Here is a 72,089-nt window from a genome sequence, read left to right as displayed (position 1 = left end):
GGGGTGAGGATCCCGCAAGCCTTATATGTATATTCCCATCTCTACCTAGCACGAGGCCTTTTGGGAGCTCACTGGCTTCGAATTTTGTAGGAACTCCGAAGTTAAGCAAGTTGCGCGCGAGAGCAATCTCATGATGGGTGACCCACTAGGAAGTTCTCGTGTGAGTTCCCAGAAACAAAATCATGAGGGCGTGGTCGGGACCCAAAACAAACAATATCATGTTGCGGTGAAGTCGAGCCCGGGATGTGGTGGGGGCTCAGGCCGGGATATGACAATTTGGTATCAAAGCCAATCCCTGGTCGGATGTGTGCTGACGAGGACGTCGGGCCCCTAAAAGGGGTGGATTGTAAGATTCCACATCGTCTAGAGATGAGGATCCTGCAAGCCTTATATGTATATTCTCATCTCTACCTAGCACGAGGCCTTTTGGGAGCTCACTGGCTTCGGGTTCTGTAGGAACTCCGAAGTTAAGCAAGTTGCGCACAAGAGCAATTCCATGATAGGTGACCCACTAGGAAGTTCTCATGTGAGTTCCCAGAAATAAAACTGTGAGGGCATGGTCGGGGCCCAAGGCGGACAATATCGTGCTACGGTGAAGTCAAGCCCGAGATGTGGTGGGGGCCCGGGCCGGGATGTGACATCCTGATTACTCCCGAGACTTGAAATTCTTGGTCCAGTATACTAGTTTGGATGAGCTAAATAGAATTGAAATAAGATCACCATCGATGAATTTTTCATTTATGTGGTAACTACTGATATAAATGAAAAAGAGATGATATTGAACCGTGTTCCGTTGATTAAATGACAATGTAGAACCCCCGAAACTAGAATCCAGGTCAAATTCATTACCAAAGTGGGTTTTGGATCGGTCGTTCCTACACTGCCCAAGGTAACCCTGTTGTGTTACAAGTGGGAAAAGAAGCGTTATAAGATGAATGAAATAGTGTGATATGATGCATGCCTTACGGCGCAAGGTTTCTCTCAAACATCATTATGAAATGTGGTTAGTGTTTTCTCCATGGGGATATAGATACGGAGATTTACATGTAAGTTCCCAAAGAATTACATAGACTGGTTCAAATAGATCCAAACCACGAAACACCTCTTAACTTGTTTGAGGCGTTCATTTACAATCCGACGGAGGTGGTACACTGGTCTAAGTGATTATTTGATCAGTTAGGATGAATTATGCCCTTGCATGTTAAACTATGAAGTCTTATTCCGAATTGCTAGAGTTACGGTTTATGTCGTTGACATGAATCTCACTAAGACTCTAGAAGAGCTTGAGAAAACTGCCTCACACTTGAAGATGGAATTTGAGATGAAGGATCTTGGGAAAATTCATTTAGACCTTGACTTGAAGTTGAACCGTTGTTTTGACGGTACCTTGGTCTACCAATCGAACTACACCATGGATGTGTTACCTTTGAGTATACATATGATCGTCCATACATTATATGCAAATGAGGCCATTTACTTGAGTATTTACACACTCAAGGGGGAGTGTTGTAGTCCTATTAGATTAGGAATGTGATTGTGTAAATCCTAGTATATCTAGGAATATCTCTTATATTTCTATTAGAAGTTGATTACCTATTAAGAGTTGTAATCCTAAAAGGTAAAGGTATTACCTATCCTACTACTATAAATAAAAGCACAATGGGGTGGAATAGAACACACTTCACAAATACACATCTCTCTCTTCTCTCTCTATGCCGCACCTCCTCTCTAGCCTCCATACTTGTTCTGTAAATTATGCCTACAACATAGATAACAATTGAAAAACAAAGAAAGAAAGTGAAAAGAGAGGAAGGAGGCAGCAATGGGATAATTTAAAAAAATTAGTGATTGATTGACTTCTGAACTTTTAATTAATGAAATACTAACATTTATAATTTATTTAATTTATGTGATTATCCACATCAATTGTCACAAAGATTATTTTTAAGTCACATAACCATCAGCGTCATATGTTTTACTATGCCCCTTGGGCTCATCATTTGTGTCTCACTTAATCAATTTTGTCAAATAGGTTGAAGGGGCTGGAAGTTTCGCTAATTGAAGGGGTTCTTTGATTTTACACCCTTGCTTTCACATCTACAACATTCAAAACCACAAAAATCACATTGGGATGAAAATTAAAATACCAAAACACCCCTAAAAAAAATACCCCCAAATTCTTTGGAAAACCCTAAATGATTTAACTTTCTAGTTATCTTGTTATTAATCCAAACCGTCTATATTGTAAATCGCGATTCCTAGATTATTCTTACGAAAATTCAATTCAATCCAAAGTTATTTGCCCATTCAATTGTTATGATGAAATTTCAATGTTTATTAGACCATTGTGTTTGTCAATTTCTTTGAACTCAATTAGATATCTCAAATATTTTCGATTTGGCTAATATTTTGCAAGAATGATATATGAAGTGCAACTTGAAAAATATACAGTTCAGATCATTGAAGTTCGATACCATTTGTGCCCTACAATTAATACGCATTTAAAAAAAAATATTGGAAACCCCTTCTTTTAAAAGGCTGGATGATATTGGTAAGGCCACGACGAAGCATTGACTTAACTAGTTTCAGAGCTTCGGATAGAGAATTGTTATAAGCACTCTAAAAATCTCATTTTGCACTCTTAATTTTCTATAATTAGAAAAAAATTACATTTGTGAGGAGTGTATAATGGAATTTAGAGAGTGCTAATAACAATTCCCTTTGGATAACACAAAGACTATAGGCAATCAAATGCAAGTTGATGAAGAGGAGAGAGTGAGATCCAATTATGAATTATGCCAGGTGGGTAATTAGAATAATATAAAATTTTCAAATTCATAGTATATGGCATGTTTACTTACTTCGATTGTGTTACCTGTAATTTTATCAATACTTGATTTTTTTTTTTTTTTCTTTTCAAATGGTAGATTTTATTAAATTCTAATTGAAAGGTTATATCTTCTACGAGAACACTGGAAATAAATTTGGGACCAATACTTTCTCATTCGAAAAAGCCTCATTCTTTTAAAACATACGCCGCAACAAGATGTGCCACCCGGTTTCTTTCTCTTGGTGTATACACAAACTCTACTGTTGGAACTAAATTCGTACACATTTGCGGATGGAGGTGAAATCCAATCGGACTAACCCATGGTCTCTGTTGAGGGGAAAATGGGGTTGATTGGGGATATGGTTGAATCTAAAAAGGACTGCCTACGTATCTCTGAGAAGGAGAATCAAACCATGGGTGTAGTTCTAAGAAAGAATGGAGTAAACCATCCTTGACGAATAGCCTATGACCAGGCGTTGGGAAATGAGTTCTCCATGGACGTGTCTACACGTAGATGGCGGCAGATGTCTATATTTCTGAGAGAGATAAAAAGATAGATAGATCGTCCCCTGATAAATACCCAGGCTAATGTATTTATAAGGATCTTAAGAGTTCTTGTAGGAAAAGTAATATTCATCAAATCAGGAGACTACCTAGGAGGAAATCTAGGATAAGATACCCAATCTTCCTAGAATTATGATTATGTTGGCTAATCCCTAAGATATCCTAATTTGACTTTAGTTAGGTTTTCCTTATTTTGGAGACAAGTAATACTTTTAATAGGCTTAAACCTATCCTACCAGACTACGCTTCATTGGCTTCGGGCATGCTGATCATTCTTTCCACGTGTCATGGTTCTGGAAAATCATTGTCCCATAATTGCCCCTAACTATGGGTTTAAGAATGTGCTTCTCTTCAAAAATGGATAGTTACCAACAGACCATGAATGAATCATCTAAAAATAATTTCTTCGGAATGACCCTTGAATTGCTTACATGATTCAGAGCTAACCAAGTCGGACCAATCCTAACTTCTTGTCTCTTCAAGGTTTGATCTTCCGAAGTTTCGAACCATATTGTAAACACCTAGTCGAATTTTTGAATGCATAGTTAAAAAGCTAGATGCAAGACAGAGTATGCCTATATATTCCTGGAAGGACTTAGATGCCTTAGGAATATTCTTCTAAGTCTGTTTAAGTATAATGCTTGGTATTTTTCATCCCTTGCTTCCTAATCATGGAATATAGTGGAATCCATCAATCTTTTTGAAGTAAAGAGTACTGAGGCAAAACACGAGTAAGCTTGTAGGCACGAAATAGAGTTCATAAAAAACCCCCTGGTGACATTGATAAAAAAAATGTCAACTTTCAAACTTAGTGTTTATAAAGAGTCCCATCGTAATAATCGGAGTACCACCTTACTTCGGTAGCATGTATTAAAAACCCATGGAAAACCTTTTGCCCCAAACTTGTGATAATGCTTTGATCGAATTAAGGATGAGAAAGTGTCGGATCATACCCATAATGGCCTCCAGATTTTAATGTCAGTCTAACATATTTGAGTTATCTTGTTTGTTGATTCCATTTGGTCTTTGACCTGCCCTCATTCTAGGTCTGAGGATTTTAATAGTGCAATGTGTAACTAAGAAAGGATTTCCTTCTCAGTGCAAATTGTTGATTCATCCCTAATGCGTCAGACCTGATCATTTCTAATCAGACTACATTTAGCTAGTTTGGCTAAGGCATTTCCACGTATTGGAGATCCCGTGAATAAAATTCCTTTTAAGGATTTCTTAATCTAGATACCTCATTCAGACCTGTTTAACACATGGTGTTACGGAACGTACTTGGCTTAGTACACTAGCCCAGAATAGAAGTAGTCATACTTAGGGTCGGTGTTCAGAGCCACCCTCGAATGACTTTCAGAATGCCTTTTGGACTATTCCCTCAATTGGCATAGAGCCCAGGTTTGAATGCTACAACTCACAACCTTTCTAGTTGTATAATATTTTCAGAAGCCGGATGGTGCATTAAACTTCCAGGTTAGGGTGCTATGTGCTCATGTCGGTAGACCGGCAATCGTAACCAGCCTTATTACGGCTCGAGCCTCTCAAGCTAGTAACGTACAATACGAGATGAGCTTAACAGATACTCCTCTAACTACTTTGAATTTTTAGACTTGTAGTCATGAGAAGTTTCAAAGTTTTTCATATTTCTGAAATTTAGGGTATTCCACGTACCGCGATGAATGGTGTAAGAAAGAACAAATGATGGCGAGGATCTGAAAATATCATTTCCCACTTTTGGTATTTTGTCCTCAGCATGCATTTAATCGAGTCTATAATCAAAAGATTAAAAGTACTTGTCCCTTGGATTGATATATACCATGGTTTGGACCAGGTTGTTCACCTGTCAGATGGGTTTTCAGGTTGTTTTCCCCATTTGTCTTTAATAATGCCTTTGAGAATTCCAGAGGATATCTAAAGATACATATTAGATCATCTTAGAAGTGTGATTACTTGCAACGTATGCCAATTCCTAGATTATAGGAACTCCAAGACTTAAAGGATCTGATTGTGTCTATATATCTGGATCAAATAGCGTGTCTTGCAGAACAAGCATGGTCATCGACTCCTCTTGCTCTGGAATAGGGTGATGGTGGCACCATTGCTCCGTCTAATAGAGTTCACCCATAACTGGTGAGTCTATAACCAAACTACGAAAGTTCTTCTTACTTCGATCTGCCTTACTTCGATTGGTTTCAAATTGTGGTAAGTAATTCGCCGTTCGGACGTCTACAAGTGTAGGAATCTGACTTCATAACTGCCATGTGGTGTAGGAGTTGTTCGTATTCATGAAACTTTTCTTCTTACTCAATACAATATACTTGTCATTTTCCATTACAAGCTAGCAGTATAGGAAAACAAAAGTGAAGTTGTCTTTGCGAGTGTCTTTAGTTTTTAGCTCGTCGGGGCGGGCTTGAATTAGTTGGAACCCTTATGTTAACTGTTAACTTGATCATGACTGTGTGTATCCTGAACTCGAGATTTTCACAATGTAAGTTCGGAGGAAAAACTTGAGGGATTCCATGGAGAAATCAGTCTGTGTTATGAGTGGTTAAACGACAATAACGTCTTCTGCAGGTGACTCAGAGTTGAGTTCTGCAAAATTTTGTAGAAAGATTACTTCCATAGCTTCGTAAAAATATATGGCTCCAAATCCAGTTTGCTCTGAGCAGGTATAATTTAATCTAGAAAGGCAATAGTGTTGTTGTGATGTGCTGCCTGAGTTGGCTTATTATTCAGCTGCTTTGTCTGCCATTTTTTAGACATTCCTTTCCTTTGGAAAATTCTGAAAAAAAAATAAGAATATTGTAGCTTGACTTCTACCTTTCCAAGCATATATGGCATGTCATGGGGGAAATTCAGGAAAGCCTTGAAAACTTTGTTTTCCCATAGTTACATGGTTATGACGAAAACGCAGCTTCGATTATCTTTGTACATAAAACTGGAAATTATCTTTCTTGAAAATTTTGAAACTTTGATACAACAATCCTCAAGTCTTAACTTCCATTTCCAACTGGCACTGTGTCGAAATTCATTAGGGAAGTCAGTTTTTCGTTGAAAATCATTCAAGTACGCAGAATGGTTTTAGGCTTGATTACATTGCTCCTAGAGCTTTTGTGAGAGCACATGCCCCAATTAGAGTGTTGATGGACTCAAATTGAATTGCGTGTAGATTTGTGGTGAGGTGTTAGTCCGCATGAAGCCAAACCTGTTTTCGATTCCTTGGCTTGGTAGCTCTTGTCAACTAAGCTCAACCCGGGCAAATTTACTTAGATACGATTTTCCCTGAGTCTTAGGCTCTCCATTTTGTTCCTTTTTTTTATTCTTCGTGTTGTGGCATAATCATTTTCTTCTCTGCCTTTCTTCTTTTTTTGGTTAAATGCTAGAACTTTTCCCACTTCTCAGACTTGTAGAAAAGCCTTACGTATTGATCTTGCATATTCATGAAAATAGAGTTGCCCATTTTGTAAGCGGGGTGTTCTATTTACCAGAATATCATTGGTTTTGCTGAACATCTGAACTATTAGACGATTTCATAGTGGTTTTGATTGTGCAATGCTTAGTGTCTTCGTGGTCCCACCATGAATAGGAGTCCATGTTCTTTTAGAGTTCGTCCAAACTAATTGGATTCAAGACACAATGGAGCAATGGTTGCTCGTGCTATCTTTAGACTATAGAGATGCTGCGAATTGAATTAGTGTTGCATGGCTAGATGTGTGGATCGTATAGTTGATTCAATGATAGATGTATAAGTCCAAAATCATTTAATCAATGCAGGTCAAATCGCAGATGGATATCATGGGTCCGGAAATCGTTTTTGCAGGTTGCATTGCAATTAGACATATCAATAAGCTATTGCAATTGGGCTCACATTCTGATTGTCAATGGTTCATTCCATTTGTAGCCTTATTAGGAGCAGAAATTGCAAGATGAGGACACAGTTTTTGTTTCTTGAACGGGGGAAGGTCCATCACCCTACATATGTGAGACCTAGTAATTCTATTAGAAGGTCATGGTCGCGGTTGATAGGAGCAAATTTATGTGACTTAGTTAGCTTGTTTTCTTGCATTTACATAGCTAATTTCTACTTGTTAGAGTGTTTTAAGCTATTTTCATGTGTTTTCAGGTTCAATTGACAAAGTTGGCAAGAAAGTGCAATTTGGAGCATTTTAGAGCAGTTTTGGGCTTGGAATGGATTGCACATGCATGGAGTAAGGTGGATGGACGAATTTGAAGATCAAGAGAGGCTAAGAATGCGATTAACATTTGGAAGAATTAAATTGAAGACTTGGAAGATAAGGAATCAGCTACAAAGAAGGAATATTATCCAAATTTCCTTATCTTATCTGCCACAAGGACCATTCCTTGTCCTCCTTGGAATCTGATTGAAAGTGTCCTTGTTCTTTGGTGATTTGGAGTCCTAATTCCTCTCCTTTTCAGCCCAAATTTGTGCCTTCCCTTCACCCTATAAATACATGATGCCGCAACACTCATAAACCACCACCCTCTACCCCAAATTCACACCACACCTCAAGAGCCTAAATTCACACAAATCCCCATTGTGGGCAGCAAGGAAGGAAGAATGAGCCACCTGGACTGTTTCTAGGTGTATTCTATCTTTGTTTTTAATGTTTAAGTTTAATTATCTTTGTTTTGCGAACATGAGGAACTAAATTCGTTTTAGTTAGAGGTGAATTCAAAGCCATGAACATGTATGTGATATGAATTGATTTCATCTAATTATTGTTTCATAAATCATGAATGTGATTTACTTATCTGTTTGATTGATAACTTATTTTTATATGTTGATTAAGGAGGCCTACTTAGTTTGCATGCATAAATTTGATGCTAGAATATAAGGGAGTTTCACGTAATAGTTATTCACTTATATTCACAAGTAGTGGAAGTCACTAGTCATGGTTGTGTTAAGTGAATCCCTGGCAGGAGTCTCATGCATTTTATAGTGATGAATGCATTGTCGATGCTTATGATTTTCATAGAATTTAATGACTTTTGATATGTATCTCTATCATGCGTTTCATATAGGAAACTTGAGAAAGATAATTTGGTTGTAATGCGTATTCATTCAATTCAATGAAATAAGGAAAATCTGATGGTTGGTTGTGCAATGCAATTAACTTGGGGCATTGTCATTCATGGTTTAAAGGAATAATAACTGGAAATCGATTTGTATGCATATGTGTCATGTGTGGATAAGGACCCTCTAGCTAGCTTATCACCCATAGTTTTCCCTAATTTCGTCCAAGTTGTTTAGAGTCTTTACAATCTGTTTGTTTTTACCTTAATTTCGTCCAAAATCCAATCCCCCTTTGTTGTGTCAAATTAGTTAGAATCTGTCCAAATTGTGTTTTTAAGTGTTTTGAGTCAAGTTAAAAGTAATTTTCGTGCAAATCACCTTTAGAGTCTAGTTTGAGTCTTTTTTATTGTTTTGTGTTGTTTCGAGTTTTTTTAGCTTGTTTTGAGTCTTATAAGTCTAGTTAAGTGTTTTTAAGTGTAGTTTTGTGTTTTTAAGTCAGTTTAAAGTAGATTAGCATCCCTTCTAATCCCCGGCCTAAAACGATCCCTACTTTCATATACTACAATCATAGGGTTTTAATTTGAGTGTTAGAATATTTCACATTAGCGGTGAACAGATTACAGAACTGGAACCCTGCTTCCAATATTTTTCTCATCGATCTGGGAATATTTCCCTTATTTGACACTGTCTTTGCTGATTGTCATGATTTTGGCAACTTTTGAGAATTTGGGAAACGTTGATTCTTGAACTTTTCGTCTCTCTAATGGCATTGTCATGGCTACTCGATCAAAGGTTTGGGAAGAGTTGATTCTTGAACTTTTAATCTACATATCTCTGGACTGATAAATGCCCCTTCTAGTTTTCATTTGGCCCAATTCTGCTGTTCCATATTGGATTCCTGGTCATGAAATCTTCTCTCGTGTTTAATTTAGTGCCTCATGCCATCAAGTTGTTTGAGTTGTCAAGGACGGTAGCCTCAAATATATTCATGTCATTGTTCTAAATATATGGTTCCTACATACAAGGATACCTGGTGATGCAGCAATTACTTTAATTGAATAATTAACCAAGGTTAAATAATTCTTAGGCTGCAAAGAACTAGGTGCATGGCACACGCTGATAGGAGCATATTCATGCGACTTAAATGGCTTGTTCTCGTACATTTACGTTATGTTTCTTTAGTTATTTTAGTCTTTTATGCTTCTTTTGTGTGTTTTCAGGATCATAAGACGTGTTTGAGGAAAGGATGCATTATGGAGTGTTTTGGGGCCTTTTGGAGCACTATTGGGCTAAGGATGGATAGCTTATGCTTGGAGCCCAAGTGTTGGATGAAATTGAAGGCCTTGTATGCACTTGAGGACACAAAACAATGGCCCTAACCCAATTACATTCACCTTGCCATGGGCTTAACACAAACACCATTCCTTGCCATGCAAGGGGGAGCAAATTGGGTCCATTTCATGCACTTAAACCCTAGCCCAATTACACAACATTGCAGCCACATGCACCAAAAACTACTCAATGCCGTGGCTACCCATCCCATTTCCAACATTCCACATGTATTCACAACCCAATTCACATGCTCATTCATCCACCTTTCTCCCAAAAACCGTGCATGCATTCATTATTCATTCACTTTGCATTCCCTTTGCATTTCAACCCACATGCAGCCACATATTCATTCACTTAATCATTAAGCCACACATTCACACACATGCAACCAAAACAATTCCATGCCGTGCATCCCTTTGTTCCAGCCATTTCCAACACACATGCACCCAAACAAAGCCAACCTAGCTAACCCTATATGCATTTCTTTATTCACTCTTCATCATTGCATTTTCACCACCATTTACACACACATGCATCCTGAAATCCTTACCGTGCCTTCCCCTTAGATTTTCAGCAACTTCTCTTCATCATTACACCACAAATCCTTCTTTGCCGTGCACATGGTCTTCCCTTTTTCAATTCCAGCTTACACATGCACAACAACCTGCCATCATTCACAAAACACATTCTCCTTTCTCTTTGCCGTGGGTTTCCCTTGCCTTTCCAGCGTCCCCTTTTGCATTTCTAGCTGCCACTCACATGCATTCACATGCATTTCCAGCACCAAAACAGCATTCACATGCATTTGCAGCATCATTAACACCCTTGCCGTGGCCTTCAAACACCATTCCAGCACATACACATGCACACACATGCAATTCCAGCTTTCACATGCTTTCCTAGCTGTTTTTCCACCACATTCCAGCCACAAATGCTTAAACAAACAGCCATATACACCTCCATTCTTCCTATAAATACCCTTGCATTCCCATTACCTAAACATCTCATTTTTCATACACAAGATACCACAAACACATCCAATCTTCCCTCATTGCCGTGAGCTCCCATTCCCTTATATTTCCATTCACCACAGAAATTCCATTCACAACACAACACACAACACAAACACTTCCCTTTTGCCGCAAATCCCCTTCCATTTCTACACAATCTCTTCTCGGCTTCATTCCATTCCATACACTCTCCCATTCGCAAAAACATTCCATACACTCTCCCATTCGCAGAAACCATTCAACCTTAGCCGCTCCACCTTCATTTACAACACACTTGGAGCACCAACACCGAAGGCAACTCTTAAGGGATTTCGACATCAGTTTTGCTTCAAGGGTTCTTTCTCCTTAATTCTATGTTCATTCATGTTGTATATTTTTATATCAAACATTCTGTAAACATGAAGTGTAACTAATTTCTTTCTAGGGATTCGATGTAGCCTTGCAAGATTGCCATGTAGTTATTTCAGAATGCTCAGTTGATCCATCTATTTCTTGTTTCATTCTCTGATTTAATTGTGACTTTGTGTGTTGATTTTAATGTTTGATCACCATTTGATTTAACCACAGGTTGTTTAGCCAAGAGTAAAGCACACATCATGCATATTCTTGGTGGATATGTGAATGAATGAAGGGAATGCTTTGCAAACAACCTGCCGAGTGTTTCCTTTGGTTTTATGAAAGTTTCTTGTGCGTGTCATGTTCTTGATTAGGGACCAAAGTTGCACATCACACTTAGGTTCATGATTAGGAACATTTGATCAAGTCCACACATCATATGGTTGATCATATCTAAGTGAAACAAACCCAAGAAATAGGTAGATGGATGAGTATAATCTGATTCAACAAGCATGGACTTGGCTTAGCAATGGTGAAACCGAATCCCTAGCTTCATCTCCATTTGTGCTATCTCATTTTATTAGTTGTTGATTCATTTATTTGTGTCTACTTCATTTTCTTGTGCTTTCAAGTTACAACAACAAATCTGCCTAAGTTGATTAGTTTTATTTCTCTTATAGAGTTCTTGCAAAACAAGTAGTTGTAAAGGTCCAATTAGTCCCTGTGGATTCGACACCCTTACTTGTGCCATTATACTAAACATATTCTAGCACGAAGAAGGAAAACCACCAATCACACGCTACAAGTAGAATAACATAAAAACAATTTATTCATAATATAAGACAAGAATTGAACATTTACCGCTAGTTGTTGTTAGAGTGATTTGGTCGAGAGGAATATGGATTCACTCTCAATGAAAGTACTGATTGTTGGAACCAAATTCGAGCACATCCCGGACGAAAGCGCAATCTAGTCGGACAAATCTATGATCTCCGATGAGGGGAAAATAAGGTTGATTGGGGCATGGTTGGATCCGAAAAGGAATGCTTACATATATCCTGGAAGGAGAATTAAACCACGGGTGTAGTTCTAAGAAAGAATGGAGTAAACCATCCTTGATGAATAGCCAATGGCAGAGCCTTGGGAGATCAGTTCTCCATGGACGTGTCTACACTCATCTCCCAGGACATGTTTACGTGTAGACGGCGTCGTAAAGGCCTCTGTTAGGCATAAAGAGAATATGTCTGCAGTACAAGACCAAGAGAGAGAAGCCGAAGAGAGAGATGTGATGTTTATAAGCACAACAGAGAAAGATAGAAAGACAGATAGATCAGCCCCTGATAAATACCCAGCTAATGTATTTATGAGGATCTTGAGAGTTATTGTAGGAAAAGTAAATTTCATCAAATTTGGAGACTATCTAGGATGAAATATAGGATAAAATACCCAATCTTTCTAAACTTATGATTATGTTGCCTAATCACTGAGATATCCTAATTTGACATTAATTAATAATTAGGGGTCTTTATTTGAGAGACAAGAAATACTTTAATATGGCCTAAACCTATCCTACCAAACTACGCTACATGGGTTTCAAGCATTCCGATCATTCTCTCCACGTGTCATGGGCCCAGAAAATCATGGTCCCACATCTACCGTCGTGAAGCCACGCGCCACAGACCAAATAGCATATAGAATACAATCCCAAGAAATGTCAGACCCACACCTCTTGTTAACCATCATAATCACCTCTTTAGAATTAGATTCAATGACCACTTTTTTTAACCCTTTGCTGCTACATACCCACTAAGTTCCCGAATGGCTGCTGTTTCTGCCATTGTTGCATTTGAGTACTATAAGTTGTCCGTTCCTCCTACAAATGTAAGTAACCTAGCAAAATCCTTAATGATCCATCTAGCCACTCCTTTCATCTTCTTTTTGCTCCATACTGCATCACAATTAACTTTCAATGTCCCAAAACTCAGTTTAGTGCATGCTTTGATTCATGTCTACTTGTTCTTTACCTTTAGTCTAGGCTTCTCACCCCTTACCTTTGAGAACAACGCATCTCTATTTCTCTAATATGCCCACCCCATATTTTAATCGTAATCATAGGGTGAACCATCACTCCACTAAATACTACTTCGTTCCTGCACTTCCAAATCCTCTATAGCCTAACCACGATTTCTTGCAAGATTTTATCCTTTCCTTCACTTCTTGAAACTTTATACACAAATTCTTTATCTTTCAATGAAATCTTACCCCACTATACTATTGGAATTTAGTTGTACAGGTAAATTGTACCTAAAAATCTTACAACATTCACATTTAAAGAAGAGATGGTTCTCTGTTTCAATTGCCTTTGCACATAATTTGCACCTTGTCTCTACCCTCATATTGTGCCGCTTTAGATTACTCCTCACCGCAAGTGCATTGCTATAGCAACTCCACAGGAACACCATAGTTTATTTGGAATCCTCAAATGCCAAATATTTTTCCAACCTTGTTGTTGTAATTTATTCGAATTAGATGGGCCCGTTGCCTTCCTCCCTAAGTCTCCGGATTTCAACAAACCCATAGCCACCATATAACCTGATTTCACCAAGTAATCACCAATTTTTATGTAGTGCCAAATTCTTCGATCTTTTCATCCCAATCTACTAAAAGGCATCCTCAAAATTAGAGCGGCATCATCACCATCAAACACTTGCCGGACCATTTCCACATTCCATGATCTCCTATCTTCATTGATTAGCTTATTAACCACAGAGAACCGTCTATTGTTTATAAGTCTTGTTTTGAATGTTGAAGGTTTAGGAAGCCATGGGTCCTCCTATATATGTACACTTGCTCCGTCCCTTACTTTCATCATAGACCCTTCTCCAATATCTTCCTGGACTTGCGTATCCATTTCCACCCCCAATATGATTTCTTCCCAATATCGTAGACCATTATCCAGGAATTACTTTTCAGAAATACTTCTCCTGTAGCACCATGGGCAATAATGAATTTGGTTGTGAAGTATTCTCCATTCTATCTTCGCAATCATTACTAAATTGAAGCACTGTAGATCTTTGAAACCTAAACCCCTTTGTTGTTTATGCTTCTTCATTCTCACCCACGAAACCCAATGCATTCCATGTTTTCTAGACTTTTTCCCACTCCACCAATACTGCACTATTGCCCCTTTCAACTGGAAGTTTGAAACATGCCATCGCATGATTTGGCATTGCCATTGTCACTAATTTTATTAACAATTTTTTCCCCGCTTGCTACAAGAATTGCTACGCCCACGCACTCATCTGAGCTTCAATATTCTGTTGGACCCCTTGAAACATTACCTTCTTAGAGTGACCAAAATCAGCTTGCACTCCCAAATATTTCCCAAATCCATCTTGAATCTCTAATGTTCATGAGTTTTGAGATTTTTTTTGTCTCTTCTTGGGGCACTTGAACCAAAAAACAATGAACTTTTCTCTTTATTAATTACTTGACCCGAGACTTATGCGTTGCTATCAAGAGCATTAACTATTCCTTTCGCTTCATCCTCATTTGCACTGCAAAACACCACCAAATCGTTAACAAAAAGAAGGTGTGATAAAGAGGTCCCAACTGAAGATGCTCTAAAGCCATGAAGCATATCGAACTCCTGCATCCTCCTTAATAATGCTAAGAACCCTTTGGCACAGAACAAGAAAATGAATGGAAAAAGAAGGTCCCCTTGTCTCAGCCCTCTCTGTGGCTGAATATATCATTTAGGGATGCCATTTAATAAGATGCAAAACAAAGTGGAAGAAATGGATCCTTTATCCAATTACAAAACTTGTTCGCAAAACCTAATTTCTTCATGACTAGCACAAATACTCTCATTCCACCCGATCATATGCCTTTGCCATATCTAATTTAAATCACCATGCGAAGAATTTAATTCTTGCCTTGAACCTTAAGGGAATGGAGGATTTCATGGACTACAAGAATATTATCCTCAATTCGCCTTCCGGAAACAAAGGTCAATTGGTTTCCATTAATCACGATTGGCATCACTTTCTTCAACCTATTAGTAAGGACCTTCGTGATTATTTTCTAACTCACATTGCATAAAGAAATTGATCTAAATTGCTCCATTCTCCTTGGGCACGCCACCTTTGGTATCAGGACAATGCGAGTTTTGTTTAACTTCTTTAATAATTTCCTGGAATGCCAAAACACATGAAAAAAATTAATTACATCCTTGTCAATCACCTCCAAACGTTCATGATAGAATCCCTAGAAAATCCATCAGGTCCCAGATGATTTCAAAGCCGAAACTTGAAACACCATCATTTTGATCTCATCTTCCGTAAAAGGTTTAATTAACCACTTTTTGTCATCCTCCGTTAACTTTGATTCCACGCATTCAATGATTTCTTGGACCCTCGACGGCTAATCAATTAAAGTTTCAAAATAATTCACTGCTAGATAGCTTACACTATCTTCATACCTATGTAAATTCCCATCTCATCCTCGAACCCTATAATCTGATTCGTTCGGTGTCGCTTTACTGTTTGAGCATGAAAAAACTCTGCAATTTTGTCTCCTTCATTTAGTCACTAACTCTCGATTTAACCCTCTAATATGTTTCCTCTTCCTTAATAGCCGCCCTTAGTTCTTTTTCTTTCCCCCTAAATTCTTGTACCACAAACCTACCCATTTTATATCCTTGCCATAACTCCTGCTTCTATTTATCAATAATTTTCCTTAAGTTTCTTCCATTCACTCTTTGCCACTTCTTCGTACCTTCACGTGCTAGTTTCAATTTTTCATAGAACTGGAAGGCATGTGACCGAATCCATCCACGTCGCCAACTATCCTTCACAATTCCTTTCCATTCATTGGTCTTTCCCCATCGTTGATAATAGATATATGATAAAATTTTTTTTCTTCTTCATCCTCCATGAAAAGTGAAAGCATTGCATGGTCTGACCCCTCCAAAACCATATGCAAATTTTTTGTCTCCGGATATAACTCAGCCTATCCTGCGGTGACAATCCTCGTTCCAATTATTATTGGATTGTCCCTTCTTCTCTATTATTCCTCTATGTGAATGAGTACCCCATAAAACCTAAATCTTGAAGTTCGTCCTTACCACAAATTCTTGAAAATCCTTCATACTTGCCATAGTACGAAATTAAAATATCCCATCAATAAGCATCAATCTCTATCCCCAGCAATACGTTGGCTTAACATACCCCACAGCTCCTTCATTTTCATATCACCCGTACTAGCATAAATTACAAATAATCTCCATGAAAAATTATTTTGGTTGTTTTGTATGCGAATCTCAATCACAAAGTCTGCATACTTAACTAGCATCACATGACTTGCGTCCTTCCAGAACATACATAACCAATCCCCTTGGGCTCAACTGCATGCATAAATTCCATTCCTAACTTTTGTTTCAAATAAGCATAGTGATGCCTACGATTTTAGTCTTAAGTAGCATCATTATGTCGAGCTTCATGGCGAGCTTGAAGGCCCCTTCAAGCTGGTCTCTTCCGCCTCACTAAAAAATAAAGAGCTAATCAACTTAGCACTTTTATCCCCAAGCCATCTTCCTCATAGCCGTCTTCCTGACTCACAGCCTGTAATTCCTGCAATGTTTTCTTACGTGCTCGTCTTTCTCGCGTGATTGCTTCTATAATAGATCCAAGATTAAAGGGGTCTGAATCTTGTGTAGCCACCAAATTTATCTCTTCATTCCCACCTTTCCTAGCTTCCTTCACTTCTTCATTATACCCATCTGCATTGGCGTTGTCCATAGCTACATTTAAATCAATCTCAGCGCCATGTTCCTCAAATTTTTTTACTTCTTTCATTTCCCTATATTCCTTGTTTAACCAATTGACATGGACATGCACCAACACCCCCCAAGGCCCAATCAATTCAGCATTAAACGCATGCTCCCTTATCTCCCTTTCGATCTCCTCTTGCTCTCCTCCTTCGTATTGTTTCCACCAGATTCTTATGCTCGCCATGCCTAGTTAATTATGATTTTCTTTGTTTTCATAGGTGAAGCAGTAGTATCCTTTAATTCTCCCTCTTCGCCTATTGTCCCATCCTCAGAAAACGCCGCCCTCTTCGTTTATGGTCTCATCCTCATAAACAGTGCTCCTTACCTACCCCTCCTATTGAATGAATTCCTTGATAACCTCCCACCTTCACTACCATCCACAGTATCACTCCACACTTTGTCTTCTTGCCCTTTCCACCCATCATTTCCACCCACAGAACCACTCTTTCCATTAAGGGAAACAAGTGAATTCTATTTCAAATCGGTCTCGACCTCTAGATTTTTAAACGCAAAAATTTCACCCTTTTTAGCCGTATAATTCTCCATCGACGTGCTCTCTGCTAGATTATCTCTGCATATCCTAGTAGGATGCCCCATTAATCCACAAATCAAGCAGTAGTTGGGTAGGCACTCATATTTGAAATCTATCCGTACTTTTCCTTCATCTGGAAAATCAACCTAAGTTTCACACGTCAAGGGTTAACGCACATTGAACCTGGCCTTTACTCTCAAGAATCCTCATATGCAATTCTTACTCACCGATCTATCCACTTTTAGCTTCGTCCCCATCAGTCCTCCTACCAATTATGCTACCGACATCGTCATGCTCAATGGTGGAACCTTATGGATTTGCACCCAAAAAGTACCCAATGAAAGAGTTTCCCATCGATAATTTCCTTTCTCTGTCCTATCAGCCACCATCACCCGTTCATCCTAAAAAATCCAGGGTTGATCAGCGTTCAACACTCCAAGCATGTCACATTGCCCCACAAATCTTGCTAGGAATCTCCTATTCCCCAGATCGCGAATAAAAGCCCATTTTTTTTCCCTGCCACAACGTTCTAAACCTGCCTATGAAGGCATCCCTATTTACTTCCTTTATCGTCAATAGCTATGCAAGTACGCTATAGTGGAACCCTACCCAAGCCTCTTCCGCTTCATTCTTGTCTAAAAGTTTGTGTTTGGCACCAAACCTTCACCCTAGTTCCTCTAACTCAAAACCCTCCTTCATGTTTCCCATCCTCCTCTTTCCCCGCTTGTTTCGTTGCCACCGACGATACTACCATGTTCACAAGCACCAACAAACCCTCATAATTTTACTAGAAACCCTAGGGTGCAATATCATAAAAAGCCCTAATACTAGTTGTTTTGTCGCCGTCAAAGAGAAACCATAAGCCTTCTTTCGATGACTAACCCTACCCCAATACCTTATTTTTCTTATGTTTACGAACATATCGATATTAAAATAATTTTGATTCATGGCTGATCTTGCATTTACTAATTCCCATGGAATAAAACTTAATGTTTTTCAATATGCATTATGATCGCAGGGCGCAAGGGCAAACTCAATGGCATCTAATTGGCAAGCTCTTACGTTTATCAAATAGGATGCACTCAACCCTAGCTTCATATTCTATTTAACCTTTAGCATAAATATGAGGTTCACCGAGTCGAATTCGACTATCACACGCTATGCCCACCCTCCATGCAAGCGCAAAGAGCAGCACGAACTACCTCCGCCTTCATTACAATGTTTGACACAACCAACAAACCCCAGCATCATCCTCTTATCAAAAACCACTGAACGTTGTTTCTTAGTACCTACCGCATGCCTCTTGTTAATGTCTCAGCATGCTAGGCTCCATTGTAATTAAGTCTTGCCCATCCCATTTCTAATTTCCTCCAAGAACATACCTTATTTTTCCTTCTGGATTTCTTGTCCGTGTGCTGTTGTTCCTTATCCCCTTCTTGTTCGTTTTCTGGCTCTCGGTGGTTGTTTCCTTCCACTCAATCCATTGCATCATGAAACTCTTGATAGCTTCTATGGGATTACAAACCTCGCTTTGAAATGTTGCGGAGTTTCTACACTTCCAAATACGCCAACAACCGAATACAAAGCCTTGCAGCAACCTCTCTTCCTTTTTCATTTTCGAATACCACAACACCAATTTTTCCCCAGACCTCTATAAAAGTCCATTCCTTTCATCTTGCTGCTATCTAGCTGCAAATAACAACCATAATAGAATGCTCGCGCATACGCAGTAGCAGAATAAATATAGTCTGATTAAAAGGATTTTGTAGATACAGCTTAAAAAAATAAAATAAAAGTTTCCTTCACATAGGTGAAGTATGCGAGTGAATGTATGTGCAAGTTGCATCGTTGTCTAATTTGATCATACGGTTAAACATACATTTTCATCTGTCACCTGCTAAACCACACCCGATGATGGATTTTTTTTTTTTTTTTTTTTTTTATAACAAACGATATTATCTACATTAAGGGGGTAGGGGTGAGCTTAGCCTCACAATAGGCTAGCAATAATATGAGTCAACCTCGCCTTTGGCGAAAATCGAATCTAAGACCTCTCACTTACCAGTGAAGATGAATACCACTAAACCATAGTACTAAGTATCAATCGATGAAATTTTGTTAATTACCCCTTTTCTTGTTTTTTTCTTTTATCTTGCCACTTTTTGTCGAATAAAAAAGTATATTCATCAAACAAACTCAAAAACTGCGCAGAACTGTGTTGAACTAGACTACTTTAAGTACTGTTTTGGCTTGGTTAGGCTTGACATAAACAAAATATATAAGTCTGGCCGCGGGTTAGTGTATTCTCTAATCTTGTGACCCTTGTTCTTTGCTTAAATTTAACCTTTAACACTGTTACTTATCATAAAATTTAATTAAAAATTTAAAAAAAAAAATGCAGGCCATTGTATAAACCTTGTGGAAATTCATCATCCTCAATCTCCTTCTAATCCTTCCCCCAATCTCCTGCAATCCTTCAAAAGAAGCCCTTAAACCCTGTGCAAACTCATCATCCTTATCGTCCTTATCAACCCCATTAATCCAATCATAGTCCTCGATCTCCTAACCCGTAGAAGAACCCATAAATCCAATACGTTCCCCCAAATCGTCCCTATCTCTGCTGCTAATTCAACCCAAACAAACCTAGAACTCCAATCGTCTCTACCACCAATCCAACACAAACAAACCCAGAACTAGTATGTGAAGGAAGATGAGGTTGACGACGAAGAAGACGATCCAGAACAGGTGGGCTGTGGAAGCCCAAAACTAGGTTTCTTTGTTTTGACCCAGAAGAAGAAGAAGATAACGATGATGGGTTGGTGAATAATGGCTGAAGCCCACGTATTTTGGTGATTGGGAGTGAAACGGTCGGCAATTGGGGCGAGGGGTGGCTATCGGAGTGATGTGGTCGGTGGGCAATGGGTGATTTGAGTTTTTGGGGATTTACTTGTATTTCTTAAAAAAATTATTTTTATTAATTATATTAAAAAAGTTAACACTGTTTTTCTAGAGTTCCCCGGTTCGAGAGAATAACTGTGTGCAGGGAGTTGAAATGATTTTATGAGTCTTTCTAGTTTCCGAAATAAATGAATAATCATGGCTGGTCACAAGTTATTAATTTTTTTTTTTAACAGTGTTTTTCTAGAGTTAAATTGAATGATACGTGTCAAAAAATTAAATAAAAAGACACAAAGTTGACCTTTTTTCGGCTACCATCTTATACAAGAAACTGTGTACAGTTCTTTCTCAAATTCGTCTGTTTGATCTTCAAACACTGTTTATATTCACACACCCCAAATGACTTCTTCCACACCTTTTTAATTTTTTAATATTTTTCTATCAAATGTTAGCAGTGTGTAGAAAATATTAAAAAATTAAAAGAGTGTGGGAGAAGTAATTTGGGGTGTGTGAATATAATCTCTCTAAAAATTACTAAGAGGAGAATATGGGTGTATTTAATATCAAAAGCAACTACAGGAAAGAAAGAACAGTTAGGGGCATAATTTTCAGTAATTAAAAAAATGAACAGAAATGATGCTTGAGTATACGACCATATTGCATCTTCTTCATTAACCAACTTTGACGAACAGCTTTCAGCTGCCATGTAGAAACTAGGAAAGGTAGAACATAGGATACCGTTGATGAACTTGTTCATCAGAATGCAACATATATTATCTCAATGACAATGTATGAACCTTTTAATTATCGTTTCATCATAACATGTTTCTTGAGGCCTGGAATGTGAGTTTTCATAAAGTAGTCTTCCCAATCAATGCACCTGGGATCAAAACCAAAACTTTCTGCTTCCACAAAACTCTCCCTTGCCATCATTCGCAACTTCTCAGTATTAATGTCATCAAAGCTACAAACAATTCAAGGATGTGAGTTCAACGCATGATTACGTATCATTACGTACGATGATAAAGTTACAAATACACATATGCTTAGATACAAAATAAAACATACGTACATGCCCTTGAACAGCATATAAGGCTCATATAGCTCCACCAAGCGCATCACCAATTTGAGTTTCTGATTGTAGTTAAGATACATATCTTGGAAATACTGGCCAAATACTTGATTCACAAACCTTAAACCCTTCAAAAAGGAAAAAAAAGGGTCGCATGAAGAAATATTTATAGATAAAATTGCATACCGTTATGCATATATAAATTATTACACATACCGATATACGTCGACACATATTATGTTCGTATTCACTATTTTATTTGTTCAAGTGTATATTACTAGCAACGAAAGAAATAACAAACCTCCAAAGGTAGCATGAAACGAAATTGCATATACATGTGAAAAGTTGCCATATTCTTGAATACTGTACCCTTGCCAACCTTGACAGGCATTCCATCCTTGTTAATCCATGGATCTTTGGTGAAGTATCGGAAGATAAAATTGTGAATACGAGAGAAAATTATAGGATTCTTCGACGATGTTCCCACATGATAAATGATTGTAGAAGAACATTTTGCATTAGCCACCAAGGCTATAATTATTGAATTTACCACCATGTCAACTGGAATCTGCATGATTTAAAAGTAAATGTTTGTTCTTTAGTTCTACAAAAAGAAAAAGAAAATAATATTGCATAAGCAAATCTGAGTTAAAAAAAAAAAAAACTATTTAAATTAGAATATCCCTTGGAAAAAATTGTATGAAAACATAGAATATAGTAGCACGCGCTTGTGAGTCGATCAAATAAATATTGAGAAACAAAGAAAGTTTATTCGTCATGTTTAGGACCACTCTGTAATACATGTATGGCGTCATATGAATCACAGCACAATAAAAGACGATTTTATCATCTCAAATAAGTTCTGAAATAAATATGATAGTACTCAGATATGTAAGTGAATTTAATTTAAATTTTTCTTTTTTGGCACTAAAATATCTTCAAATGTCATGTGTTAGGGTAATGTGGCAACAACATAAGATAACTGTGTTTATGCATTGTAAAATTGCATCGCGCATGATATATAGAGAGTAATGTTTTCTTGTTATACTTTTGTTTCTTGACTATATAATTAAATAAAGCGATGATTAACTAGGTAATGGCAAGAAAATTACTATGTATATAACTTAATAAATTGTGTCTGTGCGCAATGGGAATTAATAGTTCACATATCATAGTAAAACTACACTAGGAAAGAAAATAAAAAAAAAAAGTTGTATTATTTTCATGATTAAAGAATTATTGTGGGTGTGTATGGTGGGGATATCATGAAGTTTAATTTCACTCACCATATCAAATACTGACGTTGGATCGAAAACTAGACATGTCAGTTTTCCTTTACAGTAACCAGCAATTACGCTATCAATGGTTCTGTAGCAAACGAAAATAACATATATTCAGGAGTTTAGAAATGTCCTAAATAAGGCCAACCAAATGAAATCATAATATTATTTGACAAAACTACACTACCTAGGAAGAAAAAAATACAATTAGTAAGCATTGCATATGAATTTTTCAAAGTGTCAACGATAATAGTAAAAAAAAACCCAAATAATTTATGAACTAATGGCTAGCAATTTATAAACTACTCCAAGGGACAATTATATTCCCCAAAGAAACACTTCAAAGTGCTAGCACGCTTCTTACCTGAAACCTTGAACCCATCCCGGAAATGGTTCCTTGTATGTGCTGGTAACTACCGTTGGGCGTAGGATGAGTACGGGTAGATTATCTTTTGACTGCTCTATAACTATTTCTCCCATTGCCTTTGTAAACACATAGGTGTTTGGCCATCCGTAAGATTTTGACCTAAGAGTTAGATAATTCTGTGAGAAAATAAACAAAAAGTTGCAAACAAAACCTAGGAACGTTTAAATTGAAAATTAGCAAAAAGTCGGGTTAATTTATTGATGAAAACCACTTGTTTAATGTTTTGTGAAAAAGAAGTCATCTTTTGTTTTCATGCAAAACTTTGGAGCAACCTTTCAATGCCAAAATCCTTCATTGTGGTTCTAATGACTTCTTCTGTCGCATTTTCTGCTTCTAGCTCCTTCAATTTCTCCTCTACCAGATTCTTCTCAAGCGCCTTGAAATCAAACTTAGCTGTCTCCTTTACCATCTCATCCATGCAAGATGAGTCCTCCAGTATCAGTCCTTCCTTTCTGCCGCACACATAGGCTGAGAAACTTTCACAATCAGTACTGTATAGCAAATCAAAAGACCATAATACGGTAAACAAATTCGAGATTCATTGCCGTGCAGCTTAGAGAAGGTAAATTAAGAGACTTGGCAAATGGTGTTTCTTGCTAAATACAAGGAGCCACGTAGGATAAACTAGCTCCAATAGACTCGTCAACACAAGTCTTCATAGTGGGAGAGATTTTTTAATATATTTGAAACACAAGGTTTAACACCCATGTACATGACACATTTCATAATATAAATGAAGGGACAATACAAAATTAGTTATTCCTTGAACACCCAAATTTCTTTGGACGCCCAAAATAATTTAATAAAGTTTCAAAAATACCTCTTTTGCTTTTTATGAATTTATTTTTTTTTCCATTTTTCATATTCCTTAGACACCTATTCTCCCTTTCACATCAGATCGTGGATACCTCGACTCAATAGCACAAGTTAGATCCACATCAGGGCCATGCTCTCTCCCATCCCCTTCTTGAAAAACTTAAAAGATTGAATGGGGTGTGGGTGTGGGTGTGGGTGGAGCTGGGCTGGGATTAGGGTAGGAGGTTGTGGGACGCAGAACTGATACTGTAGATAGTATCCTCCTCGTGGTGTATATATTGGGTTACCACGTTATTTCTTTAAGAAATCACTTAGCCTTATGTGATATTTATGGGTGCTTTAGATTTAGTCCATTACAACCGTTAATCTCTAAACATAAGCCCTTGTATATTAAAATATCAAAATAAGACCTAAAATTTTAAATTTGATGCCATGTAATATAAGGATGTACATACGTTTTAATTTATATACAAAACCATGCCATCATTGCCCTGTACGGCTATAAGTTTTTTTTGTGGACATTTAATTTCGTTTGACTGATTCGTAAACCTTCCCCCGCTTCCTCTGTCCTCGACGGTGGGAAACCGCGATTATCTTTAGTCAAAGAGGCCTTCTCGTAGATTTCGGCTTTTTTGAGGGCTGTCTCGTGCCTCTCAATTCCCAGTTCAAGGTTGGGAACTGGGAAATGCCTTGCTTTAATCTTAATTAGTTCGAATATACATTCTAAATATGTATACTAATACGATAAATAAAAAGTAGATACATTAACTTGGTAAAAATTAAACAATAGGCACATTATTTTTTATAAAAAAAATTAAATAACAGGTACTTAATTTTTGTAAAAATAAACTAGAAGATACATTGTTTCTTGTAAAAATTAAACAACAGTTACATTTATTTTCATAAAAATTAAACAATATGTAAATTATTTGTTCATAAAATTAAATAATAGGTACATTATTTTGTAAAAAATTAGGTACATTATTTTGTAAAAAAATAAGTAATATGTACTTTGTTTCTTGTAAAAATTAAGCTACAACAACATAAAATTAAGGCTTATTAGTCGAAATGTCTCCTGAAACTGCCATTGAGTCTCAGTTTATCCCTTGAAACTGGTTTTGTCTCACTTTGCCCCTTGAAATTGACATTTTCAACTCTTTTGTCTCACTTTGCCCACTTCCATTAATGGACTGTTAAATCCAAGGGTATTTTGGATATTTTATTTTTTATACATTTATTTACTTCTAGCCTACACTAAACAAGTCTTAATTTTATTTTTGAAACTCAAATTCAAACCCATAAATTTTGGGCATTTTATAAAATAAATTATTCAATCAATATAAAAATTCCAAGCAACAAAATCATTGTATCAACCAAAATAAGAGTTACATTTTGTTCGTAGTGTCCTTTCACTTATAAGACATTCATGTATTGGCTCGAAACTTTGCAATTGAAAAATATTCATTACAACAAAATCATTATACCATTAAGCTATCATATCCAAAATACTTCCCAAACCAAAAAAATCATTTAAAACAAATGTGCACAGTTTGAAACAAAAAATTTCACATGGATGAATTTATGGGTTTGAATTAGAATTTCAAACAGTTGAATTTATGGGTTTGAATTAGAGTTTCAAAAATAAAATTGAGACTTGATTAGTGTGTGGGCTAGAAGTAAATAAATGTATAAAAATAAAATGTCTAAAATACCCTTAAATTTAATAGTCCATTAATAGAAGTGTGTAAAGTGAGACAAAATAATTGAAAATGTCAATTTCAAGAGGCAAAGTGAGACAAAACTAGTTTCAGGAGGTAAACTGAGACTCAATGACAGTTTCAAAGGGCATTTCGACTCATAAGCCTAAAATTAAACAATGAGTAAATTATTTTCATCAAATTAAATAATAGGTACATTATTTTCGCAAAAATTTAAATTTTTTTATTAATAATGCATTGAAACTATAGCATTAATGCTCTTATTTTTTTGGGAGTTTTAACGAAAAGCCTGCGGTACTGTTCATTTTAACAAAAAACCACATTTTTACACTAAAAAGTTAATCCTGGTACTATTCACTTCACCTTTTATTTTGTTCTTATCATTAAAACTTAAAGTTTTCAAATCATTTTTATTAGTTTTTTTTTTTTTTTTACCGCACAGTATATATCATAACATCAATTCAATTTGTCATTAATACGCATTGAATTTTATAACATTAATTGTTTGTTATTAATGTGCGCTGAATTTTACAACATCAATTGTCATATATATCATGTACTTAGGGGTATTTTAGGCATTGTACAAAAAACGTATGAAGTCATACTTAATTAATGATTCTGCATATGTCGAGTGTAGTCGGTAGGTTTAATTAAAAAAAGAAAAACTGTGGGGTTTTAAGTAAAGAAAATTCATTATTAGATGGTAAATTCAAAATTTTCAGTTAAGTTTAATTGGGTGTAAGAGCCTTTTTATTTTAAATAAAATTAATAGGTGAGACATGAAACTTCAGCGTATGAAAATCCACTCATGAAAAATATACTCTAAAGTGAGACATATTAATCATGTCATCCACTTATACAAATAAAAAATTCTCTCATATTGGAACAATGATACCACATATTTGTATACTTTCTATAACAGAGATAGAACCACATGTATTGGTGTGTCGTACCTCTATTAAAGAGAAGATACAAATGATGGTACAAATATGTGTTAAGTGTAGCATTTTATGAAAAGTAAATAAAAAACTATTCATATTGGAACCAAAATGAGAAAAATGAACACTAACCAGTTGACACGTGGAGCAGGATCTCTAGTTTTAGACATTTCTTTGCCATGCTCAACACATGCTGAACTCCAAATGTATTGACGCTCAGTGCAATATCATATCTATAGAACAAATAGTAAAGACATAAATTTACATGTTTATTTTAGTATTTTATAGAGAGACGATATTTTACAATGTCTTATGTAATGGTGTTTTCAGTGTTCCATATGTAGTAACTACCTTTCATCAAAGTTGGTGGTTCCTGCAGAGTTTAATATGATTTCAATTTCACTACACATTTCTTCCCTCAACTTCAATTCTTTCACTCCCAAATCTTCAGAAACTACGTCTCCCGGGATAGCCACAACTTTGTTTGCAATGAAGGAATCAAACTCTGTGCCCCATTCCTCCTTCAGAACACTGAACAACTCCTTCTCTATGATCTGAGATTATATAATTTAAGTTAATATTTAATAAAATGTACGTGATTAACTACAAGATAATTAAACAAAACTATTGCAGTTGCGAATACGTATTTACAGATAAACCTCTTTATGCATGCGATCTGTGGCTGCCTTGGTATCTGTAGCTCTTATAAGAAGATAAATCTTTTTCACATCTGGTTGAACTCTTAGTATTTTCTCCACAAACACTGCATGTATTTGCAGAAAGGGTAAAAATTAGAATTAAAAAACAAAAAAACAAAAAAAATCTAATGCTAGAAATGTATTATATTGAATTAAGGTACCTACATATTTGTATCAATGGATATACCAAAATATATCAAATGAATTAATGTACCTACATGAAGATTATACAAATTGTATATTCCTATATTATATAAAAAAAATTAGTTTACCTAAATGTATATTATGATGAATGAAATGAAAATGAAATTTAAATGTAGGGTTTAGTCTTACACAAAGTTAACAAATGAGAGAGAGAGAGAGAGAGAGAGAGAGAGAGAGAGAGAGAGAGAGAGAGAGAGAGAGAAATAGTACGTACCCATTCCAAGGAAGCCAGTGGCTCCAGTTACTAAGATGGTCTTGTTCCGAACATATCCTAAAATGCTCTTCAACTCCATTACTGTGGATACTGGATGGATAGAGAAAAGTTTCTAGGTTTTTTTTTCCTCTTATTTTGCTATGGAGAGAATATGTATATATCTTGTTTGAGTATATAGCTGATAACTTGGATTCAGGGTACTGATTGAAGCCAGTCTTGGCTACTTATATAGTATGAAAAAGAGGAAATAACACCGACGATCCCCTTAGCCAGAAGTGTAAGTTTTAGTTTTCGTTTCCTTTTTTCATTCTTAAGCCCGGGACCATGTCGTGCACTTCTTGTTGCCGCTCACCGACCATCATTCATTTTCTCAACCAATTTAGGCCCACTATTTCGATCAGAATTATATATTGTCGATCGTTGAAACAAATTGACTTCCTCGTAATGCTCGGGAAAGTTGTGTTGCTCATTGTGATTGCTAAACTAATATCATGGACTACCAGCAGTTTTTTTGTTCTTATAAACAATGGCATCTTTGCTTCAATCTTTTATTTTTTTTATTTTTTATTAATATATAGATTCATGCAGGTGAGCTAATGAAGATATGTAAGATAAACAAGTGGGGACGTGTGCATTCCTTCATAACTCACATTTCTGTAAAACTCATAAATACGTAAAAGTGGGTGGATAGTGGATAGAGCAGTCATTTGTCGACAAACAGTGTATCTTAACATGGATGGATGGGCCTGCTATAACTACATGAGTAAACTGTCAAATAACTCCCGCACCATCCGCCAATTACACTTTGAACTATTTTTCTTGCGGATTTACCCCCTTCACTAGTACGAGACTATCAATTACCTTATTGTCGTTAGATTTGAGAACTTCATCCAAAATTATGTTAAGTGGTGAAGTGTGTGAGGCGTGTGACGATTTCAAGGACTAACATGGAATTCGACTCAAGAAAACAACAAGATTCGAGAGGATTTTATTGTCCAAATAGTTCGGGGAGAGGGGATAATTGACATCCATGTGATGGTTCAACACTCTAAAATATGTCACATGCCTCTGACATTAATTAGCAGCCTTGTATTAGCTTAAGGAGGTAATTGGCAACATTGCGATAGTTCGAAGAATATTTGGCAGTTTACCCTAACTACAAAGAAGCCTTTGTCTTCCTCCGCAAAGAAGAAGGAAAATAATACTGTTCTACAAAGAAATACTAAAGTTAATCCAATGTTCTACAATGAAACATACATTTTGACACACGTTTTTGTGGCTCTTATTGTACAACTTTTTTCAATGATCCAAACCGTCTATATTTCAATTCATCATTCAAAATACTATTCCATAAAGAAACACTAAAGTTAATCCAATAGTTATATGGTTTCGTATTTGAATACTTTTTGGTAGATATGATATTTGAGAGAAGATATAAAAGATGGATCGCTAGAATACATTACGAAGTGAACCACACAAAAACGTGTGTCAAAATGTGTGTAAAAAATTGGGAGTTTTAACGAAAAACCCACGGTATTGTTCACTTTAACGAAAAACCACATTTTTATACTAAAAAGTCAATCATGGTATTATTCACTTTACCTTTTATTTTATCTTTGTCATTAAAACTCAAACTTTTTAAACTTTTTTTATTAGTTTTTCTTAAAAAATTTCTCCAAATCCTAACGGTATATATATTCGCATTTGATGATAAGAGTAAAAACATGTGGGCGAGGGCGTGTATCAATCCTAACTGTATATATTCGCATTTGATGATAAGAGTAAAACCATGTGGGCGAGGGTGTGTATCAATCCTAACTGTATATATATTTGCATTTGATGATGATAAGAGTAAAAACATGTGGGCGAGGGTGTGTATCAATCATAATTGTATGTATATTCGAATTTGATGATAAGAGTAAAAACATGAAAACATGTGGGCGAGGGTGTGTATCAATCATAATTGTATGTATATTCGAATTTGATGATTGTATGTATATTAGAATTTGATGATAAGAGTAAAAATATGAAAACATGTGGACGAAGGTGTGTATCAATCATAATTGTATGTATATTCGAATTTGATGATAAGAGTAAAAACATGTGGGCGAGGGTGTGTAAAAACATGTGGGCAAGGATGTGTATCAATCCTAACTGTATGTATATTCGCATTTGATGCTAAGAGTAAAAACATGTGGACGATGATGTGTATCTGTATTTGGCTAAGAGGAGAGAGTGCACCATCAACAATAAACCTTAACATGAGTGGTCAAAATCACAACGAGCCAAACAATAATGTCGACGCTTTTTGTTTGAATAGTCGGTTAACTTCCCAACAACCAAAATAATAAATGCAGGCTGCCAACACATGTTAATTACTTCACTTTGGTCTTAAGTAGGTGGGAGAACGGCACTGTGCAATTTTGCGGACAAGATTGGCTGTCCTCTTACTTCAGGGATCTTTTCGTGTTTTTCTGTTTATATGGTAACGGTTAAATCACATCAACATCTTATATTATTATTTATTTTTATCTTATTATTTTTATAAAAAATAATATAAAACATTAACGTGACTTAACTATGACGACACAAAAGCACGCGAAAACATCGGAAGTGGGAGGGCAGACAATCCAGTCCCCATTTTGCCTCAATTTCACTTTATTTACGAGTTTGCCAGCGGGCTGATTGGGTCAGAATTTCGCTTTATTTACAAAATTGCCACCACCTCTTCATTGCTCGTTCGGTGATGGGAGACCATGCCGCTCTGGGATCGAGATGGACAGACAGTGGGAGAGGGAGGAGTGGGGATTTGAGGGGTAGGCTGATGTCCATTGACGCATCCATTGTCATTCCGATTTGGGAGAGGGTGGTTGCTGTCGGTGAGATTGAGGGATGGGTGTGGGATTCGGTGAGGGTAAAGGTGACAGGGAGAAAGAGAGACAGGCAGAGAAAGAGGGAGGAGTGGGGGTGAATAGGTCCGATCCCAGACTCAGCGGGTCAAACTCAGTCCTTGTCACCCTTGCAAATCTAGCTTCAAGCTGTACATCTTTCTCTCTGCATCTGCACAACCTTGTCCTGCCACTGTTTAGTGAATTTTTCATGATTTTGTAAAAAAATTCGTTTAAATTTCTGAGCTTTGGAGGGTTCTTCATTTAGCCTATGGGGTTTTTTTATTTTTTTATTTTTTGACTTTTTTATCTGAGATTTAGTATTTATTTTCTAGAGTTTTTAGAATACTTCGATTAAATTTGTGAGTTTGGTAGTGGTATTTTTTCTGTGCATTTTTGGTGAACTTGGTTGTGGGTTTTGATGTTTGTCTGAAGCAGGGAAAGGGAAGAAAATCGCGAACCAAGTGCTATTTCAGCACCTGTTAGGAGCTGAAAGAAGCAAGATGGTATAGTTTTCTGTAATTATTACTATTGCTGTATGTAAATGACCAAATCGAAATGTCTTTGAGCTCCTTACAAATTCAGTTTCCTGACTTATGTTCCGTTTCTCAATTTGAATGCAACTCTGTCCAATCATATTTTCTTATATGGTTAGCTTCAGAAACCACTACTCCACAATTCTAGAAAGTTAAATAAAATAGATCAACCCTCCTTCAGTTTTTCCTCTATGTTATGAACAAGTGTATTGCCATCGGCATCGAATATGTGTAATTTAGTTGTGATGTGGAATCTTGAGAGGTCCTCTGGAAATGCAGCACTATCTAATTTGGTTGATTTAATCAAAGCATAAAAGCAAACAACTCACATACAGAAATTATATCAAGCAACTGGCTATTCGATCAAAAGTTAACACAGCAAAATGTTGACCTAAAACTTATACGGCTACATTGATGTCAACAACCTTTTAGTTTGTTAGTCTGCACAGGTTCGGTGGCATCTTTGTAATGATCTTCCTTATGAACCCGGTCTTCTCTCCATAGGGTCTGCTCGGTTGACTGGTAGCTGCGTCGATGTTCACTTGGTGCACATATTTTACACACAAAGCACTTTTGAAAGTTTACTGTTATCAGTGTGAGTTAGTTTATTCTTTTTTACTATTAAACTAATTTGTGGACCCTAATTTCTACGAGAGCATCTCATTATCATGGAAAAAAATAACATAATAAATCATAAAATTAAAGAGGGGGGCTTGGTCATAACTATATTTGATAATTAATTCATAACTCTTTAATTTACATGAACAGCCTTTACGTTTCTGCTAAATATTAATCGGTGTTGGACCTCTTATTACACGTAACATGTGATATTCTTTTTGTTTGCTAAAAAGAAAGTGATTCATTATATATGCATGTTGTGTGTGAGTTAGCACAGAGCTAATTGGTGAATCTACAAAGAAGAGCATTTATATACCTGCTGCTTGATGTGGAATTTTGCTTTTGTTTTTAGGAATAACATGTACAATCTTGGATTCTATTGCAACGAAAGCAGATCAAGTTTCAGAGTGAAATTTATAATTGTAGTTTTATTGGTGTGAATTATCCTGCACACACACCATGATATCTTTGCTCATGAGTAATCTGCAGGGTCCTTTGGTCCAAAAGAGTTTCAGCAGCTAGGCAGTGCAACAGTCGTTGAGTACTTCCATGTGCCTCCTTATGCTGGGATTTTGTTAGACCGGTATCCCAGGTGTGTATTTTGTCTTCATATAGTTCATAGTTTTATTTAGTTTTGTTATATAATCAACTAGAAACACATTCAGTTGGGCAAATTCTGCGTTGTGACATACATGACATTGGAGTTATGCTCTGTTTTTTATTAAGGATGGTTGTTATGTTTTCTTATATTTACGTTAATACTGTGAAATGTTGAGTAAAAATCAATTTAGGGGAACTATTTACTGGTAGAGATGTGCATATTAATCCTGCCTAAAAAATTTAGTTTATTGGAATTTGCTCTGTGGTTTTGCTTTAAGCAAATTAAGTACAATTAAGTGCAATTGTGGCTTCTTCTTGCTCTGTGTTTGTCAAAGATTCGCTATAGCTGATAGCTCTAGATGTGTAATTACATAATAATTAGCTCTGCTCGTTAATCCAATTAGTTGAGGTAAGGAATATATTTTGACTGATACAACTGCATACTCTCATGGATTTCTCCAAAGATTGAATTTTCAGTTTTTGGGAATGTTAAAAATTTAGTTTTTTTATCTTTTCTTGAAAGGATATGAAATTGGAAATCGAAAATATCAATTTTTTGTTGAAATTATTTGACTTTTGGTTCAAAAATTTGAATGCAAGAGGTCCTGTTGGTTCATTTTTGACCTTATTTTTTTAAATGTTTTTATTATATTTTGTTTTTAGCAATGAATTTAGGAGACCATCTGAGGCCGCTTGAATTTTTTTGCGCAGGATTTTAATAGAGCTTTAAGCTCTTCTTATTCCGTTTCAATTGTTAGCTTCTGTTTAGTGTGCTGTTAGTTTTGTTGTTAGGTTGCTGGCATTGTCTGTTAATTATTATTAACAAGTTTTTGTTGTGTGATTTGAATTTGAACGAAATTAGTAAACACAACATAGTGAAGTTTAGCGCAAAGTGTTGTCCTGTGTTTTCAGCCATTTATCTATATGTATGGGGTTGATATATATATATATATATATATATAGTTTTTATTTTTTATTTTTTTTGTTTTCCAATAATAGGACAGTTAGAGTCTACAGTTTTGTAGATTCTTTGAGATTTTGTTTCTTGAATTTCAGTTTCTACATGACTGACAATTTGAGGTTCAGTTATACTTACAAATGTAATCGACCTTACAAGAATGCTTATCAAAGACTATGTATGTTACAAAATAAAAATAATCACAGAAATTTTGCTCCCCTAATTGGTCATTAGGTAGTTATTTTTCTTTAACATCTGAAGAACATTATATCAAGGACATCTAAAGAAACTTTTAAACGTGTTCTTCAGTACTGCACCTAGGAAGAAATCAATTGCAGGAAGAAGTTGTCAAGTTAAGTGAACAATTGAGTTATTTGAAAAGTTTGGTAAGTGTCTTATGCCCTGGTTTATGTTCAAGCCTGGGTTTCTTAGTTAGCCTACAGTCACTATATTTCTATTCATATATTTGGGTGTGGTGGTACTGTTGGCGCCATAGCTTTGAATCCCAAGATTTTTCAACTATGGCACTTAGATTTTGTCTGATGATCAATTATGACACTTAGGTTCAATTATGACAAAATGTACTCGTATTAACCAGTGGTTAATTTGAGTTCAGAAACTTTACTAAGTTACCACATTCAACGAGTGGCAGTCTCCATTTTCAGTTGGTCTTTAGGTAGTAGTGTCCAATCTTAATTTAGTGTTGAAAATTTTGAACATTTTTGTTTCCTTAATAGATGCCTTCCTGCATTCATGTCTGCTCTAGAGAGCATTCTGCCAACCAAAATGCCAGAAAACGGGATTATATGTGAGACCCCAAAAACATGAGACCAATTTGAGAGTTAATGGAAGCACATGCATGTTTCTACCTTTCCCATGTATCAGAAATGTCATTAGCAGATCTGCAGCTATTTCCTTCTTTAGCACCCCATTGAGCAGGGTGCATATCTTCCCTAAAAAACGAAATAAAATACAAAACTACAAATTAAGCCTCTTACTAAGGAAATAAAAAAATACATGGTTTTTCAGTTTAGGCAAACAGGACCGTTACCATTCACAAAGAGAAAAGAATATGGGATGACCTGCTTTCATCAGAGCTTGGGTCGTTACAGGGTACCTACAAGAAGAGTTGAAATGTTTATCAATATGTATATCATATGGAGACCTTATCCTGGGAGAATTAAGTGAAGGCAGGAAAGTTTGTGCTGTATCACCACAGAAATTCTAGTTATCATACTTCAAATAATCAATTCCCTGCAAAGAAAGTGCATGAGCATTTCAAGATTCTCTGACAACATATCATCATTGGAGATGTTGATTGAGTGAATTGATTACAACATATATATCATGCCCAAGCAGCAAATTATTGTAAATTTTTTGTGTCCCTCTTTGACTGCTCATCTTCTGATTGTAACTGGACAGGATCCTTTATTTTTTTATTTTTTTTATGGTTTATTCACTGTTCGGTTCTGGTTCAGTTGTCCACCTTTTGGTTGGAAGTACAAGAAATGTTGTTAGATTATGAAATTAGGAGAGCTAGGAGATATTTTTCCTGATTTCTATTTGTTAACTGACTTTTGTATTTTTGGTTGCTACCTTGCTCTTAATTTCTCTTTTTCTTCCTTCTTTGCTGCTCTTTGATTTTTACAGTCCCACTGCAAAATTGCACCATACGTGTTTTGCCCATTTTTGTTCATGTTCCTATTGTTTGTTATTGTAGTGGTGATCTTGCATGTTTTTTTATCTGTGCTTATGTTTTGGAGGTTTTATTTGGGACAGTCCATTGTTTATTGCTTTTCATGGCTACTGGTTTGGTTAGATTGCTGCTTTTGATTTATTTAGGGCTGGTTTGGTTACGAATATATTTTTTTTTTTGGCCATTTTGTGATTGGGATGTGATTGTAGGCTTCTTCCATTTCTCTGATGCTTTTTTTTTTTTATTTTTTATTTTATCAAAAGAACCTAGGATTATTTTGATGAGTGTTAAACAATTTTGATTTAATAATTAGGGTTTAGGGTTCTGTTTTGGTAATGGGTTCAATCCTTTTCCTTCTCCAAACTGTTAGTTTAGGGATGGTTAGGGCAAGTGTAGGAAAGGAAATGAAAATTGACATTTTGAGGCTTACCTTTTGGTTGGTGGCTGAGAAAAATGGGGGAAAAGGAAAAGAAAATTGTAGTGTTGAGTGGCTCAGTGGCGGTGTTTATGCAGGCATTTTTTAAAAACTAAGTCCAAATGCATTTTTGTTTAAAACTCATTGAGGCTTATTACCTTTTTGTCAGTTGCTTTCTTTCTTTTTTGCGTTTTCAATTTTCCAAATTATTGTTCAAAGGTCGGTTGCTTTGGCTGGTTGTTGTTTTCTTTAGGTTTTTCTGGGAGTGGACTCTTTCATCCACCCCGAAGTGCTTTAATGAGTGCTGTTGGTAAGTACACTCTCTCAGCGATCCAGAAATATTTCAAGAAAAATCACAACGTACGTGTTTAGGAAAATGAGTAGCCTTTTAATAATAGATGAGCGCAGCTGATTGCGTTCGTGTGTTTTTGATGCTTAATCAGTTATCATGGGAGAATCTTTGTTTTCTGTTTAACTTTTCTGCATCTTTCAAGTTGTTTGTTATTGTGAGGGTAATCCTGCGTTTTTTCATGTGTGCTTATGTTTTAGACAATTTTTTTAGAGAATCTTTTTTTTGTTTTCCACTAATGGTTGCTGTTTTGGTTGAATCGTTGTGCTTTTCTGTGGCTTTATCGATTTTTTTGTTCAGTGATAATTGTGTTCATTTGTTTTTAGTTCTTCATGAGTTGTCTTGGCAGCATCTTTGTTCCCTCTTCAGCTTATTCGAGTATAAAATGATAAAGAGAATAGATTAAGTACAGGGTTCGATACCCTCAAATATAAGGAGTAAAATTTTTCTCAGTTGGCTTAATTATATTTAGGCTGATTCAATGAGAAAAAAAAATGTATGTGAGCGAATATACTGTGAGATGACTGATTTGAGAACTCATTTTAACGGCTTTATCCGGATGCTAATTGAGATCATTATCAATTATAAATGACTGGTCGTTAGCTACCGGTGGATCATCATAATTGGATAGATTTATTTAAAACCCCATTGCGGGTTAGAGCATTGCCAAGCACCGAGCAAAGATGTCTCAATATGACTCGGTAGTTAGTTTTTTTCATGACACAATTTCAATTTCTTTGCTTTGTTTGGGAATTTGTGCGTTTATCTTTGGTCAAATGTAGGGGATAAAGTGAAAAGTGATGTTCTGAGACTTAACACTTTGATTGGTGCACTGTCATAGATTGAGTCCATTGCACCGTCACAGTTTGAGTTACTGTTACTGTGTGTGTTTGTTTGGGCTTCAAATTCTTACTCTCAATCTCGCTAATTTTTTCCAATTTAGCTCGAGGTCTCATCACAACATCGTAATCTGCTCTTACTGCTGCCTTTCATCTAAGGGTTCTGAGGCATGATGTTTGAATCAAGGCTTTGGTATGTCCTGAACTTCGATGCGTTGTTTCCCCATGCTTTCCGTTTAAAACAGCACAGTTTTATCATTTTTCAATTGGTTGTTTGGTTTTTTCGGCCTATATCATTCCTTTGCTCTATGCTTTGTTTCTCATTCTTGGTTGTCTCTGTGACCTTTGATTGTCCAGAGGTCCAACAGTTTTATTTTTTATTTTTTATTTTTTACTTTTATTTTTTTTATTTTACTTTGCTTGTGCAATACTGTTATTGTTCAAAGATCTCTTGCCGTTTCTGTGATTCTGGTTTAACCCAGTGTTCTTGATTCTTTATCGACTGTTATTAAGCATTTTATATGTTTTTTTTTTGTTGCTTTCTTTCTTTGTTGTTTTCTTAATTTTCCAAATCGTTGTTCAGATTATTTGATCGGTACTTAGTTAAGTTTAATACTAGCAGTTTGGCTGTGGTTGAATTGATCCAGTCTCGAATAGTGTGGCATGTGAGATGATAATAGACTAACAGAGGAAAAGGAGTTGATGCATCTGTGTTAGATTTACAAATTTTGGCAAATCCTTGCCATTTTTTTGGTTTCCTGGTGATACATATCCATCTTCATAACCAAATAGCGATAACTTCGAGTTTCTAGAAGTTTTAATGTGTTTCGCATCCTGCATTTTTGTAACGTCCATACAAGTTGTCACTAAGATCTTTTGGTTTCTGGCTACTTTAGTCTTTCATCATTGAATTGTAGGATTAAAGTTTTTGATTGAGTTCTTATTTAATTTCAGATTCGAAATGGGAACAATCTGAGCACTCCTAAAACTGAAAAGTTCTTCAAAGATAGGGAGAATGGTTGTGTCAGATATGGTTTATCGTCCATGCAAGGATGGTGTACCACAATGGAGGATGCTGTGAGTGCATTAAACTTTTCTCCTCCCAGTTGATGATTTCAGAACATAAATTCTTTTATGTCCATTCTCAGAAGTTTCTACTGTTGTATCATTTTCTGTCTTTATTTACCATGCTATAGTTAGGATTCAACTGAATATGATTTTACTTGACATGTTCAAATCCTCTTAGTCATGTTCTTGAATTTTACCATATGTATCGTGTTCTTTGCATTTCATTATCTGAACTTTGTTATTTGAATTTGGTTACCTGAATCGCGCCTACTATTTGATGTGGCCGGTGGCTTTGAATGGCTAGCTGGTGTGATTTGGGAGTGTTTTTAGTCAAAGGGAGACAGAGGACAAAGGTGTGGGGCAGCGATGTCAAGTGGGATTTGGAATTTAGGATAGTAGAATTTTTGATAATTTATGGGATTAAAAGTCTTCCTTTCTTTTTGTCTTGGTGTGATCAATTGTAACAAAGAATTCTCATTAAATTGAGGCATTGAACCTAGGCCTAGCATTTTCAACCTGACCCGTTAATCCGACCCTTCTCGACCTATTAAAATTAGTATTCGGATGAGTGATGAACGGGTCGGTTGGTTAACAGGTCAATCCGTTAATCACCCGTTAAATAACGGGTCATTTTGGATGAACCCACGAAACTTGTTAACCCCCCCGTTATTGAGGACTTTTGTATAATTTCAATAGTCCTAAGAGCAATTCCACCTTTAAAAAAATACGCTAGCACCCAGCCTATTTAATCCACTTATTAAAAAAGGTAACAAATGCTGCTAAAATCCAATCACAAATGGACAAGTATCTAGTGGTGAAGCCAAAAACTTTTTCTAGGAGGGGCCTTTTTATTCCATATGATATAAATTAGATAAAATATGGCAAATATAATCAATTGGGGAAAAGCTAACGTTTTTTCTTTATTCTTGGCAATGAAAATTTTAATCAAATACGATGATACAACTTTAAAAAGTGTTTGAAAAAGTTAGTATTAAGATGATTATTTAATAAGAACATAACTTGTTTACGAGTTCAGCAGTGATAGATCCCAATGAGTACTAATAGGCCAAATGCATCTTCATCTCTAAAACTAAATAGCCTAGTCAATTTTATTAAAATTTTATTAATTTTTATTATAAAATAATAATTTGACTTTTATTTTCTAATTTTTTAATAAAATAAAATAATTATTATTAAAATATTTTAAATTTCTGCATCTCCACACCTCTTCCTTAGTTCCTCGTCGCCACCGCCATCCACCCCTGCACTTCCGTTCCAAACCCACCGCCGCCTCCAAACCTCCTATTCCCATCCTCCGACTCCGTTGCCCTCCTATTCTTCAAATCCCAAGCCAACCTCAACAAGAAGCTCCACACCTCATGTCCTTCAAATATTTTTAATTTCTGCATCTCCACACCTCTTCATCGTCTGCTTTGTCCTCCCATCCTTCTCCCTCTGTGGCTCCTTCCCTCTCGACACCCTTTCCTGCCTCGACCAGCTCCGCTCCTTAACCTCCACAACTCCCTCTTTGGCGCAAAAAAATAAATAAAAAAAGGGTGGTTGACGTCAGCCTGGCGTCATGTAGGCCGAGCCATGGCTCTGTCGATTCTGGGCTAGCCTGGAGACCAGCTTGGGCTGGGTGCCAACCTATCTGCTGGGCTAGAGTGGATTGGCTGGGTGCTGGGCCAATAATTTGTTTGGGTGCCGGCCTAAAGAGTTCCCGGTGGAACTGCTCTAATAAAAAACCCGTTTGCACTCGTGTTTGTGTACGTCCTTTCTCTCTCCTCACTGTCTCTCTCTCTCGAGAAGAACAAAGCTACCAGAACCAAGATCGAAGCCATATCGAAGTCGCTGGTGACCAATCCCTACCTATCGTCTTTCTGATACATAAAATCCCTTTTCGTATCTATTTTAATTATTTATTTATGGAACGATTATATGCAAATTCCACAGTTTAGTCGTTATAATTTAATTCAAAGTTTGTTCGGAATTTCAGTTCCGAATTTGCTTGAAATTTTGGATGGGATATGCGAGATGAAGTGTGATTTGAGATATAAACCCTAAACCAAAAGACTAAGAAACCGATCATCGTTTATTCTTATTGTGCACTTCACGTTGTGCAGCAGGGAAAGCCCCTTCGATTTTGAATCCTTGATCTGGTTATTTCCTCTCTATGTGGAATTCGAATTCTACTATATAAAACGGGGTTGTAATTGATTTGGATGAAATGTAAAAATAAAAAAAAATTGTTAACAGATGAAACGGGTGATCCGTTAGCTTCTTTTTCAACTGTAGTTTATCTACAGTCTTCTCCATTCTCTTGGACCAAGCATGAAATCCCAAGCACTATATCACCACAAAGCAAGCAAGCTGAAAAGCAATCCAACAAACCCTTTTTCCAGAAGCACTTAACAGAACCTTTCTATGGGTGAATTGTTGTTTCAATTATACCAAATTGAAAACGAGTATGGATCCATTGGTCAAGCATACGGGGCTGTTGCTTCTTTTTCCCAGGGAAATAAAGCATTTTTTGCAACCACATCTTTTGTAATTAGCTCGGTTGAATGTATATAAAAGCTAAGCTGCTTATCTTACCGACACCGTTCACTCATTTATCCCTTTTGTTCATTCATGATTATATTGAATTTTTTTCAGGTTAAATGTGTCTTATTCATGTAGTTAAGACTGATGTATTCAAGTCCCGCAGCAACGTGCGGCTATATAACTAGTGTTATCTAATGCGGAGACCTTTGTCTTTGCAATCTGTAGATCCACGGGCATTTGGGCAATGGTGGGTTTGCAGACCAGGTAAATGGAGAAAACATGCTGAGTTCGAACATCTAACTACCACCTAACTAATAAAATGACATCTAACTACCCCCATTTAATTATACGTGCCTTGCCTACCCATATTAATGGGAGAAATTTGAAAAAATAACCAGAATTTTTACCTCATATATAACTATAGCCAACATTTTAAGTTTGTGATAATTATAATCAAAATTTAATGTAAAAGTACTAATATACCCTTAATGATTAAAAACTTCCCGGTTTGCTCTTAGCCGTAAAAAACTAGTAGTAGTAGTGCTCCAGCATGCATGGTCAAGCTTTACTTTTTCACAATTCTTGCATCACCAAATTCTAACAATCTTTGTCTTCCCAGCATACTCGCCAGTTGCCACATAATTCATGTACTATTTGACCAACAATATTGAACACTAATTTGTCAAAAAAATGAAGAGGGCTAAAGGTTCAAAAGTTAAAAAATAGTCTGATTTGTCAAAAAACTCATCTCCAATTGATGGCTAGGTTATAATTCTGTGAAATTCACCAGACCAGTATTTGGACAAAGGTAGCCCCTCTTAGCCCATTTTTAGAATTCAGCTCATTAGTTGCAATAATTGATTCAAATTCAAATGCTATATTTGAAAGGGGAATTGTTATTGGCACTTCAAAAATCTCATTCTACACTCCAAACTTTCTATATTTGGAAAGAAAAATACACTTGTGAGAAGTGTAGAATAAGATTTTTGGAGTACCAATAAATTTAGAAAAGTGTTATTGGCACTCCAAAAATCTCATTCTACATTCCTTACAAGTGTATTTTTCTTTCCTAATATAAAAAGTTTGGAGTGCAAAATGAGATTTTTGGAGTGCTAATAACCATTCCCTAAATTTAAAGTACAAACCTAAAACTAAAAAATTATTAAGAGATTTTTGCAAGATTATAATTCTGAACAGAATTATGTTTAGCTCTTTTAGTTAGAGATGGTCTAATGCATGAATAATCAAAAATCACTTCGTCTCTTCCTTCAATTTTGGATCCGCTTTTCCAAATTATTATTAGGGGGCTATTAATCTATTAATTATTTAATTGTACCATTTTGTTCTCAATAAAGTTGTAATCTTTCTGCGATTTCTAACAACATTTCATTTCCCAAAATTTCCATCAAAACATGTGGACAAGGAGGCCTTTATACTATACACAGACCCAAAACCCTGCTACCACTTCTCAGCTTACAAACATGGCTGCAACGGCCAAAAATCCCCCCAAAAATCCCTCAAGTCCGCCCCGTACAAAGAACAAGCTTTCAGGTTCACGAAACAAAGATACCCAGATGTAGTTTTTGTAATGAGTTCGAAGGTATTCTTTATATTTGCTAGATTTGCTCTTCGGTTCATGTTCAAATCACGCAATTTTGTATACCTACATAAAAGCTCAGTAATGCGTCTTAGGAAATTATAATTTTAAGGGTACATTAGTACTTTTATATCAACTTTTGATTATGATTATCATAAACTTAAAAAGGATGGCTATAATTTTATATGAAGTCCAAATTTTAGTTACTTTCCCAAGTTTCCCATATTGCTGTCTCTACAAATCAATCTTTGCAAAAGACAACCACGTCCGTGAAACGGGTTGAACATAAGCATGACGTTCCAATCTAATAGGACACTATTATGCGGAGAAAAAACTTCAAATGAACAATGCATTATTGGATTGAAACACTATATGGCGGTAAACTTAATCTCAAAAGTCCTCCATAGTAAATATAATTGGATAGTGATTTTTGCACCCTCATTTTCACTTCTCTGCAGTAAGCACTCACTTGTTCTTAGCCAATAGATTGAGTAAATAAAAGAAGAGTTAAACTACATAATTTAAAAGAGTGCATATGGTTAAAAGAAATTACAGGAATCACTTCCAATTATAAATAAAGACATACTTAGATATGCCTACAAAAAATTACACTTTTTTCCTACACTTTATTACGTCTCACTTTACCTCGTTGTTTTCTTCTTGTGTCCCACTACCCATTTCGTCAATTCAATTCAAGAGGCTACATAATTTATGAGAATGCTAGCAACCTTATCATTTTGATCTTCTCTTGTAAAATTCTCATTTCTCCTTCTCATCTTTAACATCACACGATGATCCAAACCATTTATTTGCTAAATCACCTCTTAAAGATCACGGTGATCTAAAGTATTTATGTTCTAAATCACCTTTCAATTATCCAACAACCTAAACATGTTTTTTTCAATTAAACCGAAATTATGACAACCTTAATTGAATTCTGATTTGGTTGTTTTGCAAAATTAATCTTTAAACGGTAATATTTCCTAATCAACCGATTTCCGAAAAAAAAAAAAAAAAAAAAATACATGTGAGATGTTCTGTTATCAATTGTTGTTGTCAAGTGTATTTCCTAGTTTACTATTAAATGTTTGGATATATATTGAAGTAACATTAGAGTAGAGACGAATGGATTAACCTACACAATAACCCCTCAACACACAGCGACCGTAAATTTCAAATGTCTTGTCGGGAAACAAGCCGGATCATACCAGACTCAGTTTTTCTTCTTATTTTGCCAGAGGAATAAGGACCAAATTAATGTTAAACTACAACAAAATTAATATCTTTATTCGATAAAATCGCAAACAAGCTTCACTGCAGGCCAGCCTCAATCCGCTTCTCCTTTTGCTGTTAAATTCAACTGCCAATAATGCTAGGGAGATGAAACTTGCAGTATGTTTGAGATGCAGTACAACCTCAGAGATACTAATCATAGAAGGGGAAACTGCTGACAACTTCAGTTGCAGTGTGGGGTCATTTTACCTTATAGCATTCCATCTCCATTGTCTAGCTCATTACTCAGCCACAACCATTTACAGAAGTTATCGTCTCCAGAACAAGCCGGAAAATGAAGGCCTCCTGCAAACAGTAACTAGGCAGGAGAAATATTTAGATGGGAAGGAGATGGCGACCTCTCCTTCCTTTTGCCTGTCACAATTGTGGTTTTATCATTGTGACTGGCAACAGAGTCTGATGTGCATGATCGTAACTCATGGTTGTCGCAAATACCACCGTTCTGAGAAGATGCCAATTTCTGTGAGACTTCACCACAAGCTTTAGATACACTTTGCCGTGTAATACAGAGCCAGGTTCTTGCAGGCTCCTGACAGCTTTCATCTGCTACGGGCACATGCCATGATCCATTTTCGGATTCCTGAAACACATTTAAGGGATCAGCTAATCACCAACACAGACTATATTTGAGACCATTTAAATGTCTCCAAACATTTAAAACAATGATCCAACTAGTGAAGATTATCATCATTCTATTACGCAACTGAGATTTATTTGAGACCATTTAAATCAAACGTTAAGCATCCAAGGCGCCTCAGAATAAAATGGCAAACTAAAACAGCGTTTTACTAATTAAGGTGACAATTGAGGGGCAACTTGGGAGTCATAATCTATCTATGGCAAAGTTAAAGCCCAACTTAAGTCTGTTTAAACCAAGGTGCCAATTGATTAACATGTTGAAATCTATATCTCTATTGTTCAACTGCTGTTGAAAAGATTACGACTAACTTTACACAAAAAAACCTATTGCCATCAAGCTTGAGCATAAGAAACGGTCATCGCAACTTTCGCATCAGCATGAGAGACTATAAACCTAGAAATATACAAATTAATGCAAGGTAAGCATCTTTATTAATGCAAGAAAAGCAAGTACCTAAAGGAATCATTCAAAACTGCATGGCATACTTTAGATTTTAGGTTTTACCCATACAAGTGTTCCTCCTGAATATCCGGAATGATTTATCTTAAATTTACAATCCAATAAAATCTTGTATGTTCATTACTCATATATTTCCACATTCCTCAGTTTATTTTCCACATTAATTTCCTATATGAATAAGAATGGCAGTCTTATTTGAACCCCCAATTTCCAACATAGCAAATTTTTTGAAACTTTATAGTGTAATTTTCCCATCAAAACCTTTGAAAATATTGAAATAAACAAATAACTATAATACTTTCATCCTCCCAGTCACTGTTGCAGGACTGATATCACCACCTAGGGGTTTCTGCAACCTTCCAAACCAGCAAAGGTGCCGTGCATCCTTTCTTTCACAATTATTTGTGTTTGACAAAAATAAAAAGTAGATTTGGAACAAAATAAAATGAATGAAGGTTGCCATTGTACTTTCATCAACCAAAAGAACATTTTACAAATTAGGATTCAAATAAAACCATTAAGTTGAAAAAAATACCCTATCAGCATAAACAATTAAGAAGTGTACCATAAGATAAATCAGATAGACAAAGGAACGGAAAATAATCAGTAAGGACAGTCTACCAAAAGTAACCATGAGAAATTCAAAATGGTACCTGGATGACTGAAGAATATGTGGGCGGCATCTGAAGTTTCAGATTGCCTTTGGCAAAAGTATATCGAACCTGAAACACAAGATGCAAGAGAACTTCTAGGATTAACGATTCAATGAGTGAATAGATCAGTTCACATTTTAAGCAAACCAAAAACTAATCAACTAGATTTGACAAACCATCTAACATAGCAAAAAGACAAATATGCAGAAACACCGGTTGGATTAATATCTTTTGACTTTATGTGCTTTTCTACATAAGGTTTAACACGATTTTCTCTATGTTACATCAACATACAACAAATATGCAATGTAATGACAATGATTTTGCCTTGTAATATCGTTAGAGGCTGATGGTAATGTAGAATATGGGGAGCACAACCCTTGAATTAGTGTTTGTCTTTGATTTATCCAAATTCAAGCATGTAGCGGGTACACTGGCTAGAGAAGGAAATGGAAAGGAAGACACACCTCGGCACACATACAAGAATATAACTATCACTAACTGTAGGTTACCTATAACTTACTGTCTCAAATCTGTTTGGAGGCAGGGCGGTAGTGGAAACACCTTTGCCCAGTGGGAAAAGGCTTAAACTCTCTTAGATGTGGTCGAGACGTGACTAGGCGGCTGAGGCGTGTGACTGGGCGTTCCCAGACCCTTCATCTTCCTGGGACCTTCGAAGTCGAAGGCTGGGAGGGCTCTGAGTTGTGCTGCAGTGGCATCTTCACGAAGAAGACGACCGCGAAGAAGAAGAAAGCTAGGTTTTTTTTCTTTTTTTTTTTCAAGACTTTGGCCCAAAACGACATGGTTTTGGCCAAGTCTTTTAAATATTTTTAAATGACTTGGACCGAAATGACGTTGTTTTGGCCAAGTCTAAATTTTTTTAATATAACCCTAGCAGGTCCCTCCCTTCTTCCCCATCCCAATACCCGATTTTCCCATTTACAATTCACCCAATCCCCAATTCCCCAATTCCTCAAACCCTAAACTCTCCCCAATCCCATATTTCAATTTTACCCCAATTTCATACCTCAATTTGCTTCAAAATTATCCACACCACCACAGTTTGTTTCAAAATTCAAGTAAGGTTTTTAGTATTCTAATTTCTAATTCTAAATGGTCAGTTTGATTGTTGATTAATATGTTCTACAAAGTATTATATTAATTTACATATATATTAAAAACTTCAGGTCCTGTGAGGCAATGCCTCATGCCTCAAGGCTTTCGCCTATGTGGGCTATCCATGAGACGCCTCACCTACGCCTTCGCCTTTAAAAACATTGAATGAAAGGTAAATTATTAGCATTGTCCAACTCAAAACATATTTCGAATCAAAAACTCAAAAACAGTGTTTATAAGATGTATCTGAATTATATTAGAACTTATTCCTTGCATCTATTGTTCATAAATTGCTCAAGACTAGGACCCCTTTATCTGCAACTCATACCCATCTCTCATCACCCCTATTAAATAAAATCCACTCAACTTTCTGTAGTGTGATTTGAGTCATCCACGGGGTCCATCTACACGGTCCCTTTTATTATTTGTGATCATGCAGTGTGATTTTAGGATTCATATGTCTCGTGTCAACACTACTAAAGAAACGAACAAGTTTCACATATTTTGGTTAAAAGTTAAAAATACAAAAGGAAAATCTTACTTCTGAACTGCATTGAGAGGCACTGTTTCTCTATTAAAAAAAATTAAAATAAGAAAAAGAAAAATGGGTGTTATTCTTACCAGCTTACTCAAGTAACAGAACTAAGCTGATTAGATTGGTTCAGATGGTCAAGGCAGGTCAGAATCTAAGTTTTAAAGAATCTAAGACTTAAAAAACAACATATTTAAAATGCATACAAGTTCAAGCACTGCAAATGAAAATGTTTAAAATATGAGGTCATGACAGAATTGAATAGCTTCGATAAGGCCAAAAACGCAAGGCATTGCAATACACAGAGTTTCATATCATGCCAAACCATATGGATTCTTCCATACTCGTTCTAAATAGGTAACTAATAGAAGATATCATCTATAATGATATGTTGATGAGATTGTGCAAGAGAATGAGATAAAACATGGAAAAGCCAATAAAAAGTTGAGGGCACATGCAATAACACGTAGAAAGATGTTAAGGTTGTACTAGTAAATGTACTTGGTGTCTCTCTTTCCACTTGAGGAAGAAGCTGCTTCCTAGGAGTTCAAAAATGTGGTCTCGCATTTCATCGTTTGTAACGAGCAAGCATTTGAGTTTCACAGCAGCATAGAGCCAATACCTGAGTCATAGCAGAGAAGTAATTTGATTATTCGGAGCATGACAGTCGTGATGTTTAAAATGGTGAACACAACCACTATAGAGAGAATGGTATTTCATTCATCAAATTTTTCGTCAAAATGGTGAATAGGTGTCAATGTTTTTCTTTTAAAGACAGATACACGGAAAGAGAGAGAGAGAGAATTGCAAAAAATAGAATCAATGTTTTCATCAAAACAGAGAATGTGACCATGAAAAGGGTTTTTTTAGAGAAAGAAAGATAACTGCAGAAGATTGCACAACATAAAAGCAGGAAACTAGTAATAACATTCAGCAAGTAGTGGATTGGAGGCTCATACCAATCGTCATTGGAACCACTCGGTGTGGCATAAAGAATGCCTTTACCCATCCACTCCTCGAAGAGTTTTCTGTGGGAAGGATTTTCCACAAGTCCCCGGAAACGTCTATTATGCATGACAACAAGTGGCCATTTCCCTCCACTCCTATTGTACAATTCTTTTACAACAGCGTCGAGCTGCTCTATTATAGAACATAAACATAGTGTCATGATTACATGTGGCAAAGGGAGAGGAAGGGGGAAGGTGGGGGCTATGCAATAACAGGAGAAATAAGCAAAAGAAGAGAGAAGCCATCATTTTGAGGTGTACAACCTGAGTAAGACTGAATCCACCATCAGCGAAATTTTGCTGGTAAAGCCCAATATTAGCTCCATCCACTATAGCTTCATACTCAGCATGCTTGTCCAGCCAATCCTTTAAAGCAGTTGAGTGGAGATAAATTACAATATGTTCTCAAAGTACTTTTGACCAGGAAATTGAACACGGAAAGTACATGCTTTGCTACTTTCAACTTCTTGATAGACTCAACAACTCTAATTCGACTCATAAATATTTGGTTTCTGTCATTTCAAGACAAACAGATGTGGAAAGTTTAAACCAAGGCAACCACAAAAAAAGATCACCACCCAAAGACTTGGCATCTCCATGGAATCAAAGGTTTTGATTGTTTCCTTCTAATAGTTGGATATGCAATCAAACGTTAAGCGAATGCATTCCAAAGCCCATATTATTCATTTACCCATATTCATAATCCAGTAACAAAGTAAATGAGCTCAATTTAACCCAAAATGACGGGAAAATATGAAAAGAGAGATTTTTGTTTTCTGGTTGTACTCATCATAAAGGCATAGACCCTTGCATACACATTGCATATATTTACAGGTGTAGTAAATCTATGACTCTACCTCTAATACTTTAATACGGGTCAACCGAAACAGACTCAAACTGTAAAGCATCTCAGTTCCTGCATGTTCAATCATTAAAGGCTCAACATATCTACGAAATCCGAATCAAGAAAGCGTTTATACTAATACTGTGGGGAAACGGCATCACACGGTAACAGTTTCATTATTGTCTAATGAACTTTTAAGTCAGTTCTCAATTCCTCAAATTTGAATCCATGGAATCTATTACATCATTACAAACAACAATTAAACATCCACATAAACAATGATTAAAGTTCTAAATAATGCATAGAAAATTAAACAAAGAGAAAGATTTTGGCTCACCTGGAACTCACTGAAATTAGACTTAACCTCCCTTTCCATTGCCAAAGCAGCAACCGACTGCGCAAACCTCTCCGTCTCCGCACAATCAAGGTCAACACAAACTAAACGCTCATCACAACAGCTACATTGACTGCTGCTCAAATCCACATTGGCTCTCCTCACATCCCAAACCCCCTTCCCGATCCACCCCTGCCCGTGCCACCCTCCTCCATTCCTCAAAACTGACTCTTTAACCCGAACTGAGTCCCAATTCACCTCACCCACCTCACAAGCCGCTCCACCACAAAACCAATCCTCAATGTTCTTGGCCGTTGATTCACTAACACACCTCCCTGCATTCCTCAACTTGTGCAAGTACCCATAAACCCTCTCCCCATTTCCCGTTTCCGCGCTGACCTTCAACAACGCTGCAATCTCCGGCTCCTCCAGGCTCACCCCCACCATACCCATATGCTCCTCCACCTCATACGCCTTCTCCGCCTCCAATTTCTCACAAAAGCAAAACAATGCCGGGTCATAACTCCGCAACCTCGGAAAAATTTTATACTTCTCCATACCCTTCACCAGCCCAAACGCATAATCCCCATCGCCTTTGGCCGCGGCAAGCCGGGCCATGGCGGTGATGGTGGCCTCATTCGGAAGTATCCCGATCGACAACATGTGATCGAACATGCGGAAGCCATTTTCCAAGGACAATTGCTTGATGGAGGGGTCGGCGACGGAGTTTGAGCAGAGGTAGAGGAGAGTGTTGAAGTGGTGGTGGTTGAGGCGGGTGTTCTGAGAAACGGCGGATTCGTAGAGGGAGATGGCGGCGGGGAGGTCTTTGTGCTTGGAGCAGAGAGTGAGGGAGGAGTGGAATTGGGCTTCTGGGGTTTGCTTCTTCTTGATCTTCTTCGGGGTCCCCATTGGCATGGCGGAGTAGGGTTTTGGGGAAGACAAAAAACGGAGGTTTCTGGTTTGTAATGTTTAAATAAGTATGGGCTGGGCTTGCATATAGAGAGAGCAAGGTGAGAGAACGTTGGATTTATAAGAAGATGGGCTGGGCTTTGAATACAAACTAAATAGTTGCTTTTTTTTTCCTTTTTGAGAATTAATGGTTGCTTCAAGCTTTATGATGTTTAAACTTGGGTCGTTTCCTCTTCCTCCTATTCTTTCTCATTGAATCTGGTTCTTCAGGGTGTTGGTCTCTGTTATCATCGGCGATCCCGGAGCTGGGACTGTTGTCGGACAAGTTGAATTGAACTCAGGTATGTTCTAAGATTTATCCCGATCCTATTTGTTTAGGTTTGTTAATTTTTGCTCTATTTTTTCTGAAATTGATTGATTAATTTGTTGCGTTAGTGTGGTTGCAGATGAGTGTTTGAGGTAGAGATTTTGGGTTTTCCCAAAGGCAAGAACTAAAACCTAAACAGATAAATTAGGACATGAATTATGGATAAAAGGCATGCAATAAACTGGTAGAGTCTAAAGCTAATATAATCTGGACTACCAAAATCATGAACTATTGGTAAGTTAAAGTATGTTATGCATGTTAAACACAAGTTTTGGGTTTTTTGTTCCGTAATTATCTATGTATTTGCCTTAATCTGCCTGTGTGTAGTGTAGATAATTTTAACCAACATTATAGAATCCATGTTTGATTGAAAATTTTGACTGTTCTGAGATGGAAAAGATAATTTTTGGGATACTTAGTTTTATCCGGAAACAAATAGTGTTTATCATCACCAAGTGGTACAAAGAGTATTTTAAAGTGTTTTTTTAACCAATCTATTGTCGAGTTTTCTGGCGGGTTTCTTATTTTATTTTCTATTGTCCTGCAAGAAACCAGAACCTTTCCATGCTCGAGAGTTCCATAGGTATGTCACCGCTCTTTTACATATTCCCACTTTGATTTCCAATACGAGGTTAATGCCTTTGATTTCCAACAAATTTCAGTTAGGTAATTTGATTTCCCTCAAAATATATAAATTATGTGTTTTCTTTAATCATTTTGTTATAATATTCATCCCATTTCAATTTAATACCAACTGAATCCTAATTTGTTGAATTTCTTTTCGTTAGGCGATTGAGTGTGGTTGTTTGCCGTTCTTTTTGAGGTGAGATAAAGTTTATATCTGTAGATATACGTATCTTAACAACAACCATGGGGGTTGCCAATGACTCCTTTTTTTTTTCTCTAAATTTTTTGTTTTTTTTAGTGCTTTTGAAGGCCAATGGGACCCACATTTATTATTTATAATTTTATTAGTAACGGCCAACGGGGCCCACATTTAGCATCACATTTTGGAGGTTGCATTAAAACGATTTCTGTTGCTATATTCTTTTATTTTTTTTAAAGGGACCTTACTATTGCTTATGAGTTTTATTTTTCCTTTTAATTGGAGTTTTTTTTTTTTTGGGATACAATTCTTTTTTTTTTTTTAATTCTATGTTCGAAAATATAAGCATAGTTTATAATTTAATTTAATTTAATTTAATTTTTTTTATTTTTTTAAGTATGTAATTAGGCACATATTTATGTATTTATTATAAATTTGCTTAAATCCACCTAGGCGCTAGACCCTAGTCCTAGTGCCTAGCATTTTTAGAAGGGGTATTTGTCGTTTCCCCTCCTGAACTTGTAAGAAACTGCCAATTTCCCCCCTGTACTTTAATTTTAGCCAATTACCCTCCTGAACTTGTATAATTGGCCAATTTGCCCCCTCATGTTAGATTTGAGAATTTTCCATTCAATTTTCCATCCAACTCAGTCACATGCACAGCACGTGCCAATTTTTTTAGGGTAAAAAAGTAATTTTATCCATAATGTGGACATTCTATTTTTCTTCTTCTCTTCCGCTAGTTCACTTCGAACAATTTTATCTAAATTAACCATAAACGTCTAATTAGCAACTGCAAAATATTGGCTCAGCGCCCAGTTTACCAAAATGAAATTAACGATTCTTACTACAATAAAGTTAACAGCATCCAAAAAAAATATGCAACAGACTTGCACCTAGTGCCAAAACCAATAAAACCTATCAATTTTATAGTTCTGCAGCATAATCCCATTAAAAGAACAACTTAACCTCAACACCAAAGATTTTCATTAACAGTACGAAGGGCCCTCCAACACATCATAGTTACACTCTCCATGGTCTTGCTTTTTTGGCAACATGTTGGGGTTGTGATGCCATTTCATTAGCCTTCCTTGTGACTTGATTCACACGACCACCTCGGTTCACCTATTTCAATTTAACACGGAAGCAACAAAAATGTTACCAAACCCAAAACAACAAAAATTAATCTATAACAATTTTTTTTTTTTTAAATTAAAAAAGACAGATTCTTGTTATTACATGTAGTTTAGAAGTTCCTTGTGGCCTAGTTTGAGATGGAGCAGCCCATGAGTGGTGATGTGCACCAATTTCCTACATCAAAACCATTTATACCCAATTAGTAATTTCATACAATTGCATATATAGTGGAGTCAAACACAATATAAGTATTTGATACAAGTCCAATTTACAATTACCTTTGCAACTGTGCTCAATCCTTTTGCTTTTGAGTTAAGACCACTTATTGTGTTATTTCCTTTTGGCGTTTTAGGTCCTTTTGCATTTGAGCTAGACCCTTTAGATATGCTTGTACCGACTGTTCGCCCATGACTCTACATTATTTATGTTCACTTAGCGACTAGATAAGTGATATAACAAGACTCAAAATAAATACAATCCTTGTTGATCAAATTACCTCTTTTGTGAGTCCAAAACCTTGTTGTGATTGTAGTAGCCCTTGTGGACAACTTGTTTTGTTGTGTCCTTCCTCTCCACAGGTTTGGCAATGCATTACAACATCATACTTCCTTAGCTTTGTTGCCCCCTTCTTTATCTCATATGGTGCTTTTGTTCTTTTGCCTTTAGGTCTTCCAGGTTGTTTGTGGTAAAAAGGGGGTTTAATAGGCCTAAGGTAGGTTCTCTTCCACTGTTCTTTTTCAGGCATAGGAGCAATATACCCTTCATAACACCTATCATAAGCTGGCCTTTTGTAAAGTGAGTGAACAAACAATTGTGGACTAGCCTCCTTCCTAGCAATTGTGGATATAGCATGGGGACAAGGAATGCCACATAGCTGCCACTTCCTACAAGAGCAAGTGTGCCTTTCCAAATCTACTGCAAACATACTACCAACCAAAGTATGCACTTGATATTGACCATTCCCTGAATAATTGGCAAAACAACTGAAACTATCCATTTGATTTTTTTCAACAATCTTTAAAATTCTAGGTCCAACTTGTTGCGTCCACTTAGCTTCTCTTAGCCTAGCCATTCTCAACATCAAATATTTTTGAATCCTTTGTAACATCGTAATAATCGGTTTATCTCTTGCATCTAAAATTGCAGAATTAAATGACTCACACATGTTATTCAATAACAAATCACACTTTACCGATGTTCTGAAATAAGATCTACTCCAATGGCAAGGTGGCTTATCAGCTAGCCATTCCACTGCCTTATCAGATTGATTATTCATCACCTCAATTTCAGCTTCAAAAGCAGGTACAGTAGTTGCTCTTGCTGCTGCCCACAATCTCTGTTTTAAGGCAAGTCCAGTGTGACCTGCACTTCTAAAATTATTATGCAAATGTCTAACACAATGTCTGTGTTCTGTAGTTGGCATCAGACTCCGAATAGCATCACCTAGTCCTTTTTGTTTGTCAGTGATGAATGTCCAAGCATTTCCATTCTCAATTCCCACATCCTCGAAAAAGATCTCCAAAAACCAAGTCCAAGTCTCCCTATTTTCCACCTTCACAACAGCAAATGCTATTGGAAACATGCCGTTATTGGCATCAACACCAACAACACTTAAGATTTGACCAGGATGGGGTCCCTTAATATGACTTCCATCAAAACCCACTATAGACCTACACCCTTGTTGAAAGCCTTTCTTCAATGCAGCAAAGCATATGTACAACCTTTTAAAAATAGGGTTTTCACCTTGGAAATCTGTTTTTACTTTGATAGTACTCCCAGGATTTCTCACTTTCAACTCTTCCAGGTAATCCCAAAGCTTGGCATATTGCTCATCTATACTACCTTCTGTTACTTTTTTGGCAATTCTCTTTGCTTTGTAAACTTGGTTTTTTGTTATGTCAATACCATAATGCTTTCTCACAAGTTCCATGAAACCAGTCACACTCATATCGGGTTTCAATCTAAGCTCCTCATCGAACCGATCAGCTAACCAAGAGAGGTGGCAAATTTAGAATGCTCTTCCCTTACACAAATGTGTTCAGGATTATAGGTTTTAATTCTAACTGTTGGTCCCTTCCCCACAAAAGAGGCATACAATTTCCATTGACAAGGTACTGCAGCTTTTCCTAGACATTTGATCCGTAATCTGTTGGAATCATTCACTGCCCAATCTAACGGTCGACAAATAGACACGCCATATACCCTTACTGCCTCCCTGCATTGTTTCATGTTTGGGAATTCCAACCCTAGATGAAGAGTGGGATTAATTTTATCTGACTCTCTCCTATATTGAGGTAGCTTAGGTGTTTTAAGTCTTCTTCTAACCTTCACATTGGCTTCATGCTCTTCAGACTCAGACCTAACACTATCTAAATCTTCTGAATTGTATTCTTCAGTGGAGATCTCACCAAGTTCTCTGTGTGTTTCTTCAATAGAATCACTCGCTACAATCTGATCAAACAAGACATCATTTGCTTGTACATTTTTTGCACCTTTATCATCATCTTCCTCAGATTGTTCATAGTCAGAATCCTTGAACTTAAGAGTAATCCCATCGTCATCTTCCTCTTTTTCTAAATCTATAACCTCTTCATTTATTCCTTCTACAGTGTCTCCAACAACCTCCACATTCTTATTTTCTTCATATTCATCATCCGCATTAAACCCCTCAAATTGAACATCCATATCAACAAATGTAGCTGCACACGGATCACTCCCAAGATTGTTTGTGATTTTCCTTAAGTCAACCAAGTATAACAAATGCAACCTAACTTGAGGAGATATGAGTGAAACCCACTGAAACACATCTGCATCGCATTCAATTTGCAAAAAATCCTTTATTTGGTGCCAATAGTAAAAACCTACAGTCTCTTTATTATACCCAAGCATTATAGCAACCTCATACAGATCAAGCATGGACATATAATCTTTAGTATAATTGTCAACCCACTGTACAATACCACCCACATACTGACCGGCTTTAAAGTGACCACCATGGTGTATTTCAAGTGTGAATAGGTCATGATTACCTACAACAAATGCATTAAAATATAATCAGAATGAAGATGGTTCACCCAATTAAATGTGTCTTTTATGTTGACAAAAGTGTGAAGCAACCCTAAATCCTAAACCCAAGTACGTTACAGTTAATTTGTAGGACATGTTTGTGGACTTTGAGAAAAACTAAAGATCATTAAGTCCCTCAATTTATTCACATCTACGTGTATAAGGGTTGTTTTCATCTCTTCTGGAAGTTCAATGCTTTGGTTGAAAAGGCAAAGATGAATCTGAATAGCGTTGAAATCCCAACCTGGACAATTACAACAACACCTAGAAAGCTTACGTGAGGGATAGACAGAGAGAATAATTTGATAATTATTTGCTTGGTCTGTATCTTGGAGGAAATTGAGAAGGAAAAATTGAAAACTTACTGCATCTTGGAGGATGTCCACCATCTCTGACCACAATACTCATCGTTCCCCTGCTTCCTGATTATCTTTTCTCAAATTGTAACCCTAGGATGCGGCTTGCGTTCCCCTGCTTCCCCATATACCCGACATCGATTAGGTTTGGTTGTGGTATATGATTACCTTTTTACCCTCACACCATTAGCATGTGCCAAGCATGTGACCAAATTGGATGGTAAATTGGATGGAAAATTTTAAGATATAACGGTAGGGGGTAAATTGGTGAATTACACAAGTTTAGGGGGATAATTGGCTAAAATTAAAGTTCAGGGGGTAAATTGGCAACTCCTTACAAGTTCAGGGGGGGGGGGGAATTCGGTGAATACCTCTTTTTAGAACCTTGACTGCCATGAATGTTGTATATTAGCCTTCTGCTTCACAAGAATTGTTCTAGGTTGTTGACATAGGAGCAACATCACATATGACTTATATACGTCCAATCTCAATATGACAACACCTTTTTAAGACAGTGATACAATAACCACATCTAGTGGTTCAAGTTTGAACATATCAGACTAGTTCTTCTACTTTGCAAACTCGTAAATAGTGCATTTCAATTAAAAAAATTTCTTCATGTACGAAAACTGAAATGGACAATCTATTGTCCATTCTATGTGAGCACATCACAATGATTATTCTTCAAAACCATATTGCATTTAATTCTTTAAAATCATTTTGAATTTAATTCTTCAAGAACATTATGCATTTATTGTCTTTGCACAATCTATAAATGGAAAATATATCGTCCATTTATAGATTGTGCAAAGATTATAAATGCATATTCATATGTAATGAAGTCTATTTTTTGGATACATGACAAGGTCACAGGAAGAATCCTTTTTCTTGGATTGTGTAGAGTTTTTCAAAGTGATGGAGGGGGTGAATACTTGAGTCATAAGTTTAAACTGTTTTTGCTTGACAAAGACATGCTTCACAAATAATCATGTCATCACACTCCTGAACAGAATGGTCTTGCTGAGTGAAAACAAAGACACATCCTTAATACAACAATCACACTTCTTCAAACTGCTGCCTTGCCACCAAGGTTTGGTTTCATGGTTGTGTAACCTCAGTCTATGTGATTAACAGAATGCCTTATCAAGATCTTAATATGACCTCACATTGCACATATTTGTTTTGGTAATTCTCCGTCATTATCACATTTAAAAGTGTTTGGTTGTGCCTGTTTTCCTCTTCTAAAACCATACAATTCTACCAAGCTCTAACCTAAAACAAGACAATGTGTGTTTTTATGCAGGTCAATATAAAAGTGTATTTCTGCCTTAGTCCAATTTCAGGTAGAATATTTGTCTCAAAACATGTTAAATTTGATGAGTTTGTCTTTCCATATACATCTATATGTCATACTTATCACACAAAAACTAATGTCTCCCCATTAGTGTAAACCTCTACAACATCGACACCACCATTAGTCATACATCTTAATACAGTAATTCTACCAAGACCACCATTCTCACTGATTAATCAACCTTCACCATCTAGAGCCTCAAAGTGTTTAAATTTAACATCCATTAGTGCTCTAGAGTGTTTCAAATTTTCCACACCTTTTAGTTCAACCTTGCCATCTTCATTTTTAGCCAGAAAGTCTTTATGTTGTTCTTCCAGTTCCTTCAATAAGTTCACATCCTATGCAATTGTTCAGACTAGTGATGTCTCTGCTATTGAGCCTAGTTATTTTAAGCATTCTAGTAAAATTTCTAAATGGAAATTGGCAATGCAGGAAGAAATAGATGCCTTTCATGCTTAAGATACTTGGTCTTTGGTTTCTTTGCTTCATGATGAAAATTTAGTTGGGTGTAATTTACTTTATAGTATCAGAGGAATCCAAATGGTACTATTGCTAGACACAACGCTAGATTTGTTGCAAAAGGATATAGTCAAGAAGGTGGTATTGCCTCTAGTGAGACATTTAGTCTTGTGGTTAAACCCACCATTATCAGACTCATTTTAGCATTGGCAGCTCAATTTAATTGGTTAGCGAAACAATTAGGTGTAAAAATGCATATTTCTTCATGGCGAATTACATGAAGAAGTGTACATGGCTCAGCCTCAAGGGTCTATTAGTCAGAATCATCCTTCTAGTTTTGTATGCAAACTTAAAAATCCTTTGTATGGTCTAAAGCAAACTCCAAGGGCTTGGAATGAAAAGTTTACTAGTTTTCTATATGTTTTGGGTTCCAAAATCTCTTATGCAAATCAATCTCTATTTGTTAAACACTCTTACCTTGGTAGTGTGGTTTTGTTGTTCTACGTGGATGATACTATTCTTACTAGTAGCAGTTCTCAACTCATTTGTGATGTTATTTTGGCCTTAACTAAGGAGTTTAATATGAAAGATTTGGGGCAATTGAATTACCTTCTGGGATTGCAGATTACATATCAATTCACTGGTTTGTTTATCTCTCAAACTAAGTATATTGGAGATTTGTTGCAAAAAGTTGACCGCAAGATTGCAAACCTTGTGCTACACCATGTTTACCTTATCATAGGCTTTTAAAAGATGATGGAAAGCTATATTATAGTCCAGAGCAGTATATAAGTTTTGTTGGAGCTTTGCAATATCTCACTTTTAGTAGGCCTGACAGTGCCTTTTCAGTCAATAATCAATATTGTCAATTTATGCATAACTCAATAAACTCTCATGTTGTCGCAGTGAAAAGAATTCTTAGGTATCTCACTATAGACTCCATTTGCAAGTCTATAGTGATGCAGACTGGAATGGTGACCGTAATGACAAGAGATCCACTTCTATTTATGTTATTGTTTGGGCCCAAAAGAACACTTTGGGCTGAGCCTAGAATTGTTCTTGGTCCAATAAGGAATATTGAGAATATTCCTTGCCAAGGGCCAAGTCCAGCATAGTTCAACTGAATCCTATCAGAAGATGGTTTTGCCTGGATAAGGGTGAAGTGATCAAATCCTAGTGCAATGAGGATTCTTTAGAAGTTAAGGATGATTCGAATCATAAAAGATGCTGAGAATCAAGGGATTGAATCTGAATGATTAAAGAGCTTGGTTTAAAATCCTATGAGGGTTAGGATTGATCAAAACCTAATCAGATTGAGTTGAGGAGTTCTAGTCCGAGTGAAATTTTACCTTGGCCATTAGGGAAATTACTACTATAAATAGAGAGGGGAGTGCATCATTCAAGTGCCTCCAATTTAACACACAATTGCCCTGCGCAAACCTCTCAAACACCTTGAGATTTTTATTTTCTTTTTTCTTGCCAACACATCTTCAGTTTGGATAAACAACACTGTGGAGGCAACCGGCAACATCTTCAGTTTGGATAAATAGCACTGAAGCCGGAGAATCAGCCAACCGAGGAGCACCTTCAGTTTGGATAAACAACACTGCTTTGAGACCGACTGATTATTTATCCAAGTCTCGGTCAACTAGAATTTTCGAGTCCTTGTTGGAAGATGTCATCTCATCAGCCTTCTCGATGAAGTGAGGTGTTACCAGGCTCGACATATTGAAAGTCGAGTTTATTTTATGATTGGATATTTTCAAGTACATTTTAGAGTTTGGCATTCAGACGGCCGAACCACATTTACAATCAAGACACTTATCTCTTTTGAGTATTTGTGTTCGTGCAGTCTGGTACCAGTTTGGCGTAATTATATTTGCACAAATATAATTACTGATACCATACCCGGCGCCAATGATTCGTGAACTTCAAAGAAACTAGCAGCCTTGTCTTCAGGTTCTAGAACCAAAAGGCTGAGACGAGTTCCTTCCTCGGCCGCATTCGCAAGACACAGAAGTCAGTAGTGTGCCCAATGCCACACCAATATGCATTTTACTCCCCAGCCGAGCTCTGCCGACGAGTTGGTATGCCCTACATTTGACCAAAGGACATAATTAGCACTCGACCTACGCACCTCGTAGGTTAGATAATTTTTAGGGTCAACAGTTTTATAATTTGGTTCCACTTCTGTAGATTGGACTGGTGAAAGAATTCTTACGTACTTACACGTTTTTCAATCCGAAACTTTTCATCTTATCGAAATCCGTACGTAATACAGAAAACTTGTTGAATTATGCAGGAATAACTGGTTTGAATCGGCATTATATCAAATCTGCACCCCTAATTGCAAGATAATATATTGGGTTTGTTTCTTAATGCGGTGAGAATTTCTTTCAATTTTGAACTTACGTACAACGTGATTCTTTCCTTTCTAATCAAACTTCCACAATCTCGTGAAGATATCATTCTTTCTCAAATCTTTAGAAATATGACAAAAACTAACATCACCAGCTGCCAAGGCAAAATATAGGCATTGCTTACTGCTTGCTCATTCACACGCATTCACATTTGTGGGTTACTTTGTAATTAGGAAGTCCAGTACGAAATTTGACCGTATCTTTCAAGAGATTTTATTAGACATTGCGTCGACAACTTTCCTTAAAGTGACTGTCTTAAAATCGTAAATTCTTACTTAACGGAAATAAATACAATATTTGTCAATGAAAAGAAAGAAAAACAAAAGAAAATAAGAGCAAAAGTAGAATAGTTAAAAATAAAACCGATCGATCAAAGTGTGTGCAGACTTCATTTTTAAACAATGTTATTACGGCCATGTTTGAACCATTCTTAATTAAGACATGGTCCATTTGTATTGGCAATGTGTTTTAGCACCAAAATAAAAAAAAAAAGGTTGTGGTCCTCTCATTTGTGATCTACATTCCATAGCGTTTAAGACATAGAGTAAATGATAACACTTAACAATTTACTAGTGAGTATTCTATGTACTCAGTTTATGATTCGGCTCAATAAAAAAATGTCATGTGTTTTTTATTTTTTAAAATCCAAAAAAAATTAATAACATGTCCATTATTTTTTAAAACAAAAAAACATGTGTTAAAATATCATCAAACAAAACTACAAGGTGAAAGCCTACTACACTAGTGAGTACCCCAAGTCTTATCCTAAATAAATGTGCATGCATACATGAACTTTCATATTTATAACGTGGATAACATGTGTTCAAACAAAACCATCAAACGACGTACGTCGGCAAAAATGACAGTGGGCCTGCGGCTTCCATGTACTTTACATCATAGAAGTAACAAGACGCTAAAAATTATCATATGATTTCGTGTGGTTAGTCAATTTCATCAATTGTATCTAAGTGACCAATATGTCAATATCTCTATCAATCACTTATTGGAGATGAAATACTTGCGTGTGAAGAGTTTACAAACACTTGAATCTCTACGCTCTTTGACAGTCAATTTTGGATTCGATGCTCGTATTCTGATATGGTATTAGAGAAATAAGTTGTTTACATTTAGGTCTAACGAACATACATTTTCTCACATTCTTATTAAAAAATTAAAAAATAATTGGCATGACTGTTTTTGACATTTTGGAGGCACTGTGCGATTTAATAAAAAGACCTTTATTTAAAAAAAAATTTGGACAACATATTCCTAAGAATTGAACAATCAATATTCAAACTTATTGAAATCAACATCTCATTCTTACTAATTGAATAATCTTCAATTGCCATTAAATCATGATTTAAGGTTCATCCATGAAAAAATGGAACGCGGATGAAAGAGAAATATGAAAATACGCTTGTGCTTATAGAAGAAAGTAATGCACAAGTTTTTATTTTATTTATTTTATTTTATAGCTAGAGATAAGTGAAGAATTAGTATATTAAGTATATGATTATCTTAATATAGATAAAATCATATGATGATGATTTTCTTTTCAATTAAAAACTTTCGTATTAGAAAATTTATACTCATATGTAATATATAAGAAGATCGAAAATTTTGAGGCCCTTCAAAAATTCAAAATCATGTGCTACTGCACTTTTTGCACACCCCAACACTCCGTCTGATAATTGAACACGTGCTAGGTTCAACAACGTGGCGTGTTGAGAGTATCTCTTAATCGATTTGAATCTCTTCTATAAAATACTTGAAAGTCTTTGTGCATAAATCTCCATTACGTTGAATTTTCGCATTCAAACATCTCTCTAACTTGCTCTTAAACATAAAATCTCTCTCTCCGTCTATTTCCCTCACTAGATCTCTAGCTAGTGGAAACAAGGGCGAGAGATGAGTGGCCCAGCTAATAGAGAGTTGAATGGTTGGATGTTCTTATCCGTTGGAGACTTGAATGGTTGGATGTCCTTATCCGGGTTAGTACATCCCCTGGGTCCGTTTGATAGGCTATATAAGATTGGATTTTAGGGATATGATTAGATTAGCAAGAACTTGTAAGACAAAATTAATAACTTATGTATAAGGATACGTTAGATAACCTACTCTATTGTGAACTTATAACCCATTACATCCAGTCCTATCCTTCCTACATTTGACACAAAAAACAATGGATTGGACTTAAGTCAATTTTAATTGATTATAACATATCTCATCCAGCCCACTAACTGGAGCCTTAGAAACTTGAATGATTAGATGTCCTAATCCAGATTAGTAAGAAAAAGAAGACGGGTAATGTTAAAGAGACTAAATTTGTAGATTAAGTATTGTAAGCTAAATAACATGAAAGTTGATGATTTGAATTATTATTTAAGTGTTGATTAACGTGTTTATTTTTTTATCGATTATATATCATTTAATTTACAAATTTAATTTACCTAGCATTACTCAAAAGAAGAAGCCAAGAAGCATAAATTACACTACTTATGGGGCCACCAGCCGGCCGGGTAGGCAAAAACAGAAGGAAACACACCCACTTACTGCATGCCAACAGTAGAAAGGAGTCAAGGGACTCACCACCTTTTTATATGTGGGCGGCAGCCTATCTCGAATCCAACTCATACTAGCCGAAAACTAGGGTTTCAGTTTCAATATAAACGATTTAGATGAGATTGATGGGAACTTGAATTAGCATACTTCTTTTATCCAACTCATACTTTAAGCCTTGAGGCTTCCAAATTTTCCTACCCAAAAAAACACCACGGAAGATCTGCGTATTACAAGAGCTTGTAAGGGGAAGGGTGTCCAAAATCTTCCATAGCAAAAGAGGTGCAAAGAAATCCTCCACGACAGCTTTCGATCTGCAATTAACCATGCTCATTACAACTATTATCGCATACCGCATCTCCAACTTATTTGTAGCCGTTAAATCAAATTTCAACGGCTCGGATTACTGTCTTAGTGGATTAGGTGGGAAGGGATCCGGAGATGATCCCTTTCCTTCCTCTCCTACCAGTTAAGCAATTTTTGTCGTGATGTGAGCATTTACGTAAAAGCAATTGACAAAGAGTACGTGAAGACACGTCTAAGTTCTTCTAACCACCTTATGCAAGACTTCTATCTCTGAATTGAGACACTCTCAAGTTAATGAATTTGCGTATTGTAAAAAAACGAAAGGGATCCTCCGGATCCCTTTCCACCTAATCTACCAAGTTTATAATCCGGACAGTTGAAATTTGATTTAACGGTTACAAACAAGGAACTCTTTAAAAATTATAATAACTGTAGCCGTTGGATCAAATTTGAACGATTTGGATCCCAAACTTAGTAAATTAGGTGGAAAAAGATCCAGCCGTAAAAAGAGATTATATTTACCTAAAAATACCTTTTTATTTTCGTACACTGTTCCTTGATTTATTAAAATATACATTTCTTTCTAAAATACACGCACTTACATACTTTTCATGTACATCGAATTTTGTTTCTAGTTGTCACGTCATTGGATAAGTTTCCTCGGACTTTTTTACTATCATTGACCTTCAGGCACTAGAGAACTAATATTCTAGAGTTTGCGACTTATTATGATGTTGATTATTCCTTGTTGGTTGTGAAGACCTTTAGAATGTTGAGTATCTTTTGAAATTTATCCTTGTTATGAATTCAAAGTCGCTTTGTTAAGTTCAAGGGTAGGTTTGCCGACTACTGCAGGACACTTCTTTATTTAATTTTATTTAATTTCCACGTTATCATTTAATATTTTTAGTATTATAATTGTAAATAGAAATATAGCCAATAAGCGATGCAGTTCATCTTCTTTTAATATGACTAAAGTTAAAATAAACAGAGAGAGAAACGAAGATAACTATGAACACTATTTTATTTGTGAAAAAAAAAACTTCAAGATTGACGAAATTGCTACAATTTCGAGAATTACTTTGTGACTGACTTATTTTACTAGTTGTGAGACCATAATTTTTCCAGAACTAAGTGGATTAGAATACACCTACTAGCATAACTATAACTTGATAAAGAATAAGCACGAGTAAAACTACCCTACTATGTAGGAATTCCGCAATACTGCTAAGCTCACTCATCCTCTTCAATGCTCCGCTTGCTCTCGCTTCCTGAGGGGGCGCAAAACAAAGTGTGAGTGGATCATAATCATTAATCAAGTAAATTCATTTTCTAATATACTAACCCCCATTTTGGAAAAAACATATATAGTTGGAAAACTACATAATAATATTTACTACCATAATAGTAAATGAAAATCACATCAAATTCAATAATCAAAATCATTCAATCAATAGTTCAGAAATCATACATGTACTCAATCAATCATACTAGCTAGTGTCTACTAGCATAAGTATAGCATGCAACGTATGCTAGTCTCTACTAGCTAAATTCTCTTCCGGTATCTATTTGTATTTCCTAGCATCTAGAAATATATTAACACTTGCAACTAATCTATGACCGAAGATAACTATACAAAAATAATACATGATGACCATGTAGTGAAAATAAGTCACAATAGTTACAAGTATCACTAATATTAATTCTAATAATTTCTATTTAAGTCTCATCAAAGACTAGGACAATTCAAATATTTATCAAAAACCATTTAATAAAAAATATTTTTTTTAAGGGATCCACTCACCGAAATGCAAGAAAAAAAAATAAATCCATAATAGGTGCCTTGTCCAAGTTTGTATTTCCTATAATTGCACCTATAAGATATCATTTAACTTTATTAAGCACTTTATAAGATTTCACAAATTATAACACCTAAACATGATTAACGGCTTTGAATTAGCCTAAACAGAGTGCGCCACACTATTCGGGATGTCGAAAAACCTAAAGTAGGTCTAGGGTCCCTCACGATATGGTAAGTTTCTTGGTTGAAGATCCTAATCATTGGAGGCTCAAAAAGGGAACTGCGTTTGGAAGATGAAACATGGTAGCTGAAAGCCACAATGAAGGTGATTTAGAAGCCACAGCCACAATGATGCTATCTAAAGATGAAGTGCCAGAAGATCTTACCGTTGAATCCAATAAGCTTTGCCTAGAGATTCTTGTGTTCGAAGATCTAACGGTACGCCTAGATCCAGAATGTCAAATGTTCACAAGAAATGAAGTTAAGACACCATGCGTCTGAAGAAATAAACAGTACGTATTCCAACTTACACTGAGAGGCATGGTCTTTGGCAAGGTTCTAAAAGTCGCTAAGTACTAGTCAGGCGGTGGGCTAGGGCCTGGCACCTAGGCGGATTTAAGTAAATCTATTATATTTCGTGTAAATAAGTGCTTGTTTATACTTAAAATATATATAACTTCATCATAAATTAGAAAATAGAATGACATATATATTATGAAGTATTGGAACATAATGAAAATATGGGGAACAAACATATAATGTGTGTTCCTTTAAGTATTCAACAAGTCTATTACAATTTATTGAAAAAAATAAAATAAAATGCAAAATGAAAGTTATCTATTTTCTGTCTAAGTGAGTTGCAACCTAGGTGGGTGCCTGGGCAGGTTTGGGCGAGCTAGCCGGGTGCTTAGGCAGTCTAGGTGGGTGTCTCAGCAGGTCTAGGCCCTTTTTTATTTTTATTTTGAAACACCTAGACATTAATCGGGGAGGTGACCAGCCACCTAGCGCCTAGGTGGTGCTAGGCAGGAATTTTTAGAACAGTGGTCTCTAGGTAACTACCCCACCTCAAAGGAAACAAGTCATTTCAGATGCCTAGTTAGTGGCAATTGTAAGACCATAATTTTTCCATGGCCAAAGTATGGTGGATCAGAATATGCTTACTTCAAAAGTCTGGTCATGGACTCAACAACCTCCATTGTAGAGCTCATTAAACGATTAGCGATGTCACCATCATCCTATTTCGGAATTAGTGGGCGAAATCCGTCGACTTTGCTTAGATAGACCATGCTTGTTCTGCAAGATTCGGGAACTTAATATAGCATGAAATCAACAGGTTTCCTCTAATCTTGGAGTCCACAATCTATAGATTAGCGTGTGCCGCAAGTAATTGCACTCCTGAGAGGATGAAATATCTATTTCCTAGATATCCTCTAGGATTCTTCCTCTTTAATAAGGATTCTACTATCCTAAAAGATTATCTCCTCGACTGGTATAAATACACCCTCTAGGGTTCATCTCTGATAACGCAATCTTTGGATACTTATCTTCTTGCCTACTACTTGGTTCTTAATATTGCTTACTAACTTGACAGTTGGAAAGCCATTCACGGCATACTCCCCCCGGTCTTTGACTTGCTTATAACTATTTGTTCTTTTACTAGTTAACGAATTTGGGCATCTCCATCACACACGGCGGTGCACAAATTTGGTTCCAACATAAGTGAATAACAAGCATCTTATTTATAATAATCTAAGCCTTAATCTTTAAATGAAAATCTAATTTTAACAGGCAGAGCCCAAATCTTAAACTTATTTCCTCCAACACCCCTATCTTCATTGGTCAAATTCATAACGATAAACAACATGAGTTTGCCAACAAGAAGATGTTAATGTAGGTTCCGTTAGTCAAGCAAACAAGTAGGCTCTGCTACGCTCACAAATAGACATGCAGCCAGGCTCCGCTACACGCACAAATAGACATACAAGTAGTTAGGCTCTGCTATGCGGACAAACTGACAGAAGGTAGGCTTCGCTATGTGAATAAACTTACAGGTAGGCAGACGGCACATGGCATGTAGATTTTGAAATGGCAGATGACAAATAGATCTAAACAGATGAATTCAGATTCTAGCATACTGATGTTGGGAGTATGGACTTCATCACTAGCTTTTGGGCTTGATTTTGAAGAATGGATGTGTGGATTTGTTGATGTTGTTGATCCAAAGGGTTGTTGGGGCTTGATCTTGGATGAACGGATGATGAACGATGAACACTTTCTTCAAGGGCTGTCGGGGCCTGATCTTGAATTGGTGGAAGTTCTTCAAGGGCCGTCGGGGCTTGATCTTGAAGGAGGATTTGACGAAGAACGAAGAGGGCTTTCTTGATCCTTTGGGATTTGCTTAAGAGCTTTAGAGTTTCAAAGCTTCAAGGTTTTGGTGTGATGTGAATTGGTGAAGTGAAATGAATGAAATTGGCTTCTATTTATAGACTTTTTCAAGACCTAATTTTGAATATCATATTCAGATGAAATAAATCATTTCTACCAGGTATTGACACATGTCATATTTGATGACTTTTCTGATTTATTTTTATTTTTCATTGAGTCACACGCTACGTGTAAAATTTATGTGACACGTAAGCGTTGAAATTTTAATTATTGGTCAACATTTATTTCACCGAAATTTCGAAGTCTGCAGTAATTTCTAGGTATGGACGGGTTTAGAGATTTATGCAGGTGCAACAGCAGTCCATCATGGACGGTGATGGATCTAGTGTGGTGGATGCAGGGGATTCGATGACAGGCGTCGGGGGATTCACAGGCGACTAGGGGTGCAAAAGTGGTGGTTTCGAGGCAGTCTAAGTTCAAATTTTAGCAGTTAAACATGTGTGTCAAGGCGATGACGTTTTGCAGATGGTATTGTGAAACAGAGATGGAACTGGGTTTGTCGGAAGACGGTGGCGCATGTATGGCTAGATGGTTAGATCTCAGGTTATTGCACTGCGGTGTAGGTGTGATTTCTGGTTCCATTTGCAAGAGCGAGTCGTGCTGCAGTACAAATTTGTGATCTGGTGATGGCGAGTCAACTGATGTGTTAGGTTTTTTATTGCAGTGATGGTGGGTTTTGGTTTTCAGTTCGAATTTAGATCATATATGCTAGATTTAGATGGGACCAGTGCAATGGAGACGAACTCGATCCAAGTTTGTGGTTCTCAGATCAATGGTACGATGGAGATTCTGGATTTGGTGCAGTGTAGCATACCAACTTTAGAATTTCCTCACGATCATCTAATTCACACATGAAGAACAACGAAACAGACAAATCCAAACCATACCGAACAAACAACGGAGAAGGGGAGACACAGAGAAAAAACATACGAACGTAACAAGAGAAAATTAAACCTCAAAGGATTGAACCTTCTTTGATACCAAGTCGAAAATAAATGGATAGAAAAATGAAATATAACTATGAACATTATTTTATTTATGGAAAACAAATAAACAAGATTATGGAAACGGCTACAACTTCGAGGATTACATTGTGATTAACTTATTTTACAAGTGAATAACAAGCACCCTATTTATAATAAACTAGTCATTTAACAAAAACCTAATTCTAAATGGCTTGGCCGAAATCCTTGACTATTTACCATGTAAAGCAACAATTACACACATATACATCCAAATTATAAAACTATATTTTGGAGAGAGAGACCAAGTTTTTATTTAAAATGAACAAAACTTATACATGTGGTAGGTGATGTCATGGTTGTTATTTTAATTGCTTGTTCATTTATAATTACCTATTTATAATTGAAAAATGAGTCTTTTATCTCCATACTTTATTTCCATATTTGTATTATTTCTTTCTTGCTTCCCTTTTTATTCTTTGTTCTTTTATCTCTCTCTTCCTTCTCTTCCCCAACTTTTGTCTCTCTCTGTCTCTCTTCTCCTTCTTTGTCTCTCTCCTTCTCTCTCTCCCCTCCTCATTCTTCTTCGTCTTTCTCTCTCTTCATTTCTCTGTCTCCTATTTCTTCTTCATACTTCTCTATCTTCCTCATCGTCTTCTTCTTCTTCTTCATATTCTTCTTCATACTTCTCTCTCTTCCTCATCCTTTTTTTTTCTCTTTTTTATTTTTTTTTCTAAAAACGGTTAAGATTTTAGATTTTTGGTTTTTTATTTAAATATTTTTTTGAAAGTATTTGATTTTAAGGTTTTGATTGATTTAGATGCATGAATTTTGAAACTGATATTGAAGAAGTGCTAAAAACTTTTGAGACTGATATTGCATAAGTGCTGAAATTTTGAAACTCATCTTGCAGAAGTGCTGGAATTTTGAAACTGGTCTTGCAGAAGCAGGGATGCAAATTGGAATGGATTTTCGATTTTTGATTTCCGATTATAAAATTTCGAAATTGCAACCCAAAAATTCCGGATCCAAATTTTCTCGGAAAAAAATGGAACATAATAGGAATGCATTTAGCAATTTTAATAACTCCGAATTTCCAATCCTACTTTTTTCGAAGTGTTCCGAACTTATTCCAAATAAAAAAACTTTCAAAATATTCTGATTTCTTATTGGTATTTACTCAAATATGTAATTTGTTATTAACATTTTTATTTAATTCCTAGTTAGGATATACTTTTATATTAAACATACTTCTATATTTTAAAATGGAAAAGCATATTAGTATATTATTAACATTGTTATAGATATTACATCAATGTGTAATTGTGAAAATCCTAGATTAGATTTGATACTAATTATTATTTCCTATTAGGATTGTATTCCTTGGAGGAGAAAGATTCTTCCTCCCATATTACTATAAATAAAGGCATTGCATAGGGGGAATAAACACACAACCCTATAAACATATCTCTCTCTCTATCGTGCCCCATCTCTTTCCCTTGTCAGATTAAATAAGCCACAACACGTTATCATCACGCTCCTACTGCTATGCTTAGGAATATGACGTGGAATTTTCTTCATCAAACCAGTTCATCAATATCATCACGCAATCAGGTTCTTCCAAAACAATGGTTTTTATCTCAATATTTTTGCAGCCCTAATAACATGAACATTCACCATAATGCATGACCCAACTTTACATTTTACAAATTTTAGATTTTACATAAATGGTGTATGCATTATATTCATAATTATTGAATTATGTGAATTGATATTGTCATGAATTGCATCAAATATCTGTTCATGTAAATATGCATGATTATAAACTAGACATCAAAAATAAAATTAAATTAGGGTTTGTTGGAAACTAGCGTGAAGTGGCTTCAAGCCGTGCCCCCGAGCCCCCAAGCCATAGAGCCACAACTCAAAGCTTGAACCCAGAACCCGACTGTAGACATTGAAATTTCAGTGAAATAAATGTTGACCAATGTATTAAAATTACAACCTTTATTCATTTCACCTACATCACACACTCATTTCACCTATAACTTCCACTTACCTTACCAACCTCAGACACTTACTTCACCAACATCACACACTTATTTCACCTACAACATCCACTCACTTCACCAAGGTGATTCATTCTCTTGGCCTATAAATAGCCTTCTCCATCAAAGGAAAAAGGAGGAATTCACATCACACTAAAACCTTGAAGCTTTGGAACTCTAAAGCACTCAAGCAAATCCTGAAGGATTAAGAAAGCTCTCTTCATTCTTTGTCAAATCCTCCTTCAAGATGAAGCCCCGATGGCCCTTGAAGAAAGTGTTCATCATCCGTTTATCCTAAGATCAAGCCCCAACGGCCCTTTGGATCAACAACCTCAACAAATCCACACATCCAATCGTTCTTCAAGATTAAGCCCAAAAGCCCTTGAAGATCCGCTCATCCATCAACCTTCAAGATCAAGCCCAAAAGCCCTTGAAGAAATCTGCACAACCATTATTCAAGATCAAGCCCAAAAGCCCCCTTGAAGACCTGTTCATCCACCTTCAAAGATCAAGCCCTGAAGGCCCTTGAAGAAACATCCCTCAACCTTCAAGATCAAGCCCCAACGACCCTTGAAGAAACTTCAAACCGTTCATCCAAGATCAAGCCTCGACGGCCTTTGGATCAATCGCACATCCACAAATCAACACCTTACGGAGATCGAATCAGAGGATCAAATTACAAAGAGATTGTAACCCCAAAATCATTAATACAAAATATTACTTTGTACACGTGTTCTTTTCTCGTTCATCATTAGGAATTTTCGTGTTTACACCGATGCTCAGACAGTGTCGTAGTTATTGAACCGCCACGTAGCATGGCCTGTAGCCATACCCAGCCAATGTGGCTACCTCCCCGACAACCTGAAGTCATCACCTACAGGTCATTTGACTGTAATTCGTCAGATTTCCTGTTGAAAATCAGACCAAAAATTTCTAGGGTTTCGAACATTAAGAGTTTCTCACTCTCTGTTCACCTTTATGAGTCGCCGTCGAACCCACAACTCTTCACCGTGATTATTGTGCCAAGACTCGATCACTTGCAGCGTTGGCGCCAGTTTTCTTCTTCGGCGAGTTCACCCAGCTTGTTCTTAGTGAGCATTAGCCATTTGGGCTTCATCATTTCTCTCGACCCAACACTGGCCTTCTTGGTCCCATTTTGGGCCTTTCTATCGTTGGGCTTGCATCTGCAGCCCAACTCTGTGCACAAGGGCTTATTGCCCTAATTCAACCCACAAATGACACTAGCCTAAAAGGGCTTCGGTATCTGTCTGTACCACGTAGCAGCGAATCCCCATCCTTGTGGCTAAAACGTTATCCCTGCATCACGTCGTACTAGATCCCAGCCAATGTGCTGGTACTCATGCCCACATAGCACCAGATTAGAGCCCATTTGAGTCTCTGTCCTTAGGCATGCACCTGTAGCCTATTTTCTTGTGATGCTGGACCTGCCTGCAGCTAGGCTTGTGCCTACCCTAGCCCAGATTTGGGCCTGGACCTCACTGCATCTGTTTGGTTAGCCCACTAGTGGGCTTTGGCCCATTGTTTTGGGCCCTGATTTCGCCTAACATTTAATTTTGGCCCGAAGTCCAAATAATTAATTCAATTATAATCATAGACCCCGAAGACCTATTTTCATATTATTGTTGTATATTTCTATGTATATATTTATGTGCAGGAACCTATGAACTTGAAGTTCATAATTCTTTCGAAACTCGAAGTTTTTCGAAAAATGGCTTGGTTGAAAACCCGAAGTTTTTCTTAAAACATCACCTATGAAAACCCGAAGCTTTTCATGTAAATTTAAACCAATAAATGTCTATTCGAGCTGGAACATTCTATTCCTATGTGAATGGATTGACTTGTCTCCATTACATTAGCCACATTCTCGTCCGTTTATTTTGTGACAGGGACATGTCAAATTTGAACAAACTCGACTTCACCGCTTTAGAGGTTTCTGGAAGAAACTACCTCAAGTGGGTCCAAGATGTGAAGCTTTATCTCATCGCAAAAAATTTGCGCTCCGCTATTGAAGTTAAGATGGATAACCTGGTTGGCGAATATGAGAAAGCCACTTCCATAATCTTCATCCAAAGGCATATTCATGAAGCACTACAAACCAAGTACCTTGCTGAGGAAGATCCATGAGCACTTTGAAGGGCTTTGGCCTTCGTTTGGATCACCAAAGGGACATCTTATTACCTGAAGCAAGACATAACTGATTCTGAAGTTTATCGAATCCGATCACTTCTTAAGTTCTGTAACGAGGACTTGAACGACTGTGTTTCAATGGTCATGAACTTCGTAGCTTTAGCACTTGGTCTCACCGGGCGTGCCAAAAATGTTAGCCCTGA

General features: G+C 36.4%; 3 protein-coding genes and 1 long non-coding RNA gene across 6 annotated transcripts; 1 reads left to right on the top strand and 3 right to left on the bottom strand.

Annotated features, from left to right (window-relative positions):
* Positions 1 to 20,994: 20,994 nt before the first annotated feature.
* Positions 20,995 to 27,971, bottom strand: LOC137714227 (alcohol-forming fatty acyl-CoA reductase-like). Its single transcript, XM_068453489.1, has 10 exons — positions 27,738 to 27,971; positions 27,281 to 27,384; positions 26,973 to 27,175; positions 26,754 to 26,854; positions 23,422 to 23,617; positions 23,087 to 23,248; positions 22,729 to 22,810; positions 21,744 to 22,010; positions 21,443 to 21,570; positions 20,995 to 21,334 (listed from the first exon to the last, which is right to left on the bottom strand). The coding sequence occupies exons 1-10, from the start codon at positions 27,814 to 27,816 to the stop codon at positions 21,175 to 21,177; spliced, it is 1,482 nt and encodes a 493-aa protein (XP_068309590.1). The 5' UTR covers positions 27,817 to 27,971; the 3' UTR covers positions 20,995 to 21,174.
* A 2,548-nt stretch (positions 27,972 to 30,519) lies between these two features.
* Positions 30,520 to 38,195, top strand: LOC137715902 (uncharacterized). 2 transcript variants are annotated; one of them, XR_011065610.1, is made up of 4 exons: positions 30,520 to 32,371; positions 36,741 to 36,829; positions 37,591 to 37,713; positions 38,009 to 38,195. It is a non-coding gene; the product is annotated as an uncharacterized lncRNA (long non-coding RNA). The 2 variants fall into 2 exon arrangements; XR_011065609.1 differs by lacking the exon at positions 38,009 to 38,195 and having other exon boundaries at positions 37,591 to 37,996.
* Positions 38,196 to 42,944: 4,749 nt separating this feature from the next.
* Positions 42,945 to 49,672, bottom strand: LOC137716367 (proteinaceous RNase P 2-like). 2 transcript variants are annotated; one of them, XM_068455807.1, is made up of 6 exons: positions 48,727 to 49,672; positions 47,810 to 47,911; positions 47,498 to 47,673; positions 47,028 to 47,160; positions 44,891 to 44,959; positions 42,945 to 43,718 (listed from the first exon to the last, which is right to left on the bottom strand). In XM_068455807.1, exons 1-6 carry the CDS (start codon positions 49,636 to 49,638, stop codon positions 43,437 to 43,439), a joined length of 1,674 nt encoding a protein of 557 aa, XP_068311908.1. In that variant the 5' UTR covers positions 49,639 to 49,672; the 3' UTR covers positions 42,945 to 43,436. The 2 variants fall into 2 exon arrangements, with proteins under 2 accessions (XP_068311908.1, XP_068311909.1); XM_068455808.1 differs by having other exon boundaries at positions 47,040 to 47,160.
* Positions 49,673 to 53,026: 3,354 nt separating this feature from the next.
* LOC137714361 (uncharacterized) lies at positions 53,027 to 53,910 on the bottom strand. Its single transcript, XM_068453597.1, has 2 exons — positions 53,155 to 53,910; positions 53,027 to 53,059 (listed from the first exon to the last, which is right to left on the bottom strand). The coding sequence occupies exons 1-2, from the start codon at positions 53,908 to 53,910 to the stop codon at positions 53,027 to 53,029; spliced, it is 789 nt and encodes a 262-aa protein (XP_068309698.1).
* Between the last annotated feature and the right edge of the window lie 18,179 nt (positions 53,911 to 72,089).

Source organism: Pyrus communis, chromosome 14 (genome assembly GCF_963583255.1).
Source record: "Pyrus communis chromosome 14, drPyrComm1.1, whole genome shotgun sequence".
Classification (NCBI taxonomy): Eukaryota; Viridiplantae; Streptophyta; class Magnoliopsida; order Rosales; family Rosaceae; genus Pyrus; species Pyrus communis.
This window is presented reverse-complemented; position numbering and strand designations above follow the sequence as displayed.

Coding starts and splice junctions, on each gene's coding strand:
- LOC137714361 (XM_068453597.1), bottom strand. CDS start 53,910: ATGAGTGTGACTGGTTTCATGGAACTTGTGAGAAAGCATTATGGTATT. Junction 53,060..53,154: donor GATCTTATTTCAGAACATCG/GTAAAGTGTGAT, acceptor GATGTTACAAAG/GATTCAAAAATATTTGATGT.
- LOC137714227 (XM_068453489.1), bottom strand. CDS start 27,816: ATGGAGTTGAAGAGCATTTTAGGATATGTTCGGAACAAGACCATCTTA. Junction 27,176..27,280: donor CAGATCGCATGCATAAAGAG/GTTTATCTGTAA, acceptor ATATAATCTCAG/ATCATAGAGAAGGAGTTGTT. Junction 23,249..23,421: donor AAGGATTTTGGCATTGAAAG/GTTGCTCCAAAG, acceptor TCTAACTCTTAG/GTCAAAATCTTACGGATGGC.
- LOC137716367 (XM_068455807.1), bottom strand. CDS start 49,638: ATGCCAATGGGGACCCCGAAGAAGATCAAGAAGAAGCAAACCCCAGAA. Junction 47,912..48,726: donor CTAATTTCAGTGAGTTCCAG/GTGAGCCAAAAT, acceptor ACTGCTTTAAAG/GATTGGCTGGACAAGCATGC. Junction 43,719..44,890: donor CATATTCTTCAGTCATCCAG/GTACCATTTTGA, acceptor AATGTGTTTCAG/GAATCCGAAAATGGATCATG.